We start from the raw sequence: 72,089 nt of genomic DNA, 5'->3' as shown, positions 1-72,089 counted from the left end.
GCTGCATCAATAGTACATAAATTACGCAAAAACATTTTGAGTTTATTGCATTTTGAACTATGTTTAAGGTGAGATGCATTGCTTTCATGTGTTTTTAAAATGTGGGTTAAATGTGCCCAATCATTACATCCATCCTTAATAAGATGTGAATGCTCCTCACTGAATAGTTTACATGGGAAGCAAAACACAGCGTTTCGGGAATTTGAATATATTAAATAATTTCTAAATACTTTTTCTCCATTCGGTAATGTTCTATAATAGAAGGATACTGATAACTTTCTACCAGAATTATCTCTCGGAAAATGTTTGGTTATCAAGCAGAAAGGGCCATTTTCAATTAAATAATTTCTAATTTTTATAGAAATTGTATCAGGCCAGGTAGCTGAATCGCTTAATTCAAAGTCAAAATATTCGTTTTGAGATATTACGTTATTACCAGGCGAATTTTCTACGTCAACATCTAAGTTTTCTATTGGTACAATCGTGGTTTCTTCTTGATCATATTCTGATGAATTTACATTTTGAGATAAATTTTCATCATGAAATTCCAAACGAGATGTTGATGTTGATGTCCTGGTTCAATTTCTTGTCCGTCTAATCCTATTGTGTTTCTGAGATATTTATTTAGAGATCCCGCCAGTTTCTGATTATCTTCCTCTCGTTACAATTTCTTTTTTCTATTTTGTGCTCCAGATTTTTTTTTCTTTTTTAGAGAACATGTTTCTAAAAATATTTATTGCACTAAATAAAAAGATTTAATCTTCATTCCACATACAAAATGCATCAAATGATTTTCTCTCAATATAGTATTTGAAAGTCGAAAGCCCATTTATGTCATTTGCTAATAAATAAAGATTCAGATAAAGAAACTAATTTGACTGAAAATTTAGAAACAATTTTTTCTTTTTGCGGAAAATTTATTTCTCAGAATTTAATGTGAAATTTTTTCTCCTTTCTGCTAATTCAAAATATTTAAGTAAATTAAACCAATATTAATACAAATAGCTAAAAAGCATTTGTTATAAGCAATTGAAATATTGAAAACATCTCAGGTACATAATAATTAAGCTTTTAATGAAAAAAAGCTATAATCATTAGGAATTTTTTAAGATTTTTTTTCGATTATTTGGAAATTGTAATTGTATATCAGAAATAGATAAATCAAATTCTGCCCATTTAAGGGTAAGATTTATCTGGGTTTTGTAGAGATGAATAAAAAGTTGGTTTTTGAATTTTTGTTAAATTGAAAGATAAAAATTTTTTCTTAATGAAATGTTTCTTTTTATGAATCTTCACTGCTATGAAAATAATACTAATAATATATTTAGATTGTTCATTTACCTTTAAATAATAATCCTATTTTTTAGAGCAATTATAAACAAAAAACGATTTGAAAACAATTAATCACAGTACTTTGTTTGCGAAGCAATTCACAGAATGTACGCACTTTATGAGCAGCGACTACGTATATGATTAAAAATAAGGGTATTCCCTGTTAATTCAAGGGCACACACGCACGGTGGCGCCGCCATCATCATCCCCCCCCCCTAAAAAAAGCAAACTAAACAACGACGTTGAGCCGCAACAGCTTCACAGCACATAAATAATAAATATATGCCGATACAAAACATTCCCAATTCCTATTGTTACGAGTCACAAATTCTTAGATTTTTAACACGTTCCGTGTGGTAGCGCGAACTCCACACGGAACGTGTTTTTATTGTTCGTATCGGCAGTCAAATTTTGTTTTACACAAAAGAAAACAACCCGCAGAAAGGAAAACAAAAGTAAAATAAAAATAAAATCTCATTTTATTGCTTAGAAAATATAAAACATACAAAATTTCAAGCGTATAATTAACAACTTTTATTTAAGTAACATTAAATTAAAAAAAACTATAAGTACTATAAATTTTGGCGCCCCCCTGGCCCAGGCGCCCTTGTGCGGTGAACAATTCTCTACCCCCCCCCGCGGCGGCCCTGAACATACACCAATATTCCTGATATTTGTCATCACTTCAAATCTAGTTGTCTAGCCTTAGTATAAACAGGTGGTCCCCATGTTGTAATATAATGCTCGGCATTATGCTTAAATGAAGGTATTGACAAATTTGGTTTATTTCAATCGGAGTACTGTTGTAACAAATGAGCGTATCTGGAATTTTTATTACAGTACCTAATAATATTATCAAAAACACTTTCGTCATATTACTTCGAAGTGAGATATTTCCTAAGTTAATTTTTAATTATGAATGTCAGCTAAAAGTCTAGGAAATCAGTTCCTTATCAACTTTGGCTAATATAAACGAAAGTTGAAATAAATGATCTTCTATGTCTTAGATTTAAGGTTACAATTGCAATTCCATAACAAGAAATTTCTGTTCATTTGCTGCCTATAACTTAAAAATCATCCATTATTGTATTAGAATGGTCGCAGGGATGAGGCTGACATCAGCACCTGAATCTACGAAAAATCGCAGTCCTGTGTTTGTGTCCTTTACAAATAAACGAAACTTGTGGCTTTCATTAATGTCAGCAACAACAGTAGCCTCTAATTCTGTCGTACCATGGAGTTTTTCAATTTATTTTGCCAAGCACATGGTGGATAATATTTCTCAGTTCGACTTTATTCACACTGGGAACATGCTTACTGAAGCCTTCTGGATTCTCCGAAATATCTTGCTAATCTTTCGCTTAGAATAAGGATTAAAGGAGAATTATCTTGTGGATGGTAGTAAACAATGTGAGTGATAGTTCACCGGCACTTTTCCCTTCTTAAAAATGTTACGATTTATTAGGTGGTATGCACTATATACATCAAATTTAAGAAATAGTACCTAAATTTTTTTTTCTTTATTTGTTAAGAGCAGCTGTATATCTACTTTAGTAAATAGTTTCAGATAGTAATGATATCAGTAAAATGAATATACAGGGTGGTTATAATTAAACTTCCCTTATAAACAGCATCCTACAACGCAAATAGGTGAATGGATTGCAACGAAATTTGGTATGTAGACTACACACGAGATGCGCTAACAGAATTTCGAAATTTTTTGAATTCCAAAATGTTCACCAGAGTGCGCTTTTTCCGGAAAAATATTAATTTTAACACACTAAACGACTAAAACGGAATACAGAATATATATTAATTATGAGTAATAAAATATAAAACCGGGAAAAGCTGTCAGTTCTAGGAAAAGATGTCGGGATTTGCATGTTTGTGAAGAAGAGGAAACTTTATGCAATACAGATTAGGGTAAGAAATGTTTGCAGTCGTTGTCATGTTTTATGTCGATGTTTCCAGCTATAATGATGGAGGTATCTTGTTGCGACGTTGAATGACTTAAAGAACTCCATAACGCTTCATGTGCGAAGCATCACAACTGATCAGTTACGATCTGCTGTTGAACACACTGCCCATCGACTTGAAATTTTGCAGGTGAATGAGGGTGGTCACATGGATCATCTTTACTTACATCATCATGGACATGATTAACAACTGCTCCTCTTGTGCAATTTCGTCCTAATCTTGTTTCTGCAAACTGAACTTTTTTTTTTCTCTCAAACAACGTTCTGTTATTTTTTTCTTACCTTTACTTAATGTGTTTCGATGACAAAGTAATCAGAAACTAGTCAATAAATGTTTATATTGTTTCTGTATTCCGTTTTGATCGTTTATTGTGTTAAAATTAATGTTTTTCCGGAAAAAGCGTCCTCTAGTAAACATTTTGGAACTGAAATTTTTTTTCGGAATTGCGTGAGCTCATCTCTTGTATAGTCTACATACCAAATTTCGTTGCAATCCGTCCACCCATTTGTGTTATATGATGCTGTTTAAAGAGGAAGTTTAATTATAACCACCCTGTATATAAATTTGTATAAAACTTTTTTGTATAAAGATAATTATTCTGTATTAACAATATTTTTCATTTGCTGTTTATTTTTCATGAACAGGGGGATTCAAATTAAAGTATTCCTGTTTCGGACGCTCTGGCGAGAGAACCAGTCGACGTAACGCATTCATATTTAGAGGATATACATTTCAAGCCATGGGAGATTGATTGATCTAATAAAATAAATTAGTTAAAAAGGCTGCTAGGTGAAATATGGCAGTGCGATCGCTTTAAGGCATTAAATATGAAACATGTCTCCAACAATAAAGGACAGAATACGAGATATCTGTAATTAACTCCGTTATAGCATTACTATCGCCCAAATTTCGCTAGTTAGATGGAAATTTGAATATTCGACATTGCGAGTTGTTGTGGAGAACAAAATGTGCATAATAGGTGAATAAACGGTTGTTCGTAACAGATAAAAACTGGTGGTACATGTTATGAAGATTCTTAGGCCACGATGATGGTTCTCTCTTTGCCGGAACGTGCATTGCTACTAAAGTTATTTTATCAAAACAGCAATAATGCTTCGCTAATACCAAGGGCAGAAATATTTGTATACGGGTACAAAAACACCAGCTGTTAATGGCCAAATGTTCGAAGAAACAGGCAACTTTGCTGTTAAAGCAGGCCGTGGACATAAAACACGGATACCGCAGTTGATTGAAGATGTAGCAACCTCTGTCGTTGAGCAAGCCTATTCGAACACAGCAGGGACATCTAGTGCTCGCGCCGTATCAAGTCAACTGGAGTAGTTGCCATACACTACAGTTTGGATGTACATGTGGATAGTACTCGAAGCATACCCGAATAAGATTCATCGTTTGCAAGAGTTAAAACCATCTGATAACTATGTACGTGAGACGTTCGTTTTAACTTTCTTGTCACGGATGGAGGCGGAGCAGAATTTGCCGCTGAACATCCTGTGGACCGATGAGATTCACTTTCACATGTGATAAATAGTGAAAACCCAAAACTGCCATATCTGGCCCACTGCGAATCCTCATCAGGCTCAACAAATGCGCTTGCATTCACCGCATGTTGCTGTTTGGGTCGGTTTCACTGCAACCTTTTCGATTGGGCAATTTTTTCTTTGAGGAAATCACTCCGCAGGGACCTACAACCTGTCCCATAACCGCAGCGCATTATTGGGATGTGTTGCAAACTTTTGTCATTCCAGAACACCAACAACGAGGATGCCTCACTACAACAATATTACAACAAGATGATGCTCCTCCTCACGTAACACGAATGCTTCAACAATTGCTGCGATGTCATTTTGCTGACGATCGCATTATTCGCCATGCATTTCCTACAAGATGGCCTCCACATTCTTCTGATCTAGCCAATTATGATTTTTGTCTTTAGGGTAACCTCAAAGATAAATTTTATCGAGGAAACATAGGAGATCTGGCGGATTTGAAGAACCAGATCCTTCTGCAAGTACGTAACATCGAACCCGATCTGTTACATGCTGTTATGAATCATGTTATAACACGGTGTAACATGTAAGCCCTGAAGCAAAGTGAGCACAATGTAAAACCTCTTTGAAACTTTTGTTAGCTGTTTCTGCTGTCTTACATTTATTACTATTATTGAAATTTCTGTAGTATTGAACGTTTGTGTTGTGTAGTAAAGTTTATTAAATTTTTACATCGTATTCTGACCTTTATTGCTGGTGTCATGTTTCATATTCATTACCTTAAACCGATCATAGCACCACATTTTACCTATCGGAATTTTTTGAACTAATTTATTTTATTGTACCAACCAATTTCCCGTTGCTTGAAATGTATATCCTCTAAAAATGAAGGCGTTTCGTCGGCTGGTTCTCTCGCCACAGCGTCCCAAACAGGGATACTTTAATTTGAATCACCCTGTACATCGCAGTTCCAGGCTATAAATAAATTAAATTTTAATGTAATTCAAAAATTAATATTATTCTTATAATGCTAAATTACTTTTATAAATTTAATAATATATATATTTGCTTTTCACAATATTAATATTTTTTTTCGTACTATATATCTTTTTTTAAATCTTTATCCAATTTATTCAATAAAAAAAATAGGAAGGGGAAACTTTTTTTTGCATTACAAGAAATATCGACTACTTTTGTTGTGTACTACTCTTCGAAATTCGCATCTAATAGTTTCTGTTTTTTATTGTTATCAAACTTATTTTTTTATTACGACTAATATTTTTGTCCTTTCTTTCCGTTAACTTCAACTTAGAAAAAAATTTCGTTATATATATATATATACCGGGTGCGGCATAAATTCGTGCAAACTTCAAAAAATCATAATAAAAAAAATGGCTTTTCATAAGTGCTTTTCATAATTAACTTGCTTTTTTTTGCCTAGAAGAGTACAAAAAAATTACTGTGCTCATTTATATATTTCTGTTTAAAAAAAAATGTTTGTAGAGTTCACTTTAAAACATTGAGCACATAAATTATTAAAAAATGTTTGTTTCAGATACGGGGTCACTTTTAAATAAAGGTGTGAGACAGTAAAAATGCTTATTTTAAATAATAAACTTTGCCTACTTAAAAAAAATGTTTTCATCGCATCTAATTTATGAACATGGTCATGTAGTGGTATAAAATATCACCTTCAATTAAATTTATTTTTAATTGGAAAATTTTGACTGAGAAAGCGATGAAAAAATTTTGCAATTAAAAAAAAAAAAAACCTTGAAAAATATTCAGAAAAATTTAAAACGTAAGAATAAAACAAAATTCATGCATGAAAATAGATAAGTCTCCAATAAAGATAAGGTAAAATCTACAATTTATTCATGCATATATTATTTTTATTTGTAACAATATGTCTTATGGAGTCTTCCTTTAAATAAATTTTTATTTTATTGAAGTTTAATAGAAGCCATTTATTTATAATGTTGCGAATGTCGTCTTTCATAAAAAAAATAGCATTAACAATCCAAACTTTCATCATTCATAATCGCTTGATTATAGTTGAAAAATCAACTTCAATGAATATAATAATTCTCACAAGAATGTGATCATAGAATATGGTGTGGAATCACAAGAATATCGAGTGGGTCGGCTTCTCCTCCTACTGATGACGAGACGTATCTTCTACGGGAAGGTTGTACCGTGACTCGTGATGGTCTTTAGGTCTCAAGCTCAGTTCCAGCCACGGGCTCCAGTCATTCAGATTTTTCCATGTGCTTCAAGGCAGTCAACTTGTGATTTAATACAGTATTGTGTACAGTACCATATGGTTAAATAAAACTGGGTACAAACGGTTATGCCAATCAGTCGTGACTCATAATACATAAATAAAATCATAGCATTTTTACGAAGTTACTGAGATAAAATTTAATCCTAAATAAATAATAAGCTTGTTAATTAAGTTAAAAATGTGTAAAACTCTATTAATCAACAAGAGAGGCTTCATAATGCGCATTACTTAGGACCGCGAAATGCTTAGATCCGTCTCTGATCTGTACAAAGATTTTATTTCCATTCAAATCGTTCAATTGATGTGATAGTGCATGTTATTTTATTTCTTCTGTTCATATAATCTTCATTTTTTTCTGTATACAATGAGATTGATGAAACCCATTGAAGTGATAAACTTGCTTATTTTCTTTCAAAATATAATAATCAAAATTTCCTCATGAAAACAGAAACCGAAGCGAAAAACTTTAAAATCTAAAAGTAAAAGATTATCTCAGAATTAATTATTGTGTACTATACTAAACAATAATACTCAAGAAAAATCTCGGTTCTTTGATTTGCACCATTTTGGATTCAACAAGCCTAGAACTTTATATTTCCTTCACAATTGTAAAAGAAAAGGTTAGCCATCCTCGGCGAGATTTATTACAGCCACACCTAAAGGATATTTTCTCAAAATGCATTGTGCATCGGTTTCTTGAAGGTAACGGAAATATACCCTTCCGATACTGATTTATGCATCATTGTTCTCAAGCGCAGTAGAAGCGATGAATGTCACTTGCATTTTAAATTTACTACCTTCCAAATTTATTCAGTTTCGTAAGTTTCTAGCTATAAACGGGTGAACGACCGTAATGTTTTATGTGGAAGTTGAACCTCAGTAAAGATGCAATCACTTGATATGCTTAGCTTTATAACTGGATGGAATTATAAATTAGAATTATTATGGCCTAAAATTTTTTTAAAACATTACAAAATAACTTTAATACAAACAGTTTTTAAGAGACACGGACGTTTTTATTAGTCTAGTAGGAAGTTAATTCTATTCTACTTTTTTAATTTCGAATTCATTAAAAATGAAAGACATTAAAAAAACCACTCAAAAGGGTTTAAATAATATTGAATTAATTTATTGTAACTGTGCAATATTTCCGAATTACCTAGTGAGTAACACAATTCTATCTTCCTAAACATGAAGCAGACAATGATGTACAAAAAGGTTTATTAAACATCATATCTCAGCAGAAAAGACTGTTTTAGGCTTCTGTGTGATCTTAGATTTACTTATAAAATGGCTAGTTTCAGTTCACAATAGTTATTTTGTGGTCATAGCTTTGCTGAGAGTTAAAGGAATATGTTTTTAAAAGTAAAATTACTAATTATTTAATAGAATAAGACCTTCCACAGAAGTCATTTTCTATTTTGATATGCATTGATACAGATAATGAATATGGACTCTTAATTTCACAAATTTAGGTTTCTAAGGCTAAAATGAAAAGCGTGTTAGGTGAAAAATGAATCATTTCACTGAAATGAATGTTTAGTAACTGAGAGTAGTTTAAGACTAATATACACAAAGTTAGTATTTTGGGATTTCGAATTTTACTCCGAATTTCGTATGCCATATCACATTCTTAAGCCGAATTTGTAAAATAGAATTTATTATAGAATTTTCTGAATTGGGAATTTTCTAAATTCTTACGTTTTTTAAAATTATTTCTTGTTCTGTATTAAGAACAAATATTTGAAAACGCTTGTAATAAAAGCAGTTAGAAACATCTTTTTTTTACATGCACTGCAATTTTTTAAAAGTTTATTTCAAGTTTCAGCAAGCATATTTTGTATCATTACAGCATATTCATGCATAGTTTATATCATTACAGAATATTCATGCATAGTTTATATAATTACAGTCCCCTATTACATGTAGATAAAAGAAAATCTTTAAATTTCGGTTTTTGTATGTGTGTTACATGAATCAGAAGCAAAAACTTCTTTAAAAATTTGAATTAGATTCGAAAACATTGATTCGGAGATTTTGGAATGACCTCGCATTCTTCCTCATTTGAGTAAAGTGATATCCTCAATTCTTTGGCCGGCTTCCGCAATTTGATGGCTAGATTTTTTCAAAATTACTTGAAGTGAAACCATACTATTTTAAAAATTCTAGAGGCAGGATGATAATAGTTTTCATTTTCAGTATTTCAGCCAATTATTTTATTTGATAAAAATGAAAAATTGCCTTGTATAATAAACGGTATGAAAGGAGACAACTCCTAGTATTTACTTTTGAGACTTATTTCAGTTCTTTGTCAGGCCTTACTGAAAAAAAATTAGTTATAAATTTCTAGAGGTAAAATTCAATGCTCTTGCGTGACATTTCAATGTGTGATCATAATAACTCTCCATTCGTGATAAAACAAATGGAAACCGAAAGAAGGCGATATAATTAACTTTCCTTTTAGCTGGTTGTTAAGTCTTCATATGCAGAGGGCACATGAATTCATATCGAAATCTCCCCTCGACTTTCCCTTAGCTGTTCGATGCATCAGGGACTGCTCCCTGTCACAAAATAACCATCAGTACATCCGGGTACCGACATTCTCCCGGAACCCCAAAGGAATACACTGAAGCAGGTTACTTCTTATACACATACTACTAGTTCTCGCTCTCAGGGACACAGAGCAGATTAAAACATGGTTGATTTTTGAAAATACCAATCTGGCTTTGTAAGATTTTTGTGTTGTTAAATTAATTTATGTAATTCCGATTTTACGGACTACGCCTCTTATGATCTAAGTACTGTTACTTTAACCGTCTTACTGTTGCTCAAACAGTTTCAGTTTTAGTTTCAAAACAGAGAACCTCCCTTTTGAGCGGATAGAAGTTGTCGGCTTCCTTTTATATTCTCTTTCTGTTATGAAATTTTACGGGTGAAGCCTGCGTAGCGTTTCATTCAATACGTCATGGTTTGAATCCACTAAAAATAATACTTGGAAAGTAAATTCATTTTTAATCCAATAAGAAACTATGCTTCAAGTTAAAAATAAAATATTTATGGCTTTTCATGACGACTGCATTTTTGATGTACAAAATCAGGTGGTTTTTTTTCCCTTTCTTTGTGATCTGTTTATGACAAGGAACTCCAAAAGACTAGGAATGTCATTTTCGGTTCAACCTTCACAATGGAAAATTTTAAAAATATTTCTATGAATTCATGCTGCTCTGATAATTTTACTTCAACCACACCCGACCGCTTTGTTCTGGATTTTCTCAGCATGTTCCAGTTTCCAACTTATACTGAAGTCTTCTCTTGACGAAGTCTTCACCTTTTATATCAAAATTTTGCTGAGTTTATGGAGACGCGTTCAAATTTTATATCACACTCCTCTATTGCATTGATCAACCGCAAATCTACAAGATAAATGCCAGAAAAAAATTAGGTATTCACACAGTATTATATATATATAAAGAAAACATTTTAGTTTTATTGCTGATAAATATTTTTAATCATCCAGCGTTTCAAGTAAAACCCATTTTGTAATTTTTTTCCATTTTATTTTGGCAGTTATTTCATAATGCAGTCCAGAAACTGAATGCGTTTATAAACACATTGCCCCTCTTCCAGTTTAATCTACATGCAAATAGTCAAATGATCTCTCGAATTTTTAAAGGTACAACACGATTTGGCTATTGTATACATAGATATTCGTTTTTCTTCGCTTTTATGATGTTTTTACGGTTATTTGTGCATGATGCTTTTGAGGGATGAATGACTTTATTTTTTATTCTTCTATCTTTAAGCTGTTTTGTGATTTTTTACTGTTATTATTTCCCCTCTTTTACCTTGGTGGGAAATACAAATTATCTAATTTTTCTTATATTTTTAAAAATGTTACGAAGCCAATAAAAAAAGCATAAAATGACATGTAGCATAAAATGCACATGAGATGCAAGAAGAGAAATCACAGGGCAACTTGTTCAGCCTAGCTTTGTAGAAAATCACGCGTCTGTTTATTAGCCCTACACTGGACTGAACTAATTGCTGGACTGAGAAAAGTGGAATATTTCAAATATTTTTCTGTGAATTATTTTTTAAAAATTTCCCTTAGGAAATTCTCTTTAAGAAACAATATTTTCTTAAATAAAACGTTTTTCTCCATTATTATTATTTTTTTCATTTTATGAATTCTGCTACATACTTAGAAGACAGAAATTTTGGGCTGCGATGGGAAAAAATTAATTTGTTCTCATTTGAAATTTTTTATTGGTCATTTTATATTATTTATGGAAGCAATAAAATTTCTGGAACATAAAGTTTTTAGAGAAATGAAAAATGTTTATTTTTAACAGATATTAGAAAAAACACTAAAAAACGCGAATAATACACTGACACCATCTTTAATCAGCCATTTTACATTGAAGCTCAAATGAAAAAATAAACTTTTTAGGATTCGCTGTACTTGCAAATCTGCAATTTTTAAGCTGGTTACGAATTATTGCCATAAATAAAATTCTACATTTACTGTCCTATCAGTGACAAGAGGAGAAAACATTAGTATTTGTAGATCTCCGAAAGACAGTGCTAGGAATTAATTTCCAGACAGTGTATTGGCCAGAGTGTTCCTATCATTTGACTCATTCGCAGAAACTTTCCTACCACAACGAATATCCAAAGCGCGTTCAATTAAGAATTTTTCATTGTTTCTTTCAGTCATTTTTATTTACTAATTCCTTTCTAATTCCTTTAATAATTATATCTTAGACTTTCATTTTTGACTTGGTTGATTTATTCACTGTATAAAATATAGTTAGAGCAAACACATGAATATAACCCTTTATATTTTTTTAACCCTTTGTCGATAATAAAATATAATAATACTTATAACTTTTTAGATATAATGTAATCTTTTGTATATTTTAGTACACACATAATCAAACCAGTTTAGTTCTTTATAATTTCTTCAATTCCCGAAAGAGATGCAGTTTATTCATATAAGGAATAAACAAATTTCAAAGAATAGAAACATTTTATAGAAATGAAAAAGATATTTTTCTTTGACGAATTCAGAAAAAAAAAAGAAAGAAAAAAAAAAGAAAAGAAATGAAATCGATGGTGTTTATCTTAAAACCTTTTTTTTTTTTTTTTTTTTTTGCAACTAGATTTTCTCAATACATTAGCCTTTGATCAGGGTTTTTTCTTTTCAATTTGGCTTATTATGTTTGGTGATAGAGTTGTTTTGGTTAAATTATATCTTTGCTCTAATCTGTGAGAAGCATGAGTTTTTAGAAATCATTCGCCACATACACAAAAATCGCTTAAAATTAACAATATCAAACAAAAGAAAACATATCTGAATAAATGATAGCAATTGTTATCACAATCATTACAACTGTTATCACTTTACAGATAGCCAATTCTTGCATTTTACAAAAAATATCTTTTCTCCAGAAATGTCCTCTACGTAGAACTAAAGTAAAAATGATGAAGATAATAAAATATTAATTTTCAGTTAAGCGTGATGTGTATTTCACGTGAACTTTTTATGGGACCGATTTTTCAAAAACATCACCTACATTTCTGTATATTATTTCGAATGTGATAATTTAAAGTATGAAATTATCGCTTTTCAAACTGAAATAAAAGCATTCAAAAACTCTATAATTGGACACCAAAATTACACATAATATGTCAGTTTTCTATGGATTCTTAATTGAATCCGTAAGCCAGTACATCCTGAAGGAGAAGGTATTATCTAATTAGATAATAAAAAAAGTAAAATAGTTAAGGGTTTTAACACTATAAGTTAGTATTATGAAAAATAACAGTTTCCTAGAAAAACAAAGAAACTATTTGAAATAATTGCGGAAAGGAATAAAAAGTAGAAACAGAAACATTTTATTTTCGATGAAGCTACTGTGCTTTTAAGATAAATTTATAAACATAATTCCTATAATAATAACAAAAAAAAAACCCAATAAGTAATTGTAAATGACGCGATGAATTCTGAAAATAAAAGTGATAAATTTCTCAGATAGATAATTACTAACTTTCTTCCGATCACTTGACGATAAAAGTGTGGTTAAGATTTATGGCTTCCTCGGTGAAAGAAAGTTAGAAAGAGTGTTACATTTTTTATTAACTCATATTCAATAATTAGTGTGATATAAACTATACCTTTAATTGATTAAAGTACTGGTAAGGATAATTTATCTTGTTTCTTGAAAGGTAAATTAGTTATTCATTCTAAATCCTTACCGGTTATTAATCAATAAATAAAAATGTCAAATTTATTATCATTTCAATTCTATTGCCTTTGTTTCAAATTAGGGTTTATACAAAACCCAACTTTTTGAAAAAAAAAAAAAAAAGTGTGCATTAAATTTATTCATTCTTTGACTTGGTCACTGCGATCTGACGGTATCGCAACGAGCTAAATTTCCTTTGATTTGATTAAGAGATGGAAAAAGAAAAATCCTTCATTATTAAGAGCCGCTAAACAATGCTCATCAGATGATTTCGTTTCGATTCGAATTTTCGAACAATTCTATTGAGCTGTATAAATATGCTAAATACCACTGCTTACTAACAAATCATTTTATTTGCAATGAATTTTGCATTATAAATTTTATTACTTTGTTTACATTATTTGCACAAACATTAGAGTTCTAAGAATATATAGATTGATAAATCAGAGCACCCAGAGCCTCTATGTTTGGCTGATTTTGCAGATGCTTTAATAAATAAGAAACGAACCCATCTTTCGCTGCAGTGACAGCTGCTATTCGATGAAACCTGCGATCTACTATTTTTTGGAATGTTTCTGTAAAAATTGTAAATCATTTTTGTAAAGCAAAACTGACTGTGGGGCAATGTGTTACATCTATGTCCCATTTTATCACGCAAGAGTCCTATGGGATTGAGACCTCCTTAATTCCTCAACTTTCATGCCCATTGCGCAGCTCTTGATTTTGGACAGGAACACAATCATGATGAAATAAAGATGGATTCGGGTGCCCGGATGTCACAACTGCAAGATAAGAAAAATATGAAGGTGTCTGCACGGTTTTAATTTTAAAATATATCATTAAATAAATATAATTATACAATAAATATAATTTTATAAAGTATATTAAGTTATGACAATTCTAATGTCTATGCAAATAACGTGAATCCATTTATTAATATACTATAATTTATGATGCCTACAATTTCAATTCTATATGTTTTGGATATTTCTCACCTTTATTCATTTCAATATAACATGATTTTTAAAGAGTAACTCTCTTTAAACCACCAGAATTTGTTGTTTTATATATCTGACCACCAAATTTATGAATTAAAAAATATACTATGCTTTGTATTTAAAAAAAAACATTGACGCGCCCACAAAATATTTACTATAAATACTCATTTTTTTCGAATAATCAAAATATTCACATTGAATTTTAAGATAATTCTTCACTGCTATATTATTAAGTATTTTTTAAGTTTCGTGTCATTTGTTTGAAAAACTTTGCATATTATAAGCAAAAAATGTTTGGAATTAATTTTTTTAAAGCTGTTCATTATATGTTTTGTTTTTACGTAAAGGCGTGTAAATATTGTTCTTGTTAAAGAAAACCTTTGATGACAGATACAAATCATTTTTATTTTTCTGTGAAACAGGGTCATCCCAAACCCTTTTCTTTTTCAGCAGTTTCTCTTAAACGTTTACTCGACAAAATTTTCATTATAACAGTTCGTGTAAGTGAGTTCAAAATATTCTTTATATAGCCTGCTTTCTCCTGCCTTTCTGGAGAAATTCCACTTTTGACTATAGAGTGTATATGCACTTAAGAATTCTTTAATATACTTTACAAGATGCGATAACCAATTCTTTGTGTCTTAAAAATTCCAAAGGTTTTGAACCTTTGAAAATATTATTTTTATGAGATTGATACAACCCTTTTGGATGTTTTTCATTCAGCTGTGAAAATCAAAATAAGTCTGTTTTATAAATGCATTGTTATAAAGTATTTCTATAATAATGCATTGTTATAAAGTATTTCTATAATAATGCATTGTTATTCTATTAAATTATTTTCATTGACATCTGAACAAATTGAAATTGTTGAAAAGCAGTTTTTTATTTATTTATCAAATTGGGCTCGTTGTTACTATTACTATTGTTCGGAATTGCTTAGCTATGCAGATTTTAATTCTTTATATGATATTTCTTATGATTCACTTTGTATTGCTCTTAAAGTTGGAAAAACAACTTCTAAATGCTTACTTAAAATTCTTTAACAAACCATATGGATTAACCCAAATTTTGAGTTTGTTCGTATACTTTTTTTCAGATATCATAAGCAACAGCGCAAAAACAATTGACGCATTTCTAAATGTTCTCCTGAAATTCTTTGATACATCCAATGGAGTTATTTGTGTATTTTTTTTGTAATAACATGAATTCATAATCGATGTGTAGCAGATGTAATTCGTTATCTGTTATTACTTCACTCCATTTATTAGCACCAAGTAGGAATTTCCACTTAGTATCCGAAAATATAACGTTTCTTCTTCTTCTTTCATTTATTTTTGTACTTGATATTCAAAGAATAATCGACCCAACTGACAAAACAATGGGGGAAAAAAAGAAACACAAAGGGAAAGAAATTCATAAAATTTACTATTTATAAATTGAAAAAAAAATTAGAAATACGTCAGAAAAGAAAGCTAGATCTCTTTAATTAATTCGAAATTAAACACTTAAAATAAATATATTTTTGCAGTTATTTTTTTTAGCTTTCTTTTGCTTGTATGGTTTGTTTTCATGATAGTTTTATTAAACAAAAACAGCCCATTTCAGGGCTCAAAACTGTTGTTGTTTTTGTTGTTACTTATGCACTTGTCATAGACAAGCTCGATGACGAAGTCAGCGATTTAAACCGAGTTTTGTTCAATCGCTTCTGAGGGTAAAGCCCCTGAGCACCCCCCCCCTTCAAAACTTTTATTCTGTGTTAATAGAGGTGAATGCATCAAAAGGAAATCAATTAAGAAATTTTATTAATTCACAAAATTGGACTATTTTTTTTTTATAATTGCGCTTAAATGTCCCAGAACAAGTTTTTTATTGTTATATCTAAATAATTTGTTTTCCGAGTTCTCTTTAAATAATATTGAAACCCTTACCTCCTTTATTATGAACATTCATAACTTTCTTTGTAAATTACTTTCGTTTTCTAAATCTTTGTAAAAATCAAGAATTAAGGCTAAAAAGAACTTCTTCTTTCTGATTTGAATGAAGACATTAGAGAGATTTTTGTTTGCTTGTAGCGAGTGAGGCGAATAGCAAACCAGGGAGGATTGCTCCAGGCGGGGGGCGAGTGTAAGCGAAGCCTCTAGTAATTAATATTCGAATTGAATGTATAAATTATAGATGAACTAGAATAGTTATTCATAGATATCAAGAATATTAAAAGATAATTTTCTTCAAAGAATTGTATACATTTGTTTAAAATATGAGTGTTTTGGATGTATGGGTGTGAATATGGGAAGTGGTGTGATAGTTTGCGCAAGACATTGCAGCGGCAATGTGAGCTTGTTCGATTTTCGGGATTTAGGAAACATTGTCCAACTTCTGTTACTAGGTAGCTAAAAAAAAGAAAGTTTAATCACCTTTACTAATTATGATTTAATGAATTTGCAAAGATCTCTTAAACGAGCCATTTCTATGTAGATAACTGCTCAGCACAATAAATAAGTATAAATATGAAATTAAACTAATAAAGAATTATATATATATATATATATATATATATATATATATATATATATATATATATATATATGTGTGTGTGTGTGTGTGTGTGTGTGTGTGTGTGTGTGTGTGTGTGTGTGTGTTAAAAATCAACATATTCCATTTCGAAACCGAATGACGAATTATCCTAGGATAGACCTCAACAGTTGAAACAATAGTCAGAAAATGAGGAAGATACTTAGATTGCAGTTTTCAATACTTATACTAAAATTTAAATATGAATCATCATCATCTTTACAGCATCCATGCATATTAAGTGCAAACTACGCAACTAAAACTTGTGATCCTTAAAACATAAAGCAGAGACTCTACTGTGAAATCTTAATTATTTGCTCAATCATTCGTTGTATTCTGAAATAAACAACCCATAAAAGAAGAGAAATTGTTTGAAATCTAAATTTCCTTTCCATATTGCCTAAACTATTGAATTAAAATCGAGTTTCAATAATTAATCTTTATCTTCTTTTTAAAACCTTCGTTATCTCCTCTACGGCAAAATTTCAGCTTTTACCTAGAAACTAATTAAAATGAAAAAAAAAAGCAATATTATGCAAAATACGGATTGAAATTGAAGATAAATTCATTAGTTTTACTTTTAATCCACGAAGAAAAAATAAAAAATTCCACAACAATCGAATTTTAAGCAATATTCCAACTTTTTCAGAAAATGATTGTCTTGTTCTACGATTCCTTTCACATATCTAAGAACCCCGAAAAATCATACATCAGCATTTTCTCAAAACGCAAATAAACACAGTTCCGGTCGAATCAAACGGAAATCAACCTCTTAGTACCGAGAAGCGCAAAGAAAGGTCCGAATCACGACACACCGAATTGATTCTGTTGAACTCTGAATCAGTTCATTTAAAATGCTAAACGAGACATTTTTCTGTGAAAATGGCTCGAAGGCGTGTTTCACATTCACGCATGCTTTGTCGAGCAAGCATGATTTTGAACAATTGGCTCTACAGACAAAGGCACACTGTAGCTACTCCGAAAATATTTCTCTTATGCACCTGCATCACAAAACAAACTGCGATCAAAACAAGAAAAAAGTAGAAAGTTGAGGCTTGCGGAATTTAATGAAAGAAGAGCATGACTCTTTCTTGTGCAGCTGCACTCAGTCTAATTTCTGTGGCCTAACATCTGGCTTCATCATACTTTTCATTTAATATTTGCACAGATTTCGCAATATAATTTTCCTAATTTTTACACTTATTATATTAAGAAATGGATCTACGACTCTTAATAACGGGATAATGGTTGTCAGATCAAATGCAGTTTTGTTAAAATGTTTTTGTTAGTATCTCGACAATTATCATTTGAATGAATTAGATTTTAATCTGTAAAAGATTATTCGATTAGTAAAAAAGGAACAAATAAGAGTTAAAAAAATCTTCCGAAGAATGAGAATTGAACTATTTAAGTATGCATACAATTTAGAAAATTAAAAGATAAGGAAAGATACTTAATCGTGTGTTTGCAGAAATACCTTATACTTACACAGTGTTTTGATTTATTTTTATTTCTATATTGCAATAAAATGAAAACTACTAAATCAAATTTTATCAAATTTGAAAATATTTTCAAAAGGTCATGTGATTTTGCATTTCGTTGAATAATAATCACAAGAAAAAGTTTATTGGCATCAAAGCAGATTTTACATTAAAAAAAATTTATGACAGTGCATGTCACCCATCATTTTTTGTAACAAGGTGAAAGTGCAATATCTTCAAAACTTATTAGCGGGAATGTTATGAATATGGCATTTTTCAACTCATATAAATTTCCAATGCTATCACCAAACTTGCTGACATAGAAGGCCCTGAGACGAAATTAATAATTCTGTCGTCTGTAAAATATTGATCCAGTTATCACTTTGCATACGTAGCAACCAATATGGAAAGGAACCCTGTTAAGCATAAAAACCGAGTTGCTTGAGATCCTTCTGTAAAACTAATAGTCCCAAAGAAAAAAAAATCATAATTTTTTTTTGTTAATTGATTTTTAAACGACATCTCATTTTTTCTAAAAAAGATTTCTTTTGGTGTCTACTCCTGAGTTATGTTCTGCTTTTTAACTGTCTTATTTCAAATTCAAACTTCCTAATATTATTAATTGTTTGGCAACGGATTACTATAGCGAGAATATTTTAAATAAAAAAGAAAAATTTGGACGGGATTTTAAATTTTATATATCAAACATATTAATAATCTTGTCTCCTATTTTGTTTGAGAGGATTTGTTCAGCACTATCCTAATGAAGCTAGCAGGTTGATTACCAGTAATAATCGCTCTCAGGTTGATTACACACGCAGCGGATTTTTCCGACGCGGTAAATTTACCGTCGCCACCATAACAACACTAGTGCATTGAAGTAAATTAGAGCTTATACATTAGGCAGAAAAATAAAGGCGCAGTCAATTTGCTGTTGGCGGAAGCTGTTCAGACATCGGTTGCCACCGGCGCCAACGGTATCTTTACCTTCGCCGTCCAAGCACTGGCGCACATAATTAAATGCAAGCTTACACACACGGAGTTTTTTAACGTCTAGAGTTGCTTTTTCACATTGAGTTTTATTTTCCTATGCATCTTTTCTTTTAGCATCATCTGTTATGAACATGAGTGAGTTAAAAATCGATAATGACATTTCAATAGCTTTAATCCAAGAAAGGTCTGTTTTATGGGTTTTTAAAGACAGAAACGCAGCGGTTGACATGAAATTTGTAAAGACTTTGATTTATTGGAAGAAAAAGAGAGAAACGATTTATGGGAAATCCATACTTTCTTATTATGTACTTAGTAGTAAAAAGATGGAGTGGTAAAAAAAATTACATTGTTATTTACATCGCACTATTGTTTCTGGATTTCATTATCAATTCTTTTTTATTTCTGAGCAGGCTATTATTAACAAACTGTTTTTTTTTGTAGAAATATAAACATTATTGGAAAATTAGTAACAATATTACATTTTTCAAAAAAGTTTTATTATGCTTTTCATTTATTTTTAATAGATCAAAAATATCTTACAAGCAAATAAACATAATACGAGAAAAACGTTTTCTCTTGCAATACTTGTTTCAATCTTGCAAACGTTTTCTCTTCAATACTTGTTTTCAAGAAAGCGGTATATTTTAATAACAGATGTCGCTAATATCATGTCGATCAGAATATTTTTATATAGTGGATGTATGCCAGGAAACAATGCCAACATTTGAAACAAAATATTTACATAGAATGTTTCTCATATTGTTTGTTTTGAAGCCTCCTCTTGTAATATTCTCTCCCTGAATATTTTTCAATCCTATAGTTGGCATTGTATCCTCAATCATGTATGCATCTCTTTTCCTTACATAATTAAGATGAATAATACGACTTTAATAATACCATGCGCAAATTGTGGTAGAACATTAAAAGTACGATGGAATATTCTCCATTTATTGTTTAGAATATCACGTGTGCATTCTATGTAGCTTCTTGCTTGACAAATCAATAGTTGAAGATTTTCTTTTCGACAGTCAAATATGTTTCAACAATAGCCTCAGCAAATTTTTATGCAGTCCAAATGCTGCTTCACCAACAAAAAAGCTTGGAACTTGACTTTCTGTACCTGACAAGTACAAAATACTCATGTCGATAAATTAAGGATAATACAAGTTCAGGAAAAGAAGGGTCAGAAGCAAAACAAATGCGACTTATTTGTAAAACAAGAGGTAAAACGCAAAAAGATGCTATACGTTTGATATCATTAATAAAAATTGCGAATGTTTGCTCCCTAGAGCAAATTACAAAAAAAAAACAAAAAAAAAAAACCTATTTACAAAAACCAATATAACATGGTTGGTATGATGGTAAATACATAGTATGTCTCCCAGACGATGCAATACAGTCCGTAAAACGCCTAGGCATGCTGAGTGTCAAATTATCTATCTGATCTAGGGGAATATTACACCATTCATCAAGCAATGCTCTCCGAAATTCCGGTAGACATGTAGGAGGTGATTGACGGGCTGCAACTCGTCGGCCAAGCAGCTCCCACACATTCTCTACTGGATTCAAGTCCGGTGAGAATGCTGGCCAGTCCCTAAGGATGTTATTCTCCGATAGAAGGCATTCGATTACGATGTTTGCACGGTGAGGACGGGCGTTGTTATCCATTAACACGAATTCTGCGCCCATGGCTCCCCAAAACAAACAATGTTGTTCCAGAAAGACGTCCAGACAGATTTGGCCTGTCATGGTTCCAATTTGAACATGCAGGTCAGTTCTGAAGCCCAGAATAATTCTTCCCCAAACAAGCAATCCTGCACCACCGTAACGGTGTCGTTCAAGGATGTTCTCTTGGTGGTAACGGGTACTTGGTGCTCTCCATATGAAAGTCTGGCGAGAATCAGCCTGCAAGCTAAACCTGGACTCGTCGGAAAACATCACACAAGCCCACTGTTGCAGTGTCTACAATGTATGCTCTCTACTCCAGGCTAACCGCAGGCAACAGTGAGTTGCAATAAGTGGAACACATCTGACAGATCTACGAGCATATAGACCAATCTGCCCTAAGCGTCTGTATACGGTCTGCCTTGAAACTGTTGTGGCTGAAGAGAGCTGACGAGACATGTCTGATGCTATGCTCTGTCTGTTTCTTTAGGCAGTAACTGTTAAATACCGGTCCTCATTCGGCGTTGTAACTCGGGGGCGACCTGTGCTGTAACGTCTACTCCCACTACTATCATCTTGAAATCGTTCCAAAACCTGGGGATGACACTCTGGGCGATTCCAAGTTCCTCGGATACTTCCAGCTGGGTCCGCCCACATTCAAGAAGGCCGATAATTCTACCACGTAAAAAATCGTCCAAATGCGTCCTTTGTGTCATAACTATGCGGTTGTTGCACTGAAAGGCTTATAAAGTGCTTGCGAATAATTTTACTTCTTTGCCTGTATTCCTTATACATCACTCTCTTACACTCTCGTCATTGTGACGTACTATCGGTATCATCTGGTGGCTTCCTGCAATTTGAATATGATTTTTGAAGATATGCGTAGTCATTTTAATGGTGATATATGTATTTTAGAGTTCGATTTCCGCTTGACTCTGAATTACCCTTAATTTATGGACATGAGTGTAGAACGGTATTTACTGTAGGCAATGCTCATTAGCCCAACTGAATGGTAATATTAATTAGATAATTAATATATTAATTGCATATTAATTTCTAATTGTATATTTATGTGTCTAAAACGTATCTAAGGTTCTATTCTTATTTGTATGTTTTTATGGAATTGTATTAATAAACAAAGTAGCCTTCAAAACTTTCAAACAACACTGTATGTAAATAATGGTAAGTGAAACATTTATTTTACTCAGTGCAATTGAATACTCCAACTTATAGATTTCAAAAGTTATTGACAGCATTTCTACTGGCTGAATGGAATTCCTCAGTTTGGAATTTTTGTGCTGATGTCTTTTAGCTACCCATGTAATTTTTCAAAGGAAGTCTTCGCATTCTGAAGTAATTGAAGAATTTCAGTGCAATTTCTTTCGCCGCAAACCTTCAGATAACGTGTAAAAAGATCCAAATTCCTCTCTTTTTTCATTAATTAAATAAATCCAAATAATTCGATTTTTTCCTTTTCATTCAACGACAAAACAACAATAAAGATAGAATCTGCCCTCTGATTATTTCAAATGACACCTACGCAGAAAGTAATTTAAATAAAACGGTTAAAATAAATTTGTTTGTTGATGAAATTACGCCGACTCTTACGACGAGGACAGAAATTTTACCGTATGGTATGTAAGCCTTCGTTTTCTGTCAGCGCTAATGGTAAAATATCCGCAGCGGAAAAAAACGCTGTGTGTGTAACAGCATCAAATTCTCGTATTATTTTTGAGAAAAGCCATAAAGCTTAGACAGCTGGGGAAAATAAATAATGCTTTTGAAGCTTCTTCCTTTCACGTTTAAAGAAATTCATCTTTTATTCATTTTCTCTCCTAAATGTTATTAGCATAAAATTATTCTTATATGGCCTAAGAAATGGTAAATTCAAAGTTTTGTGTAATATCCTATTCTCTGTCATTAAATTAATCACAATTAAGCAGTCACCATTTTAATTATTCTTCATCTATTCATAGTTGCCCTGATAATGCCGCTCATTTCCAATAGCAAATCACCTTAATGCGAATCGATTTCATTAAATTTAGATGATTTAAGAAATGAATGAATTCATTTCCTTTTTCTAATATAAAAATGTAATATTAGTAAATGCCGAAACAGCATTTCTATAAGATAGGTGAATAAAATGACATTTTTTTTTATGATTGCGCATAAACGACGAGACAATATTGAAATTTTTTAAGCATTGCTCGTTGTTCATTTATGCAGAAATTATTCAAGATATTGCCTCCTTTACTTCTATAAAGGAATACGATTCTTTGAAAATGATCGCTCAAAGCATAGAATTCAACGTTGCTATAGTATACAGTTGAAATTTACGATTTTCTTAGAATGTTCAATAGTTAATTTGCAATGATTGTCTAAGTCTCAAAAAAACCTTCAAAATGAAGTAAATATTTTTAAAAATCCTGAAAATTCAACTATTTGTTAATTGATGTGCAGTTTCTATGAAACTCCACATCAAATGATCGAATTCCTGATTGCTGGTGAAATATATACAAATAGGATATTTTATCTATAGTTTGATATGATAAAATTATAATGAAAGATAATTTTGTTTATTCATCAAGGAAATAAATATACCTATAAATTCTAGTGCTAGTTACTCAAAATCAAAGCATCTTTAGAAACGAAAAAAACCTTACATTTACTTATAAACACAATTATGAAATACGGCGTCCCTATGTTTATGTCCCACAGTGGGGGATGTCTCTATTTACAGGCTGCGAAGCTCAATGTCTACTGCATGCAACGTCCCCCCCCCCCATTTTTAAGAAGGAAGGATTCTTTTTAATATCTATTTAATTTACATGATGGATAAACAAGTGAAATTAAAATACTTCGAAAGTTAAAAAACATATAAACTGGAAAATTATATTTTTAATAGCGCTATGATGTCATGAAACTGGACTCCATTCGAAAGATTCATATGCACAATGAATAGAACGAGTGGAGCACGGCTTTAATGTCTATGTCTACTGGAGGCTTCATGTCCCTGTTGACGGAATCATGGACACGAAGTTGAAGAGATTGAATACAATCAATGTCCCCATCGAATCAGCTGATTGCCAAAGGCGGAGAGTCATTAATAAATAAAACGGTTTGAATTTAAATGCGATGTGAGGATTTGATGAAATATAATTAATATAAAATTGTTCTTAAAAATTTTTCTAGAATTTTTAAAGGATGCAAACATAAATTATTTTCTTTATAAAAGTTAATAATGACTTTGAGTGTTAAATAATGATTTTTTTCCCCTTCGGGTCTATATTTAAAAACAAAGTAAGCAAAAGTTTCACAACAAAATAATCAAAAGAAAATTTTCTGGATCTTCAGAAGTAAAACATTTCAAACATTCTCAAAGATTCTGACATTAAAAAAAAGAAGAAAAGAAACTTTAATTCTAAATAATAAGTATAAATTTAAAAGAAAAACAAAATCAAATAAATTTTAAGAAATACATTTGTTGAAAATTGTAGCAATAAAGCAATTCGTAAGCGATTTTTTTCTTTTATAATTTTGTAAAAATAATTTTGATTTTAATCGTTTATGCTTCTTTGATTATTGATAGTATTTTTCCATACAAGTCTGAAGTTTGTCATGCCTTTAACAAAAATTAAAATTTCGTTTTCGAAAAGGACTTTCAAAGAATTTGCTTCAATGAAAAAATATCATAAAATCATCCATTAACTTTTATGTCACCTATTAAACTTTCTTGTCAGATTTAAATGAAATAGGTTTTAGTATTTTTAAGCCCTTTTGTTTAGTTTCATATATTTTTTAAAAAAAATTGTAAGGCTTGTAAACGAGAAAAAAAAATCTTATTTGGAAAAATAAATTGATAATAATTTGGATTTTACACAAGCATATATCTAATTAATTCCAGATAATTCCACTTTCTCCCTCTTATGAAGCAATGTAATGTAAAGTATTAGAGACACTTTTTTTATTTCATGAATATGTTGATCTGATTGATTTCTTCGTGATAATTTATATATTTACTTCTCAAGTATAGTAATATTTCCCTGATAACATGTCGTTTGTTATTAAAAAGTTTGCTACAGTTGCGACAAATATTATAAAGTTAGAACAAAATTATCCATATATGATTACAAATTGAGTGAGTAACAGGCATCGTCTTTGATTACTCTCTGACATTACCTTTGATTAGGTCATCCGACTAGGTTCGGATATTGAATTAAAAAAATAATAAATAATAAATTATTTTAATCCAAATGACTGAAATAATCTTAAATGGTCACAATTAGAAGTAAAATATGTAAATTGCCATTAGTTTTTTTTTCTAGTTAAAAATTACTTATTTGAAGAAATTTTAGCAAAACTTTCAATTCCAAGAGAAACAGCACCAATTTAAAAAAATAGTGAACATGCTTAATTTTCATTTCATATATATATATATATATATATATATATATATATATATATATATATATATATATATATATATATATATATATATATATATATATATATATATATATATATATATATATATATATATATATTATATATATATATATATATATATATATATATATATATATATATATATATATATATATATATATATATATATATATACTTATAATAAAGCTCAATGTGTGTGTGTGTGTGTGTTGGCGCTCTACAGGCTAGACCATTTGACCTACAGCTATCATATTTGGTACATGTATACCTTAGAGATCGGGAATGTGCACCTGGGGTCCCTTTTTTGAAAATTTAATTAGAATTTTAATTATTAATTAAAAACTAACTTTCCCGCCAAAAAAATCTTCCATTTTCCCCACCGCCAACTTTTTCGCCAAAAAAATCTTCCATTTTCCCCACCGCCAAATGAGTAAGGATTCAGATTTTTTTTCTCCCAACAGTAATGAGGCCAGGGTTAATATTTTCCGCCGGATTATTTCAAACGATTCTGTTTATTTTCTTAATGTTTTATGCATTTAAAATGAAACATTGTTAATTAATCCATGTTTCAGATTCATTCTGAAGTACTTTTGAATTAAAATAACACAGAATAAAGGAAATTAAAAATGTATAATCTGCATAGCGTTACCCCAACTGGCGTAGAAAAATTCACTCATTTGCGTTACCGTAAAAGGCGAAGAAAATTCACGCATGCGCCCTGTGTTCTGATTGTTGGCATGGCAACCATTATCAACGGACGATTTAAATTACTTTTAGGTTAGTTGTATGCTTTTGTAAGTAAATTGTATTTATGTTAGTTATATATTTTTTGTATATGCTTATAGTTTTAAGTACATCGTTTTTTAAGTAGTTTTTTTTTAACCTGTTTTCAATGATTTAAATTATTTTTAGGTTAGTTGCATGCTTTTGTAATTAAATTGTATTTATGTTAGTTATATATATTTTTGTATATGCTTATAGTTTTAAGTACATCGTTTTTTAAGTAGTTTTTTTAAACCTGTTTTAGACCGATTATTTTAAAGGATTCATTTTATTTTCTTAGTGTTTGATGCATTTAAAATGAAACATTGTTAATGAATCGATCTGTTCATGATGAATCTGAGAAAATTTTGTTGACAAATTCTTCAGATATTACATAAATTAAGAAAGATATTCTTTAGTGCCCATAAAGTTTAAACGCTCAGTGACTCTATTATCAGTATTATATTATTAAAAAAATGCTTTGTTTCAGTAAAAAATATTATGATATTAATTGCAGATTAATCATTTACACTTTAATTTAAAGCATAAATTCTACGAGGGGTAACAGAAAATTAGAGAGATACATATTACGTAATGACTGAAGGCCTTTATAATATTATGAGTGAATTATATGACTATCAAAATTTGAAGTTTTAAAATATTTTGCTGAAGAATCTATTAAAGTTGGAATTGCATAAAATATTTAATTATTAAAATTTTAACGAACATTAAGATTGGCGAACCGGCTGGTCGCCAAAGGCGGCTAGTATATATATATTTCTCATACTATCTAGAATGCAAAAGACCACAAAATAAAAATTAATTTAGTAAATAAATTCTTTATGAACATTCAATGATTCATGAATGATTTTTGTCAAAATTTTTCTATGTTTTGAACTTAAATTCACTGTAAAACATGACTAAATGAAGCTATTTTAAATGTGCTGTGTTATACTCTCACAGGCTTTTATGCTTGAATATCAAATATTATTGCAATTAAAATAATTGTTTTTGAGATATCACGTTTTCCATGAAGCGATCAAAGTGAAATAACCCTTCTTCAGATAATGCATTTAAAAAATGTGAAATGTTGCACATTTGTTCAAATAAATACACAAGAAACAAATACTGTCTCCAAGCTTTTTTAAAAGAATTTCCTTAAATAAGCAAAATAATTTTTATGGTTAAAATAAAATAAGTAATTCACTTCCGGTTTATCACAAGGCCACAGTGGCGGGGTGGTAAGGTTTTGATTTCAAGACCGGAGGGTTCCAGTTTCTGAAGAACCGCAGTAAATAGGTCTGGTGCACATTAAATGCGTCGAGGCCAAACATCTACTGGTAGTGCGGTGCAGAAATTTGGAGAGGGGGACTCAAACTCCGGCGCCGTCTTCGTTATCTGATTGCGTGGCTCACAACTACGAGGTCAGTCCCAAAAATAAGTCTAGCGTTGCTGTTAAACGAGACATTTATATATTTAAACCAAATATTCGGCTTTCCACTATTTCTGATTACGTTTTTTAATCCGTTGTATATCATTGAAGCTTCTGTATCTAGAGTTTTATTATCCATAGATTAAAAAGAAAGATTGTTTTGCAAAGTTGGGAGTTTGATTTTTAGGTAAAAAAAATTCCGATTTCTCATTGAAATCGGAGACAACCGTCCCTTCAGGATTGATGTGTCTAATGTCGTTTCATTCCTACCACAGCAATGCATGCTATCGAGTTGCTATCAGCTATACGGATGGATGGATTGAAATATTTCATCTACCAATAATGAAAGCGAATGTGTATTATCTGTATGTTTGCCTGTTCAAACTATCCATTAGACCTATACTTATCAAATTTGCTAAATATACTCTTGGAGAGTGAAAATACCTAGGAGTAATTTTTTTTGAAATTTTAATTAAATATTAAGTAAATTGTTGGCTTCTTTCAGCAATAACTCCGAAAAATATTATAACAATGAATATTTTTAATAAATAAATTTTAACTACGCATGCACGAAATGTAGCCTATTTTTATTTTTCATAATTTCAAACCTAGATATGTGGGACAGTTATGTAGAAATTTCACTTGAATACCATAAATATTCAGAAAGATTTTCATCCATCAATTGATACTGATTCCGAATTTTTCATCGATATTCTCCCCATTTAAACTTCGAATAGTTCTAGTGAACTCTATAAAAGGTTAGAAATATAGTAAATAATCTAGAAAAATACTAAATATTCTTTCATGGTTATAAATTTCTATATAAATTGCAGTTAATTAATCGTTATAAAACAAAACAAAAAATATTATTATATTCATTATTTACAGAAACATTATGCAATTCGATATGCAATATAATTAAAATACTATGCCTCCTTTAATGCTTTGTTTCTCCTGCAGATATGTTAATTACTCATATGAGCTGAGGCCACCTTTTGCTGCCAAGATAGTTTTAGGTGTTAAAGAGCTTAATTGCAAGGTTTGGATATTTCTGCAAGAACTGTAAAAGAAGGCTGGTAAGCTGATGCGAGTTCTCGTGGTCTAAGCAGATCACTCTATTTTCTCAACATTCATATCCGCATCTATTCACCAATTACGTGCTGAGCTGGTTTGCTGTTATAGAATTAGATTGGCCTGCTCAGAGTCCAGATCTCTATCCCATAGAATGAATAGGTTCGAGCTAGGCCACAACAATCCATATCATTGACAGAGCTTGCCAGATTTCTTTCACAAAACTGGCCTGCAATTCCTGCACAAATATTTCCAAAAAATTGATTAACATACTTCAATGAGTAGCACCCGTTTTTACAAAATCGGTACCTCTACCTCATATTTGTGGTTAACAGATCTGGAGATAAGCAAAGTATAAATGCGTCAGGAGGCTTTTAAATTTTGTATAACTTAATTAAAAACTCTGCATTTTATAAGCAAAAGATTTGCGGAATTTTAAAGAAACATTTCTATTTTCCTGAATATTTGTAGAATAATACATGCAAATGTTGCCCACAGCAAATTAAGACATTTTTGAAAATTTCAAATGATTATCTACTTTTCGTGAAACCAAATCTTTTTCTTAATAACCAATTTATATTCGGTCTGAATCTTCACTGTACCTCGTGACTTTACATAGTCAAATACAGCCTTTCTGGAGAAATTTGAAAAAATACTGACTGGATAGTTTTGATCATATAATATAATACTTTACAAGCAACTAAATGATACAATATTATTATAATTTAAATACTTCAAAAAATTCAACAAAACTATATCAGAATCACTCCAGCATCAAGTACAAATAAAAAAAAAATATCTATTTAATTTCGTGCCTTTACAGAATCATTTTGCTTAATACTTTTTTCATGAAATGAATGTTAAGTTGCAAATCATCCATTTCATTCGATCACATGATCACTGTTCAATTTTTTTTCTGTTATGCAAAATAAAAAAAATTGAAAAATTTAATTCAAATATTATTACATTTCCTTTGCATTCTTTTTTTGTGTATTTTCTAATTTTGTTTGTCTTTTGTGACACTGAATGCTGCCAGGGTATCAAAGATTATAAATAGGTTGATTTTAAAGTTAGTTCACATTCATTCAATACTGTTAAGTCATTGGGTGGATCAGCTGTTCGCCAAAGAGATTTAGAGCATAGTGCAAATAAATTACTGCTTAAGACATGAAATTTAAAATTACTAACAAATTTATTACTTTTGGTTCACTTCCAGACAAATAAAATCTTTTCTATTATCCAGATGTTTTTTATACTTGAAATAATTTCAAATTTGCTAACACTCAAATTTTCAATTTTTTTTTTCTACAAAATATTAAATAAGACTCTGCAGAAACAGCATATCACCATCATGTTTTATCTCTTTTAATCTCTTTCTGTTCTGCGCTTTCGCAATTTTTCATGTTGATCCAAATGAATTACAAGATCATTCCAATTGTTATATTATCTGATAGCATTCTCTGCAAACATTCCTCGTGATTTCTACTTCAATCCTTTTGTGTTTTAATACCAGCCACAGATCAAGTGATAAAAATGTTCATTGTTCTGGGCGTTTATTTGTTTCCACAAACACCCATTGTCATCTGGAGCAAACTATGCCATGCTCGACATATGTATCAATCTTGAAGGTGTACTGAATGAATCACAGAACAATAGAAAACACTGCAAACAATTAAACTTTATTATCACCATGAAGGAGTAGCTAGGACTTTCCTAAAATGGCTCTCATTTCATTTTTTTCCCTCGGATTATTGAATGACGCATATTCTAGTGAGAAATAAATTTAAAACAATGTTTATTCGTTAAAAATCCATTTTAATAAAAAAAAAACTTAATAATTTCTTTAAAAAATTCTATTAGGCACAAGTGTACGTGATCACGACAGTTTAAAAATGGCATTAAGTCAGACGGATGAAATTTGCTAAATCCCTTCATATTTTAGAATTGAAATGAATTTGTCAAAAGAAAGATATATAAAGCTGTTTTATTCAAGAAAGAAATTCATTTGTGCGCAAGCAGTGGTTTAAAATAAATATTTTTAAAAATGGAATAATCAGGGGAAAAACACACGGTGATCGTATCATTGATATCTTTGAATTTATCATTTTCTTTTAATATAATTTAAGAAGTGATTGCTAAAAATGTCCGAATTAAAATCATTAGTATAAAACAAATTTCGTTCAGTTTTTGGATTTAAATGGAGATCAACTGAAAGTATTTCATTGCATAAACCATGGGACGCAAGTGAAAATTTGTAAGAATGCCTCCTCCTCTCCCCTCACTGACAACTTTTTCACAATTTTTTGGGTGGAAACACATGCAATGAAAGAATCTTCTATTAACGAATTATTTTGCTTTTCTCTTTGATGTCTCGGTTATCTATAATTGAAGGTAAACCATTAGAACAATTCTATAGCATTAACTAAATTCCATTTTATCAGGGTTCCATGAACTATTTGGTATACTTAATTTCTTTTTCTGTCAAGAAAAAATTGCAGGACTGTTTTACAATATTGTATTATTAGAGACTTTTTATTACCAGAAACCTTAAATACATAATCCAAGAAAGGTTAGTATTAAATATAGGGTTAGTAAGAAATCCACTTCAGAGGGTTCTAAATGGCGTTCTATTGGTCCAAATAAGATAAAATTTGAACTGAAAGGATTATTCAGATGATACGCTTTGCATTTATTAATTAAAATAATTTAGTACAAAAATTCACCAATATATGGCGCTGTAACACAAATGGCATTTATTTGCATATATTGAAAATGTGAAACATAATAATAACATAATACAGCGCATGTTTATTACCATTTTTCTTTGGATAAAAAGAAGGCGGATTCTGCACGAACATTCGTTTCTTCTCTGTTCGTCAAGCCAACGTTGCAAGAAAAAGCGCGTCTGGTGAAATTGTTCTACCAGAACCAACAAAATTTCGTTGCAGCTCTAAAGGAATTTGCCGCATGAAGCAGATATGAAGAGGTCCAAATTCTCCAGGTGCCCTAAGCAAGATGATGCCGAAATTTGAGAAAACTGGGCAACTTGGCCTTCTTCCAGGTAGAGGGGGGGGGGAAATCCCGTCATCCAGCGTCGAAAATGCGACCGCGCTCGCTGAAGCCAGCAATCAGTCGCCGCATAATAGTGTGAGTTTGCCAATTGTTTCCCGTGTTCTGGATATGCCGTATTCAACTGTATGAAAAATCGTACAGCAAATCTTGCATTTTTATCCATACAAAATCAAGTATGTGCACCTGTTGCAGAACGGGGACTTAGAGGTTCGTAAAACTTTTGCACTAAAGTTCCTTGCTCGAATTGTGGTTGACACAACTTGGCCATGGAACATTCTGTTGAGTGATGAGGCCCATTTTTGCCTCTATGGGCAAGTTAACACCCACAACTGTCGAATTTAGGCAGAGGAAAACTCTCACGTTATCCAGGAATAACCCATGCATCATGAAAAAGTGACAGTATGGTGTGGTTTTACAGCTACCTTTATCATGGACCGTATTTCTTTGAAGAGATAACTTCAAATGGAATCCAAACCTGTTCCATCACAGGACAACAGTACCATGATATGCTGAGGGATTTTGTAATCCCAACTCTTCTACCGCGTGGATGTCTTCAAGATATCATTTTCATGCAAGATGGTGTACCACCTCATATTGATCGTCGTGTAAAGCGATTGTTAAACCAGCATTTCATAGAAGCACGAGTTATCAGCCATCATTTCCCAATAGCATGGCCTCCTCGCTCACCTGATATCATCCCTTGCAACTTTTGGTTATGGGGTTATTTGAAGGACAACATTCGGCACCATATTCTTAATATTCCAGCAGAGTCACTCCGATCATCTATAGAAAATATGGTTCTCCGATTAGAGCATATTGTTGAAAATGAAGCATTTTAATTTTACATTTTAACAATTATAAACCATATTAAAGGGTTTCATGTGTACTATAATGCCACCTAATGGTGAATTTTTGTATTAATTTTTTTATTTAATAAATGTAAAGCGCATCATCTTAATAATCTGTAGTTCAAATTTTATCTCATTTGGATCAATAGAAAGCATTTTAGAGTCCTCTGAAGGGGGTAACTTATTTCTTGCTAACCCTGTATTACTAAATGGTTCCAGCGGTCTTAATATATAATAATAACAGCATGAAATAGAAAATGAGAGAAATAACCATAGAAGTTTTATAGTTACCATAGACAAAAATTTTATATCATTTTTCGAAGCCAAATATGATCGGAGGGCGAAATCATTTCCCAGCCCAGCTGAGCGATTGAGCAGCTGATTTATTTGTGGATGTTTTGTAATTGTTACATTTTTACCATCGCTTGTATTCTTTCAATCATATCTGAATGTGCCAGTAAAATATATAACATTCTTTGATTTACAGTTATTCATTAATGATTATTTTAAAATGGACTGTCAATATGAGGAACTTTTATTACTTTGGTGAAAACTTGTCGCTGAATAACATGTAATTTCTGTACTTTTTGAAACATTATTATTTTATTTTGAAAATCAAGTAAGTAACATTTGTTGAATAAAAATGCTGCTCCTGTTTATTCAGTAAATTTGCATTATTATCTTTCCTTTACTAACGAACATGGAAAATTAAAGAGGGCTTCTGTGTCATTATTTTGGTCGCAGCATTTGGAGAAAATTAATCGGAACTTGTTTATTACTTAAATATCTAAAAATTATTCTTTAAATCTAGTTGAGATCCGCTCTGGCTTGTCTTTATTTAACAATCATAAGTGCTGAAGAAAAAGTAAGAATAAGATACTCTTATTTTGATTATATTCTTGAATTTTTTCACAATAACCTTTCAAATATTGAAACATTTCTTTTAAGAATATACTTTTACTGGTGTATTAAAAAGTAGATTTTTTTTTACTTTTATTTCTTTTCTGTTTCTTAATCTTTTATTTAATAATCTTCATAATAAATATTACGAAATCTTGAAATCAGTTGTGTATTAAATTATATATCAGATTGACTCTTACGTATGGAATCAAAATTTAATTAAATGAGTCGATAATTAAGTTATAAAAATATTCAAATAATGTATTGCCATCAAGAAAATCATCATCATCATTGATACTCTGACACATAAGGAAGTGAATGAAAAATTAATTACAAAATTTCATGCTTACAAATAAGAAGCAAATCAAATTAAAGAAAACTATATTATAACAACCAATTCTAAAACTTAATTTCGAACTTCACAATCACAGTTTTTCGCTTTCTCTTAGTTAATTTAATGGATTCTTTTATTGGATTCTCTATGAAAATATAACTGTGTTCTACGTAAAAGTCGACAAAATATCCCTGCACTGAACACATAATGCATTATGATTCTTTTTTTTTCATTTCACACATGACACATTTCATTTATGATTCTTCTTTTCTCTTTTTTTCCGGAACAAACAGACCATATTAACTTATTTTCATACCAAAATATTCAAAATAACAACATAAAGCATACAAAAATATTTTCAAAGAAATGGTACAGAAATTAGCAATTATACTCCATATAACTTTGAATCTTGAGGAATGATATTGGGTTATTTGGAAAGCAATTCCCTTTTTTCCTGATTGTTATGAGTAAAATTTTTAGCTAGCAAATTTCCTTCAAATCCATATTATAAATATATATTTTGAGATCTGACATTTCATGATTTATTCATAAACCAAATTATTTTGATTTTATACATTTGTTTTTGTATGTACCGTATCACAATGCAAAAAGAAAAGGAGCATTCTCGGTATATTCTCCTTTTTTTACTATCGAAAAGCTACAACTGTCGGTAAAATTCGAAAAGTATTTAGAACATGTATTGGCTGATCGGTTATTCCGAAACTGTTTTGAAAAATTTTATTCTGACAGTCCAATATCAAAATGCATTATCTTCCGAAAGCTCAGTTGAAACGAATGAGGACAAAATAAAGGCACTGATTGAAGCAAATTCCTCGAAATACTACGATATTGAATTCGACCATTCTTAACATGTGAAACGACTTGGTTTCGTTTGAAAGCTTCATATTTGGTATCCGTAAGTTCTCATCTATGAATTACGTGAAAACTCCAGTTCACTTCTGAAGGGAGGTGACAAAATGGATTTTTTTAGCACAAAATTGAATGGAAGCAGTTCAAAAAGCAATATTTTCTGCTTGGAGAAATTTCGAGGCAATTTTTTTTTATTTTTAGCTTTTACCAGGCAATTAATTGAGAAGCAAGCATCGATGAGCAGAAAAAGTACAGTGATTCAAAAAACGCCAAGCCACTTATAAGTTTGAGGAATCGTTAGCAACTAATGCAGTTTTAACGGGATGTGCTACCATATCCACCAAATTCACCAAATATGGATCTCGGATTATTACTTATCCAAATCCAAATCTCAGATTATTACTTATCTCAGCCTTTTAAGAATGTTTTAGATGGCAAAACATTTGCTCACATGAAATTATAAAAAATCTCTTGATCCAATTTCTCGCGAGCGAAGATCAGCAGTTCTACGAGAGTGGAATCATACAACTATCATAAAGGGGGAAAACTATATTGGATACAAACGGCCTCTATATAATTAACAAAATATAGTTAGTTAATATGTTATAGTATTGATTCATTTTTTCTGGCGCAAGGGCCAATACTGGCCAAGCTGTGCCAAACTCGTGTTAAATTAAAATACAAAAAAAAAAAAAAATATTCATTAAAAACAGCAAGGAGATGCAAAATGAAATGAAATTGCACCTTATCTAACTAAATATGCAAATGATTTAACGAAATTTGCTGATAATAATGTTTATATCCAACGGATTAATCTCAAATAATTGTCTAATGTTTGTTAATGGATTCTAAAACCCTCCGCGCTTTTGCGTTTGCGTTAGGATGGGCTTAATTCGGCAAAATGGGGGTAAGAGAAAAGGAGGAGATATTTACATTTAACAATAAAGTGAATTCCAGAAAAGCGCACATCCTTTCACGTGCCACCCCTTAATGAGAATTAACAGTCGAAAAGTGGTCGTCTCAGAATACTGAAATGAACATTACGTCATTTTCTTTGTTTCTCTTCTAGAAGTATGCCAAACATTGCTATCTTCAAAGAATGGAGCATCAAGATTTCGAAAGCGTTTCATTCCTTCCCTAGACCATTTTTAGAGTTTGAATATCTGTAAGTGAAATAACGCAACGAATGTCTTCACACCAAGACTGTAGATTTCTATCGAATTTCTGGAAGAAATTCATTGATGAAAAGTATATATTTTGACTGTCCTCTATCGTACTGCGATTATTAACAAAAATCCATATAAATAAAATTCACTATATAGTTTTATAATTAGAATTGTAGATTTCAGAATGAAATCCACCTGTCACTTTATCTGTTTCTGGGTATATGAGCACGATAACTCAAAAAGCTATATAAATGAAATTTGATATGCTATTTTATCTCTCGAATTGGTTATCTGGTCAAAATTCGGACCCAATCGGTCAAATAGAAGAGGTACAAAATAGATACAAAGTGCAAAATACATCATACCGCGTAAGTGCATGAAAAAATAGTTAGATACTCTAAACTTTTTTGCAATCATTTCTTTGTATTTGCAAGAATCCAACACTTCAAAAACTAAAAAACTGAGATAAATTCTACTTTCAGAAGCCATTTTCACAAAAGAGAACAATAAAATTCCGAAACAAGAGGAAACAATATTTGCACTCTTCTTCCCTTCATCTTGTCCAAGTAATTTGTACTCGTCTTCCCTTGATCTCATTCCATCTCATAAGCCAATCCCACAACTTGTCCAAGTAATTTGAAGCAGTTGGGAAAGAGAAGGATGATTGCATCCTCTCATTCAATCAACCTAAAAACGATATGATAAATCATTTCTCTTTGTCTCACTTGCGAAACAATGCTGAGCAATTAAATCCCTTTTTAAAATATGTACAGTGCACTTCTTTTAGCATTGATTTCATTCTTCCAACCGACATCCACATCCGTTTCACTATTCTTTCATGTGCAAAAATTTAAAGAAACAAAGGGAGAGTAAAAATTCAGATTGACGACGCAGTAACATGGAAGCTAATAAAAATCATTTGGAAAAAAAAATAAGAACATTTCACTAAATGTTTTTAAAATCAAAATTTCATTTGAAGTTCCACTTACTCCTCCCCTTCACCCAGGAGCAAGCAGACAGTTTCATATGTGATATATTTTAGTTCTCAATTCTAGTATCCAAAATGCTATTTATTAAATGTTCATCTTAATTTTTATTTCACATCATTTGTCTTATTTTGAGGGTTTTTTTTTTTTTTTGAAAGAGGATCGTTTAATCATGACCTTCACTGACAGATGGATGCGGAGCAAGTATTCAGCCTATTGTATACATGCACTGCTAAACAGCGGTGTACAATTCGCAACAAAAAAAATTGGACACCTCTATCCAGGAATTATTATCACATTTTCAAAAAAAAAAAAAAAAAAAAAACTGATATCTACAGAAATAATACAAGGAAATAGATTTATTTAAATAAAAAATACTTATTAATTAACATAGTTAATTTATTAATATATTGAAATTTTTCCACGACAGAAACCGAGATTTTAAATAATTCGAACCAGTATGCTTTCTTCTATTTATGCATTAAATTTTACTACAAAATTCGCCGTAGTTCTTGAAGTATAATTAATTTTTTTTGCTTAAAACTCTGCCTGAAAAGAGTCTGCTCCCTAAAGACTGTATATTAAGTAAGCCTCAATTATTAAAAGTAAAACAAAGCAAAAAAAAAAGTATTTATTCCTTTCGATGATATTTCAAAAAATCCACCAAAAATAATTCAGATTGAACACACATTTTCAAATCCCAATAATTATATGGATTTTTCATTAGAAATTACTTTTAAAAATATTTCAGAATCCATATCTGCTGTTAATCCCACCTAAACACATACAGATATCTTTATTGTGATGGAAACACATAGGTTCCAATGTTTTTAAGTGAAATATTTGATAATGCTAAATTAATTCACGTTTCAAGAGAAAAAATTTATAAGACGTTATTTAAAGAAGGAAATTTTGTTTTCAGATGGAGGCTATTATAAGTCAGATAGGAAATTCATTATGCTGAAAAGTGCTTTTTGTTAATATTAAAGATATTAAACATTTAGTTATAAGTAGAACAATATTTCAATTAGATGTATAGAACAAACACGTTTAGGATTTAAAATTTCAGAAATAAAGATTAATTCCCTGAAGAAAATCAATTAACATCATTGAAAGAACTGCACACAGTAATATTTACGATGATGAAACAATTCATTATTGGAATTATTTTTTTTATTTCATTTGCTTTTTTTAAATATTTTTATATACGAGGTATATTCGATAAATCATTGCAATCTTTGAATAATCAAACCCCATGAACTTATTGGAAACTTCATGGGCTTAGATCTCCCTGAGTTCAAAAATGGTTTTTGGAATTATGTCCGCCTATTTGTGAAAATGTGGTTTCTTCAGTAAAAATTCAGTATTAGGCCAAGTTTTGGACAAATTCTGAATAAGGAAAGTCATTATGTCTGCTTATTTTGTCACTTGAATGTGAACACGATAGCTCAAGAAATGTTAGATGGGTAAAATTTGGAATAAGCTGTTATCATAAGACTAACGTTCTGTATCAAATTTCTGACCAGTTCTGTCAATTAATTAAGAGCTTATTAATCTCCCGATTCCTGAATATTCAAACGCAATAGTTCAGAAGTGCAGCACGCTAGATATAAGAAATTTAGTATATAGTTTTTAGACTTAAGTCCTATGTCGAATTTTCGATTCAATCAGTCATTGCTGAAATGAAGTGTTTTTATTGCTAAAAGGTAACTAAAACATCATTTGTTTTTTAAATATTTTAATTAACTGTAATCATATGCAATCCAGACACAATATGTATACAGTATGAGGATCATCACAGTCAAAAGAAAATTCATTTGCATACAAACTTGGCGATATTCCCATTCGCACCCGATTACAGACACCAAAAACCAGAGAAACAAAAGCGTGAGAAAAGCATTATCAAATAAAAATTACGAATATATTATCCGGGTTTTTTTAATATACATTTGTAGCGGTTACATAACTTCACTATCTTCTCTTTTGATACAACAGTTGGCGTTACCTCATTAACATCAAGGTATATTTCCCATGATCCTTCTCAGGGGGCCTTATCAGATTGCATTCTAAGTGAGAGTCGTGTTTGTTTTGTCTTGTGAAATGTGGAACGTAGAATATAATTAAATAACTGTTTCTGAAACTCGTTTATTATTTTCATCTATCTCATAATGAAGTTTTAGAGTCTCGTCCCTCTATAATGGCGACCAACGTAATTTATGAAACGTCCTCTATATATAGAGAGAGAGTCTCGTCCCTCTCTCTCTCTCTCTCTCTCTCTCTCTCTCTATATATATATATATATATATATATATATATATATCTGAAAAAAATATATTATAGTTTCCGAGATATCAACAAGCGTTTTTATGATTCCTTGAATATTAGATGCGTCATTTTTCGAAGCCTTGTAATTCTCGAAATTTTTATCAGAAGTTTACCATATTGTTTTTGGAAATTTATTTTATTATGAGCAATCGATTAAGCTTTAAAAATAATATATGTTGCGAGAAAATTTCGAGATACTAATGAATTAAGTATGTTAATTAACTCGGTTAATTATTTTGTCTATCTAAACAAACCTGTCCCTTTAAACAATTTCCATCAACACCAACTTTGTGAAAATGCGATTATAAATGCTCAAGTTAAAGAGATGTTGTTTTATGCTATTGCTGTTAGGAGGACTGTACATAGAGCTCCCGATCAATAATTTTAATAAAAAAAGCTATCGATACTGTTTTTCGATTCCTTTTATTATATGCCTGTGATGTTGAGAGTTTGTGCGATTCTATTGCATCGCTTTGAATTTCGACAGCCAATAATACAGTAAAACGATTCAAAAGTGATTGTATGAACGTAACTTAAAACATGGCAAATAATTACTAAGAAACTATGATCTCCAAAAAAAGTTATAATCTTCCAAGTATCAAAAATGCATATTTTGATTGTTTCAAAATATAAGGATCTAAATTATAATAGACTTCTTATTTGCTAATAAGAAACATTAATGAAAATCATTGCAGAGAAATAATTATAGTTGAGATTTCAATGTTTTCGTAGAATGTGTCTGAAAAATTCTACATCTGATCAAATAACGCATTTTGAAATGCACATTTTGTTACAATGGTCATTTCAAACTGTAAATTGAATAACTCCTAAAAAATTGACTTTTCAGTTAACAAGAATCAGTTTTTCATTTCTTAAGCAATCGATTTTTGAAAAAAGAAGAATGAAAGAGAGAAACGTGGGAAAATCTATTTAACTGGCAAATTTAAGTCCTCTTCGAATAAGCAATTTATAAATTGACCATTTATGAAAGCTTAACTAGCGACAAATGAAAAGTACATTTCTAAAATGCATTTTTTTTTCTTCTCTTTGCCCGAGTTTCTTCTGAGAAACAAATCAGTATCAGGCATTTCCGCTTTCATTCCGGAACTCTTCAATTAAGTAGTCAAGTTCGATGAGATAGAAAAGAAGAGATCAAGCCTGTATATTTATTCCACTAACAATTTTTAATAAAAGGGTCAGTTTTTCTTACTAGATTGAGAAGATGAATTGGGACAAGCCAGTTTCTTTCTCGGAATTGCCAGTTGATACCAGAAATCTTCTTAAAAAGATTTGATCTATCTTGAGGTGATCTGATTGTTACAATAATAATAATATGATTTGACGTTTAAACTTAGTCGGTTCAACTTTAGTTGTGAAATTTTGTGCGTGAAAAGTGGATGCTAGCTTTTGCTCTCTGTGAGATACGTATTATTTTCGTGAATTTTAAAATCAAAATTTCTTTAAGGAAGTATGCAAAAATAAATTTTCTTAAAGATCACAATTCTATAAAAGTGAGAGATATATCGTTTCTACAGTTAGTGTTGACAGAATTCTTACAATAAACAAAGCATGTAGATCCTCATCTCCAAAGAGAAGAGGTAAATGTGGATGAAAACGAAATACCATTCTAATCAAAAATACTAATTCAAATTACAGGCCTTCAAAGAGATTTTGAAGCTAGTGATTCAACTACACGTCTTTGGTTTCTGGAAGCTGGCCAAAGTGCAAGATGACCAAATTTGTCTGTTTTAACAAAAACTGAAAAAAAAGTTATTCTAATTTTCAGCGAAGAAACTCATTTATTTGCGCAGGGTTACAAAACAAATGCTGTTAGACGATTATGAACGAAGCACGTTCAACAAACTGTAAAACAGCTTTCGAAACAGATATTTTGGATTTTTTCACAGCAACAGGAAGTTTAGCTCCAATTCAAGGTTTTATGAATATATCCAAATACACAAAAATATTACTATGATAGATTGTTCCATTTTTGTAAACTTTTGGCGAGTCATCTCAACATTATTTGGCATCATACCACAAATGAAAATGGGTCAAAATTTTTATGCAAGAAAATAAAATTTGCTTGATTGGCCTGGAAATTCACCAGACTAAAATCTAAAAGTGGTATGCTTTGAAGAAAATGTAAAACCAAAGAGTACATGATAACGAATGCAATAAAAGTTTTGTTTGAAATTCAAAGCTGTATGCACTAAATTAATAGTAAATACCGAAACAAATTTACGATGTAATTTCGGCTAAAGGAGAACTTACTTAATACTAATACAGGGGTATTCATTATTGCATATAAAAGCACATTTTTTGAAAAAAAAAAAAGGATGTATTTTAAAAATCTTTGTACCAATTAATTTGTCCGGTATAATACTATTAGAGAACGCCCGTATACAATTATAAGTAGTAAATCTCTATTCTTTTTTTTCCCTTGACAGCCATATTTTCGGCATTTGGAATGTCCATTTACTGTGTTATTGTCTCATAATGAATGATCTGCAATAAGTAACACAAAACATTAGTGTGTAAGTTAAATAAAAATTTTTAAAAGTCACTACCGGAATGACAAGTAAAAATAAAGTGAAAAGACAGTATTGAAATTTATCCCCTAAATTTATGTATTAAATAAATGTGTACTTAATATAGAGAGAGATGACTAAGTATTATATAGCCTAAAGTCACACACCGTGTGCTGCAGACGCTTGGCAACAATTTTATAGCAAACAAAATACCAATGGTTCTTGCAACTTTTGACGACAATATAAAACATGCGTAGGAACTTGTGCTTGCAAATATCAGCTAGTATATTCTGTCGAAATAACAGGCACATCGGAAGTTCGCTGAAAGCGAGAACTCGATAGTATGGAATTGCGCTGTTGAAATATTTAAACAAAGATGAATTTGACCCTTTATCGGGTGAAATAATACAGGCTGGAAATTTTAAGAATTGTTTGAGAACGGCTAGTTACGATTTCAAATATTTGATTGTTGATCAAATAAAAAACTTTTTTTTTCTTTTTTTGTAATCTTCAAAATAACATTAGAAGTTTGAAAAATGAATAACTTTTGAAATTGGTTGAGCTTTCACAGAATATAATCTTGATTCCTTTATCCTTTTCCATAATCTTAATCCTTTTGATTCAGAAACCTGAAACTCTAACATTTTCCATATGAAACACAATGACAAATTACCATAAAAATTTTGATCGAAATAATCTGACATATACATATATATAATTTTTTTTCCAGCTCTTGTAAATCCTTCTTTCTTTTCAACGAAATTTTTAAAAAAAGTTTAAAAGTTTTTTTGTTAATAAAAAAATCACAAATTATTTTATAAGGAAAATTGACACAATTCAAAAATAGTTCTGTCCAAAATTAGATCACAAAAAAAGTAATTGAGAAATATTTATTCCATGAAATCTCATAACTCATTAAAAGTCTGAATTAAAGAAATTAAAATTTTTAGTACAAATATTTTAGAACGAAAAATATATTTTGTTACTTTTCTGTTGTTATGGACGATAAGCCAAAAGTTTCAGATTCAAATGCAGGGCTTTCCCTTTTATAACCACACATATCTCAATATCGAAATAACTCTGAATTTTAAATAAGTGAGCATTTATAATTGCTTAAGAAATGAAATCAAATTACTGGCATCGTCTGTATTAAGTAGTTTATCATCATAAAGGAAATTTTCTTAGCTCACAAAATCAGATAAACTATTTTTGCAATAGGAAGAAAAGGGAGTATGAGAGGAAATTCACTACTCGTCCTAGATGAGTGGGGTTCGTAAAAAGGAAGGGAAAGAAAGGAAATGAAAGAAAATAATGGGGAAGGAAGGGATTCTATGGAGAGGCTTATATTACAGTGTGAAGGAGAAGCGAGGAAATGTCAACGAAAAAGCACTGCAGTTTTTATTGACAACAAATATCACAGTCCATTGATCTTTACCGACTATGGGTGGAAAGCAAAATTCACCAAATTTAAATTTGCAGAAACAAACAGCTTTATAAACATACAAATCTGTTGATGATATGAGATTATAAAAAATAAAATTAGTGCTGTTTTACAATATGTCGCCAGCACATGTATGCAAAACGTAGCTTAAGTACGGGTCTTATTAAATTTTTGTTAAAAAAAATTTATTGGTATATGCAGTTTCTCAGGAACTATAAATAATAGCTCGATGGAAAATATTTTTCTGAATTAATTCTTTATATATATTTATTATTATTATTTAATATCTTTGTGCAAGGCAATTCAATGAAGGCTTCATCTGAATTATTTCATTGGCGGTTAACAGGGTATCCGAAATGGAACGCCAATAATGATTACTATAGCTTGAACGTTTTAAGATAAAAGACGCGAAATTATTAACTTTAAATACATTTTTTTTTCTTTGCAAAATTTTCACAATAACTACCACACACAAAATATTTTTATTTTTATTTTAGATAAGTCGCTTTATAGGAGCAGCTTGTTCGCCTACATTGTTATCTATAACGATTCAGTTATATAGACGAAAATTGTTTGAAATAGTTGTTACTTTTGTATTTTTTTATTAATAATATGGAATTCAAGTTGTACGAAGAAGTTATTCCTGAACAAAAATTTAAAATAATAATAAATTTTACAAAGTATAATAAATAAAACTGAAGAATCAAACAAACGTTTATCATGATCCAAGGAAAATATTTTGAAAAGGAAGAAGAAAAAAAAAAAAAAAAAAAAGGAATTTTTAGGTGAAATAACTAGTTTCAAAATCAGTAATGAAATGCAGATAGATCCAAAATGAAACAAATTACCATCATTTAATGTTTTTCAGATGGTAAAACGAACTCAAACTTTACAGATTTATAATTATTCATTTACAGAGCTAGAGTTCAGTTATTAGCTGCTGCCTATATTGATTTACATTTCGTGCTACTTCATTGAAACAATTTAAAATGCCTTTTTAATATTATGCAAAAATTTTATAGCAAAATAAAGTTTTTTTTGCAATAAAAAATGCTGTAATTTATAATTAGGAGTCAATATTAAAACAATGTTTAAAAGATAATCGCAATCGATTAGAAAACATTAATAAATTTATACATTTACATTACATTTTGCAAAAAGAAAAAAAAAAAAAATACACAGGCGAAAAACTATTTAAATACTTCTTTAATATTTCGTTATCTGTTCGTTTCAGTTTTGATATTCTAACTGCGTTAGTTGTAAGATTATTTTGGCATATATATATAATTTGATACAAGACAAAATAGATCCCCTCCCCTCTAAAAAAAGCCGCATAGTTTAAGTGTATTATCAATGGAGTGGATATTTCTGTTAAAATATGTTTTAAAATGCTTGAAAATTGTAAAAATAAATATTATCCCCAATATTTTTAATATTCAGAAAAATAATATACAAAAGTTAAATTAATACTGAAAGACAAAATTTTGTACTTCAAAAGAATTTTTATGCGATAAATCTTTCAGAAACTACTGCCGAAAAAGTGGCAAAAAGACACCATCGCTTACCTTATTTTTTACATAATTAAAACTTTGGCGGAAAAAAATGGCTCCTTCAGAATCCAAAACATACTTGGCAAATTTGATAATTCAAGGTTCAACATTCTATTCTATAGATACTTAATATACAGACTCTCATCGTTCTTAACATTAGAAAAAGACCATAAGAAATTAAACTATTCGGGACTGAATCGGTAAAGACTTAATTTTCTTGATAAAAAAAAGATTTCAGTTATATCCTAGAAGTGCATAAAAAATATTAACCAAATTTTATTCTCCTAACTAGCTGAATATTGTGTAGCTAAATTTTTATAAATATTTTTATTGAGTTAGCCGATCGTTTCATTTGTGTTGTGAAATGATAGGCCAAGTCCTAAACTTTAACTGGAAAGCTGTTTAAAAATAGCGATTTTCTTCATTATATTAGTGACGACTTAAATTTCTGCCTGCAAACAGACATGGTGTAAATCTTATATTACTTTCCTTTTTGTAATTTTAAATATCGGTTTAATTCCAAAATCCATCTTTAGCTATTGAATGAGAAGATACAGAACCTCGCATCTGTGGATGAGCTCGGAAGTGACTACTTTTAGCTGAAGAAATTTGCGAAAAGATTTCATAGTGCAATGTTTTCTTAGTACCTATTTACAAAAAAATATTTTTGAATCGCGATACAACAATAAAATGTGTGTTGTCACTTAAAATCATCTTTATTAATATGAATGGTTTCAATAGTTGCATTCTTTCTGAGGTAAGTTCGCGATTTCATGGCACAAAATTTAATAGAAAACAAGCTGCATCAAATCTAAAAAATATCATTTTTTTTTTAGCCCATTCCTTCTCAAAAGCACTAATCTATATCGCAACTTTAAAGATGCTTAGACTTTACATACAAGGGGCAGCAGGTGAATTTAGCTCTGTATGCCCTCGTTACAATTGATATAAATACTACACTTCACAAAGTTCCATTTATGTTTTTGTACGTACACATTTTACTTGGTCTTTCCTTGTGCAATATCTTCATTCCAGCTGAGCTATACTTTCCAGTACGTATCTGCTTATTTTTATGTGTATTTGGTATCAAATTGAGTTTTGTATAGCTTATATGACAAAGTAGAATTTCTATTACATCCTAAAATTCTGCAATGAAGTCGTACTGATGTCATTACTTTACAAATCTGTGTAAATAAAAAAATAAAAAAGAATACGGTGGACAAGAAAATAACTTTTATTTTTTAAAAAAAGCGATAACAATTATATAATTCCATAACTATGCAATAAAATATATATTGAATTTGTAATTTGCATTAAATTAAGTATTTAAAAATTTTCAATATAAACGAAATAGTAGACCAATGTTATAATTGAATTAATGAGTATTAGAACCAATATTCATTTTTAAACCAAAATTAATGTTATGCTCATTAATGGGGGGAAAAAAGGCAAATTTATAAGAATAGAAGAGAATGCAAACATTTTTTTAAAATATATCTATTGCAGTAAGCTCACTTTGATTCCATAAGCAAACATTTAGAAAATTTGATAAACCTCAAAACAAAATATTTCTGAAGAACATTTCAGAAATAAAGTATTAAGTAAGATACAATACAAAAATATTTTTGGTAAGAACACAGTTCAACATTCCAAACAAAAACAAAACTGAGATCCCAATGTTTACCGAAGACAAAATTACTTTCAAAATATGTGCATACTGTTGAAACTGTATACGTTTTAGAATGTGGATCTACATTAAATCGTTCTCTCACAGCACCAAGTTTTGGTCCCAGAATAGTATAAATGCAAAAGGTACAAAACAGATAAAAAAATATATATACTTAAGCTATAGAAGGCACATGTTTATTAAAGTAATTTGTTTTCTGACTAGAAATTTAGAAGGTTACAATAAGCAAAATTTAATTTGCAATACATTTTTCAGACAACACATGGCAAAATACTTCTTGAATTATTTCTATTTTCTTTCCAGCAATATGACTAGCCACCTACAGTGTAGTAACATGACAAATTAAAAAAAAAAAAAATCTATTTTTATGAACTTAAGATAGTTCAAATGCATATTTCATTTTACTATTCTTATCAGCGAGATTCTAAACTCTTAAGTTAAGGCACAAATACAATTATTTCAACTTTAACCTGTCTAAAATCATTAATTGCAGAAATATTGATAAAATGGAAAGAAGAATGCTTGTATCTAGTTCTCATGTAGAATAATTTTAAATAAAGGAAAATTGTAATGAGTTTTTAAATGTGCAGGTGCAAACAAATTTTACTTTTTATTATACTATTTTATCAAATAATTTATAATTAAAATATAACCCAAAATCAAATTTATTATAAATTTTCAGCTATACATGCATATTCAGTCTACAGCTTTCCTTAGTTATTTATCCTGATTATCCTTTTAAACACATTAAAAAAAATACTTTATAAAATTAAAGAAGCATTCGCTATCCTCCTCTCCACATACAGAAGATACTAAATTCTTCTCTCTGGTGGATTACAATAATTACAAGTCAGATAAAATTTAACATTTTTTTTCATTCATTTAACATTTTTCATATAAAATTTAACATTTTTAATATGAAAGTTTCAATATGAAAAGCAGCATGAAATTAAAGAAACCAATTTACAAGTAAAGAGAAACTTTCTAAAACGGCACATCTTAATCTCAATGAGAATATTGCGCTTAAAGTGAATAAACATAAGTATAAAAATGAACTATAGTAACTTTCATTTTTTTCTATTATTGACATCTTTCAATTAAGTGTATTTTAATAAAAATTGAAAAAGAAATATCATTTAAGCATATTTAAACATGATCAATACTTATTAGAAATTTGAGTCATAAGAAATGCATTACATTATTGTATTTCATTTGAAGTCAAATATCACAAGATATAGAAATATATATTGGATTTGAAAGATTTATGTCGCAGACAGGGTCCTACAGTCCGATTATAAAAGGAACTGACACCTGTCAATAATTAATTTCTTTCTTTCAGAGGTCTAAAAACATGTCACAGTTAATCATTATATTAATTTTTTTTAAAAAAAAATGCAGAATTCAGTAAAAATTATCAATATTAAAAAGTATAAATATCTGAAAAATTAATAATTTCATTATCACAATATTTACCTACTTAAACTCAAAATATGGTATTACACAGTTACTTAGAAGCCAAACAGTGCAGCATTTTAAGGATACAATCATTTAACTTTAAACCAGTATATATTAAATAATTTCAAAAAGAAAGAAAATGTTACAACAGACCAAAAATTAACTTGATGGATTGTGTAGAAAATCTAATTAGTATATGGAAAAAAAATTGGGAATACTAAACAAAAAACGGGAACATGAATTACACAAATAATAAATAGTAAACACTCATAAGACAAAATAGCAAAAAGATTGAGAATACAAGTTAATACTGAAATATCATTGAAAAAAAAAGGTCTTAATAATCAAAATACCAAAATTACATTAAAAATACTTCATCATACTTAATTATTTCCTGTGATGATTTTCTTTAAAACAATGGTGTACAGAAAAAAAATTTTAATGAAAATCTAGGACATAAATACTTTATTCAATTTACAAACATACTGTTTACAGAATATAAAAAATTTACCGATGTAATAATTTTATCAATATAGTACCCAAGTTTCAACTTTTAATAAAATAGTAGAAAATAAAAAGGAATTTTTTTAAAAAAAATTAACAAATGTCATGCATTTAATACAAATGAAAATGTATAATAGAAATTCATACAAAATATTTAATACTTTCAATTAAGGTATGTAAATATTTCGTAACAATTTCTCAAAAAAAAAAAAAGAATATACATAAATACATGCATGCGAAGAACAAGTTACTACATTAAATACTATCACAAAAGTAGCATTTTATGTGTTTATATTATATATATATATATATATAAATTAAAAAAAAAAACATTTGGCCACTTAACGCTTTGCTTCATTTTTCCCCAACTGAAATAATATGAAGAGTGAAATATTTTAAAAATCTATAAGACAAAGTGTTCTTTATTATAATTCATATATAACATATTGCAAATGAATTCTTTGATTTGAAAAAGATGTAATTTTAAATAATTTTATGAACAAAGAATTTTTATAAGTATAAAAATCCATTACTATTTTAATTCATACAAAAAGCACCAACAAACATGTGCATTTTACAAAAATTATTTTTTTGAAGGAGGAATTAAATGTTCTGGCAGTTCTTGTGGTAAATCATGACCCTCTAGTTTCACGTTTATGAGGTGCATGGCTAGTGCAAACTCATCAGCATCCAATTGCCCATCTTTGTCAATGTCGGACAGCTTCCAAATTTTACCCAAGACAGTATTTGGAAGTTTGGATTTGACCATCTCTGACTTCGCTGCTGCACCAGTGATCTTTCCATCTACAGGATTCAAGCGATTAAAGATCGCATCAAATTTGAAACGATCTTTCTCTACTACCCAGTCGACCTGAAGAGAACCAGCATCTGCTCCTTCTCCACGGCCATGGCCAAATGGATTATCATTTAAAGCATTCAAGGCACCTCCCTGTACAGGAGCATTTTCAATCTGCTCTTCTTGTTCACGTGGAATCATCTGCATTATTTTGGAAATATCATCCCGAAGCATTATGTCAACATTTTCCAAAAGTTTGGGTCGCAAAGTATTGAATTTGTCAAAATCTTGTTGCAGCAATTTCTCTTGCATTAATTTCATATCTGGAAAATCCCCCAGTGGTATCTGGTGCTCTTTCTGTAATTCTGCATAGATATTGCCTAACTTCTTGACAAGTTCCTTCTTTTTCGCTTCTTTTCCAAAGACTGATGGCATTTGATTTTTTAAAGAGCTTATGATGTATGCATGCACCTAAAATATAAAGGTTTCTTGATTAAGAAAATGAAGTATTTAATAAAGCATAGAAATTATATTTAGAATATGGAACAATATATTTATAAATCAATGCATTATATAAAGAACAGCAAAAATTCTAAGCAAAATTCTTTAAAAAAAAGAATATGAATAAAATTACTTAAAGGGATTTATCAGGTCTTTTTATACTTTATTTTTTCCTTTGGTACATTGAACTCTGTTTTAATAATTTTAATGCAATAATTTTTTTTAATGGATTTTGTTTCACAAACAAGATTTTTCACACTAGCAACAAAGAAATTTTCCCATAACTACAATAGTGGCCAAAACAGTAGATACAGTTAGGAAAAGTGTATGAGTTTTGATGGTTCATAACAGCAATTTTATTAAGACAAATGCCATGAAATTCTATCATTTTAAATGTAATTTATCTAAAAATTTAATAAAATTTTTATAGGAATATTAGTTTTGAAACAGCAGTTATAAGGAAGAAACAGGAAACAAATGATATGTACATAAATTCTCACTAATGGCAGTTAATGCTTAGTAAGATAACCTTTAACATCAATTAGTCAAGCAACACTGTTATATGAAGTTAACCTATGCTTTTAGTTTTGTCTTGTCATATCCTGTTGGATTATTGTTTTAATTAATTGGATTTCGTTGCTGCATTACTTCAATGTAATAAGTTCCTTTAGCCTGCTCCACAGATTTTAGAGTGGTTTATGGTCCGAGGTATTCCCAACCCTTCCAACAGCGAAATACGTTTTCAAACCAATTTTTACATACAATGGCAATGTGTCTTTGAGTTGAATCCAGTGGGAAAATAAAATAATTATCTGGGAAACGATCACATGCGAAAGGTAACAATTATGGAAAGAGGGTTTCATTTTATGTAATTTGGGCATTTATAACCCCACAAATTGCATAAATTCTGTACACATCTATTGCTGTCGTACATCCCAGATTGTAACAATAACTGGATATTTAACAGTAGATGTAATGCAATCATGGAAATCTTTGTTTCCTCCTGATGTATTTTATATCATTGCTAGTGAGGTTTTGATCTCATCACTCCAAATCGCAGTCTCTTTGCTTTGCTGTTTAACATTGGTGGTGGGTTTTTTTTCTTTTTTTCTCTCCCATCGGTTTAATCTTTTCAACTGTTTCAGACTCAAATATGACTTTTTTTTCTTCCAATTCTTGCATTTAGATCAGGATCCTACAATCTGCGTCGAGTGATCCTGACACTCAACTGTACATTGTATTGTACTATACAATTTCACTTTGTATACATCTGGATGATTTTCTTCTATCACGGAGACAAAGCCTTTTAATTACTCTACTGTCACTTGGTGTTGTGACCCTTTCTATGCCTTTACCAATTTGGTTTTGTACCGAGTTTAGTTGGATTTCCACCAATTTTCTATTTTCGTTATAATTAACGCTTTGTTCATGCAATGGTAAAACTTTACATCATGCCAATGCTTAGTGCCATTTCTTTCTTTTTTTTTTTATGTTTTGACAAATCACAAAACGAAAGAATATATTAAGTGACCAACTTAATAACAATCACAAAAAATTACCACCCTTCAACTACAAAACATGGTATCAACTGCTTAATTCTACTAGTTACATCATCTTACTATGTAAACAATCATTCGTTGGTTATATTCAAATAGGAGGGGGGGAAAAAAAGGCTATCTTTTATTAACTGGAGCAAAGTACGTTTCTTTTGGTTATTTCGCTATAATGTTAAAAATAATGATAAGTAACCATAAAGAATTATTATTCTTTGTTAAATTATTTTTAAATTCAAGGTATTACTGAGGTAATTGAAAGTTTAAGGTATTACTGCAAATACTATCGCTGCTGTGAGCCATCAAATCTTTAAAATGGGTTTTAAATGGCCACTATTGTAAAGTGATTCAACACTGTCTGAAAAATATTTAATAGCCAATGTAAAATATTTGTTGCGATGTGATACACTGGCATTCCGAGAGTTTAGTTATATTAACGTCCCTTTTTAAAGCAATACTAGGGCTATTTTGGGATGGACCTCGTGACTTAGCACCGTGGTCAGATGACGAGGAGACACCTAAGCTGGCACCTTTCTCCAAATTGCCACACCACATTAGGGGGAGGATGTTTGACCCTGGTGTATTTAATGTGCACTAGGCCCGCTTACACAACGGTTCTTCGGCGGAATCGGGTCTCAAACCTGAAACCCTCTGGTTCCAAAGCCGTGACCTTACCACCAGACCATCACGGCCCTCAGGCATTTCAATTAAAGAAATAATGAAGAAACTGCCCGAGTTGCTTCAAGTCTAAAATTTTTATTCATAAAGTATTTTATAAGTATTCCTCAGGGCATTTTAAATTATGGTTCAATAGATATATGTATAGGAATCTCGCCAAAAATATCAAATACATTTCTCATTCTTTTCAGTCGTTTTTTAATTTAAATTCATTAATTACTAATTTAATCAATGACAGTTAAACAAATGGTGCAGCCCTTTTAAATAAAGAATCTCCAATAGATTTTCTGAGTTTAGAGCCGATGCAATTTATGCCAAAATAATTATGTATCATTTGATTCAAGCCTACTTTCTACAGTTTGAATTTAAGAAAGGACGAAGAGCTAAGATTTTTTTGGAATTTGAAAAATTATTCTTGCGATTACTTCTGAACGATAAAAACGAAGAATGATCTTAAGATTGGAAACAAACACAAATGATTTCCACTGATAAGAAACAAAGGAAGTTTTGATACATATGATAAATGAAGGTTTAAATAAGTATAGGAAAAGTATTATCCAACCATTAACCAGTGTGCAGACGACAAAACCCTTATAAAAAAACTGATTATATTTGGGTATGTTGATTTCATAACAGATTTTCTCTGTCATCTCTATTTTGAATATTTAGAGTAGCAAAATTATGAAATATTTTATTATAATCTTATTGAGCAATGGTTAAGTAACATTTCTTGTATCGTCTGTTGACTGCTTTATTCTTCTATCTATTGACTGGAGCCATATTACTTGTCATTTTTTAGTGTTTCCATCTAGTGTAACCAATAAAGTTGATGGACAATCTATGAATTTAAATAAAATTAGCTTCATCCTTGGTCAGAAAGGGTAGGTGTGTAAAAGAACTATTATTATTTCATACGCCTATGGAATAGCAGAACCGAACAACATCATTGGATAAGAAAGACTATAAGAGAACAAGAATAATGGGGGGAAGGAGGGGGCTGTTATTATTGAACATTCAATCAGACGAGAAAAAATTATCTTGATTCCGCAGATAATGTTTAACCGCCTTAACCCAGTATAAAGACAGGGTTAATGAAATAGTTGAAACATTGATTGCAATATAGTCCTTGCTTTCCACAGATGGGATAAAAAGGGCTATGAATAAGTACAGAAAATTCTAAGAATCTACATTTTTTTTATGGTCCTTTAATCAGGCAACTCATAAATGATCCTAATTTCGCGAATCAGAACGAAAACCGTGGAACTCATTTTCCCTACATGTCAATTTTCTTCAAACAAAAGATAGAATATTATGTTAACAGCGAAATTAACTTCAGAGACATTGGCTGTAATTTGAACATAAATAGTTCATTACTTGACAACCTCACAGACCGTCTCCCTGAACAAAAAGAACAAGATGAATGTTTTCACCAGAGCATGAAGACAAAAAAAGATTAACAACAGGACAAATAATATATTCAAATGGTGGCAATTGCTGCTGGAATCTGCAAAGAGACTGCATAAAGAAAGTTCACTCAAGAATCTTATAACTTTAAACGAGTAATTCTTGCATATGTATAAATTTCATGTGCCTCGGAAACAGCTCTAACGATTTGGATCAAATTTTAAATTTAAATAAGTTTTTGCTTTTAAAGTTAATTGGTTAAGTACCTATATACACTATCTACCAATAAGTATTTGGACACCCATGCAAATGAGGATATCTGCGGTTCTGATCTACGTTACACAATCTGTACTTAAATACCATGTAGGAAACAGCATTTGTATTAGTCGCATGCAAGATGTCACGAAATTCAGAACCATCCGACTTCAAGAAAGGCGTAATTGTCGGATATTATAGAAATGGCCGACTCTTAAGGGACATATATAGTGAGTTAAACATACCAAAATCGACAGTGGCTTTTGTGATTAAGAAGTGGAAGGTGGTAAGCGGGGATTGTTGGAATGTGCTTCGACTCAGCAGACTCTCGAAACTATGAGATAGAGACCGCCGAGTGCTGTCCAGAGAAATTTGGGGAAACTGCACCAATCGATGACCTACATACCCCAAGAGTTCCAACAAGCATTCGGGAATGTTGCTTCCATAAATACCATCCGCAAGGAAGCACAGTGGCTTGATTTCCCATGGTCTTGCTGCTGCTCATAAGCCTTTGATTACAAAATCCAACCGCGTTGCTCGATTCCGTGGTGCAAGGCACATCGAAATTGGATCGTAGATGAGTGGAAACAGGTTCTCTGAAGCGATGAATCAAGATTCAATTTCTACCAGACGGATGGCACAGTCTGGATTAGGCGTATGTATAGAGAAAGTCTTGCCAGAATGCATTGTGCCTACAGTAAAGTTTGGCGGAGGTGGAATAATGGTCTGGGGATGTTTCTCATGGTATGGACTGGGACTCTTCATCCCAATTCATGGTAAGCTCAACGACAACTCCTACTACACTATTTTAGACAATGCAAGCTTCCTATGTGGTGGCAATTTTACGGGTTGGATCATTGTTATGTTCAGAATTACAACGCCACTTGTCATGCTGCGAGGTCCAACATGGATTGGTGTGATTAAAATGGGGTGAACCAATATGACAGGCTAGCCCAGAGTCCGGACTTAAATCCTACAAAAAAAAAAAAAAAACCCTGGTGCGAGTTGGATCACCGAATTAAGAAGTGCAGCAACCGTCCAATATCAGTGAAAGAATTTACATGTCTTCTCCAAGCCGAGTGGAAGAAAATACCACTGTGCATCATCCAAGCACTTGCGGAAAGCATGCCCCGGAGGGTTAAGACTGTAGTTTGCCTCAGGTGGAGGCTCTACCAGATATTGAATCTGAATAAATTGTGTTTATCTCTTTTATTGCAGGTGTCCAATTATTCATTGGTAGATAGTGTAGATGTCTTTCCTAAAAAGCGATTTTACACGCGCACGCAAAAAAAACTTTTTCATAACTATTAGAGTCTTTTTGCATCTGATCTCATGATGACAATGTCATACAGAACCATTTCAAATATTTTTGTGGTATTTGCAAATTTACCATAGGATGATAACCAAATGGCACCTCAACATTTTGTGAGATGGCACTAAATGACATTATCCGAATACAAATACGTTCGGCTTACATGCAATAGCTGCAAAGCAACTATAGCCATACCCGCAATATAGTATAAAAGGAAGTATTAGGTTAAGACCCGATTTTATCATGATAAAACTGAGTAATTTAAAAAATATAAGTAATGACAGATAAACTGTAAAATAAATATTGTAATATAGCAGTTTGTTTCGAATAACATTTTAAACTAAGTGCATTCATATTTTAATACACACTGCCGAGCGAAGCTTGGTCTTCTACGTACTGTTAAATAATAGAAGTTTTTGGAATGGAACAAAATTTTTCCCTTCAGGTTTTTTTTGTTATTTCTCATTTTTTAATTAAACTAGTGTAAATTTACAGGAATATTACTCAGTTAATTTTTTTATTGTTTTCAGTTAAATATTTTACAAAACTTGTTAAAAATTTTTTTTACTAATTTAACGACAATACTTTAAAGTGCTAATGGAAATAATGATACTGTCATATCTCACAAATAATAAGTGATGGTTAAAACTCTGCATTGGTTTTCCTTGAAATAAGTGTTAAAAAAAGTTAAAAAACGAGGCACCGAATTACGCGCTTGGATGTATAACTGATGTCAAAAAATTCCGTGGATGATTTAATTTCTATGCGATTTCTGATCGGGCTTTTAGCTCAGTGAACGTTTCTAATTCTTGAATTCAGCTTATTTAGAGAATGAGAATGTCAGCCCTTACTGTCAAAAATTTTCTCAATAAATACCAGTCAAAATTTTTCATAAGGTTCGGAAGATTCAAATATAATAAAACATAATATATTAATACTTAGTTCAAGCATAACTTATTTCTGTATTGAAATAAATTATTATGAGTGATACTATTAGCAAAAATAGTAATCAAAAAATTAAGAATAATTATGGCTTCAAAGTTTCTCTTGTAAGTTGACACGATTTCAGTATATACTTGTGGGAAAAATGCTTTCGGTATATATGCAACTTCATGCATTACAATGTTCCTATATACAAATCAAGGAATGATTCGCTTAATTGTTGAACACGTAACTACAATGTATCTATAGCATTCATTTCGGGAATTAAAATTTACATTTACAGGCTAAAATTTAGCTAGACAAAAAAATTCAACAATAGCGACACTTCAAAATGAATAATAATTGCTCCTTAACGAAGGGCAAGCGAACTAAGTACATATGAAAATAGACATTAAGCTAATATTATTTGCTTTAAATCCAAACAATTTTTTTTTCAATTTTAATCTAATTGAAAAAAGAAATATATTAACAGTGTCAGGAAAGGTAATTGGGAACAGTAATCACAGAAAGAACCAATGAAACCTTGGGGAAATAGGAAGCATGTGCTTTCTTTACTGAATTATAGATGAATACGAATGACACCTTCCCGCATTTTACGGTATTTTTTTTAATGTTTACTTTAATAGCCCTCATGCTAAAAAAAAGTGAAACCGAAACTTTTCTAAATGTTATTATTCATTCCCTACATCGGTTATTTGTAAGAGAAATTGCAAAGATACAAGTTCCTTGCATTTGCAGGGTATAACAGTTATAAAATTCAATTTTCATTTCTAAACTTTATACTGAGAAACAGAGAAATATTATCAGTTAAGCTTGATAATTTTCATCGTAAGTCAATAGGAACAAGCATTTATAGTAATGAAAACAAGTATGTTTCATGCATTTTGAATCATTATATAACAGGAAGTGAAAAAATCTAGAAACAATAGTATGACGTCCAGTCACACATGCTCATTATTGTATGTTAAATTCACAATTGACATTTCTAAAGAATATACCATATTACATTTCACGATGAAAACTTGTTATAAACGACTATAGGATGGTATAGAAGAAAACTGATGTCGAAGGAAAAAAAAAAGTAATGTTTAGGAATAAATCATCTAAAGACTCTTTTTAGTACGAAATGAAGACTCTAGAGATGGAGGTAACTTGTCCCTAGTCGATTATTCAACAATTGTGTATATTTTGATCGATTATGCTGCAGATATCAGAACTGTTAATTTGTAAATCTGAGAGATCGACTGAATTGTTGGTGGTCAGCGGAATACGTCAGATTTCAATTGGACTAAATCAAAATTTGTCTTAATAATTAATGATAGTTTGCCCTTTCCAAAAGCCAGATAAGAGCTATCCTACGATATCCAATCGCTCAAGAATAGTTTTTCAGGTAGCGTATATGTCAAAAATAAGTAGAATGGGAAATTGAGAACATGTTACCTGAAGTGAGCGAGTTTTCTTTATGCTTCCAAACTGAGCTATTATACTCATCTTAATGTACATTTCTTAGTCTTAGATATTTTCTTTTCGTGTCTCATTTTTCATTGGAACAGTTAAAGACGGATGGTAAAAGTTTCGTTAAAAAAGTAAAAGTCGTAATTTCTTACGATTTCAAATATATTCTCTTCAAATCAGTTCATCGCTGTAATCAAAGCCAAGACAAGAGTTCCGAATTGCCACATAATTCCTGGCGTAATTGGGAACACCGAAATAATTACGAAACGCACCTGCAATTGGAAACTACTTAATTTGGAAAGGTATGAACAAGGGAAAGGGTTTAATGAACCTCCCTGAACATAATTATAAACTCACATAAATCCCATCTCATATGCTCAATTTAAATCAAAGAAAATGACCAAATCTGCAATATTTGCTCCCGATTCCATAGCTGATTCTACTTAATTTTATAACCGAGTTATATTAAATCTGATGTTTTCATAAGAGGGAATTTGGAATTTCTGTATATTTAATTTTTTTTTTTTACATTCAAAATTTCTCAGCAAAAGTTAGAAATATTAAACTACTTTATTTGTAACAATTTTAACGTTCTATCTACTATTATTAAGAAAATGGAAGAATATAGGGTTCAAATATTTACCTGCGAAAATTTGTGAAAAGGATTTTAATTTCCAAAACGAATGTGAAATCATGACAAACAATCATGCTAAGAGGAACTTCTAACCCAATTTATTCAATATTTAAAAAAGGAGAGGGGAGGGGAGGATTTTTCAGCGTGTAAGACAAAGCACAGATAAAAACGGCTGTTAGTATAAGGGCAGTCTCTATTATCAGTCATTAAAAATGAAAATGCGAACGCAAGGACTACTATTGAAGTAGGGTCAGTAAGGGTAATTGGATACAAATTTTGTCGAGATTGTCATTTTCTGCGATTTAAAATGTTCTTATGAGGAAGAAAAGGTTATAATTTATGTGAATGGTTTTATTAAACAATGTCTTTTCCCAATCAATTAATCATTCTTAATTATAGCAAAGTTCATAATTACCCCGGAATATTCACAATCATCCCAGGAAAATAGAGTAATTGAAAACAAGCATTTTAGCTGCTGATCGCAACAATAAACATTTTTCAAGACAATATATTTGTAATAAAAAATTACTGCTTATTGATTCAGAATTTATTTTACAGCCATTTCCCAAGTTCATTAAAGAATTGTTTTTCCCTATTCCATAAAAATATATTCTTTTTCAAAGAAACACCACATCAGAACTGTCTAACCCCCTCAATCTGGTGTAATTTATAATCATTCTATCTGCAATCTTCCTGGGAGAAGTCGGTAAATTAAACTTTACAAAAGCAGAAATCACTGAACATTGAGGCACGAAAAAGAACTATTTAAGAATTAGAAATTTACTTTAAATTGAATAAGTATTAGAAGTTCAATTTATATATCAACTGAAATCGAAGGCCATTTAATTGGAAGATAATTTTAAAAAACTTCGAATTATCAAAAAAACACGAGACCAAAAGATGGATTTTTTTTTTTTTTTAATCCATGGCGCAAACATTGAACAAAATTCCATGTTGACTTAATTGTTTAATCCAAAACAAAATGCATAAGATTGGAATGAGATGTATTGAATGGAAAAATACTGAGCTACAGACAAGGAGGGTTGGATGCAAATTACTTTGTTTGGCATACAATAATTATCATGACTGATAAAGAAAATCTTGAAAGCACTGTCTTCACACATGCGCTTCAAATTAAAATTTAGTCTATTTTCAGTTAATCCATTTGCAACATTCATAATGGCGGATTAGAAAATAACCATAATGATTAAGAACAAATGCATTTTTTCGTGTTTAAATTAATAACAGACGAATATGACACCAAAACATTTTTCCGTGAACACCAGCATTCGACATTCAAATCCAAGTGCAGAGGATAGTAAAAAACAGCATTATCAAAAGCTAAAAATGGAGAAAAATAATCTATAGTTACTGGTTAAAGATTAATGCATGGAGTTAAACAACTTTCAGAGCATTTTATTATTTCTGTGGACGGAATGTCAGCCATTATGAGCTTAAAGCACTTGCTTGTTAAGCAAACAGGTATACCAAAAGATGTTCCGATTAGAAGGTAAATGTCGAAAATAAAGTCCAGATCAAACAGTAATGGTTTGTACACAAGCACTTTCAAAATGCATTTTTCTCTCTTTTGCCGAATAATCGAGGGTTTGCAGAGAGCAAATTGGGTAAGGGAGAGATCTAAAAACAAAATCTTGCAAGGGTTGGAAAATTAATTTCGGGATAAGATTTCATATGATGGTAGTATACATTTAGAATATTCATTCATTCATTAAAATTTAAAAGCACAATGGCCAGCCAATTCCGAGAAAATGATCCTCAAACTTTGAGCATAGGTTATCTATTAGTAATTTTCAACCGTAGCTGACCGCCATGTAGCCGACAATTCAGTTTTAGCTTTTCATCCGTGAGACCAGGGTTTGACACTGGGTTTCCCCCCCCCCCTTACTTTTAATTAATATACTTTTCATTTTTTATACATATATAGATATTCATTCTCCTAATTTTTGAATTATAATTTAATTTTTTAAAGAAAACATAGTAAATTAATGTAAATTTAAAGTATTTGTAAAATGTTAATTTGAAAGAAAATGAAAACACAAGCTTAAGATCGAATCCCGTTCTGGCGGATGAAAAGCTAAAGTTCTACTGACTGTGCTGTCAGGACGGTCAGCTACGGTTGCAAATCACTAGCATATAAACTATACTCAAAGTATGAGTATGGCTGGTTATAACGCTTTAAAATTTTAATGAACAAATATCCTAAATACACACAAATATATAAATACAAATATCCTAAATACAACATACACAATTCCAATCCGTGTCCTTTCCTCGTTAAATTTTCCTTCAATTTAACACTACAATGTATGTCGAATTGATTTTGCATTGCAGGGTCTCAAAACATGAGACGAAAGCCTGTAGTGACATATTTGGAGAGAAAAACCAACAATGTAGTCGAAATTTATTGGCTTTGATTTGATAGGTTAAAAAAGAATTGGGCATTGCCCGAAATAACCATTCTGCAGGGAGAGACATTTGGTTTGTTTGGCACTTAAGTGAATGTTTATTTTTCTACAGTGAGGCATGGACTGTTATGTCACAATCTATTTATTACATCAGTATAAGCAGATGTTGTCTCACTGCGGCCTTCGATTTTGACCAAACTGTGTTATGCATCGACCGAACGAATTTTGCAGTTTTTGTAAATATTTCAGAAACTAAGCAATGCATAATTTTTATTTATCCCATGTCAAAAAAATTGTTAAGCTACATTCCATTTTTTTTACAATCATGTTTAAAAATTAATAAAAAAATATTACATTTGTAATTTATGAATTTATCTCATTTTATGAAATAATTTGCTTTTAATCAATGAAAATTTCTTGAGTGCAATATGCCATAATTTCCGGGATATTACCAAAAGTTCATTTAGCACCGAAAGCGTAACTTTCCAAAACTTTAATTTTCATCCAACTCTAAAATTTTATTGGGAGACTAATATCATAACAGTGAAACGATTCAGCTAAAGATAAATATGGCGGAGGGGATAATCCGGATAGTAGTTAATACATTTGTCGATTGAAATAAATATATCCCCTCGAGTCATTTTCAAAAACATCTTTTTTATAAAGATGCGACAATAAATATGAAACTTTACAGGTTTCCCATTTTTAAAGTAAGGGACAGAACTTTTACCTGGTGCATTTCAGATAAACTTCAAAAACAGGATACGCTCACTGCTAATTGAAAGATTTCCAAATTTTATTCATCTTCACAATGTTTTTAATCATTTGCGCTCCAAGTATTCTGGACATAATGGAGCAAAATAGTAGCAGTTGTTAAAAATATAATAAGAGAAAAAATAAAATAAAGAGTTAAGCAACAACAAATAATAAAAAGGTTAAGGATTAATTCAATGAGAAATGAAAATATTTTAAAAGAGGGTATAACATACGACGCAGAGTACAAAAAAGTGAATTCAAAGCAAGTATACTATTCAATTTTATCAAGCTTTGACATAGTTCTTTAAAAGTTGAGAAATTTCTTAAGCACCTTCGGAAGAAATAATCAATGATCAAGCACCATATCTTGAATCGTAGTGGAATGCATTCTACCAGCCTGAAAATAAGTCATTTCTCAATCAATTTCTTAAAATATTACAAAGGATATATATTATCTAAAACTCGGCTCTTTTTTATTATTATTATAATCAGAATGCCCTGGTCAGTTTCTTTTTCCGAGAAAGAAAATTTGAAAGACAATAAATATTTCGTTTTGTTATAAATGAATTAAAAAAATCAATCAATTTGCACTGACTGGAGGAAATATATGCCTAATTTTTTTTTAAAGAAGTTTTGAATACAAAAAAGTTTATTTTTTATTGACAGCAGTGAAAACAATTCAGTCAATCGTATTAAATTGCGGCACACAGTAATGTTATGCCGCTTCTGCAGAAATATCTGAACTTCTCAGAGTTGCAAGTATATGAAACATTTCACATCTCTAAAATTCCGTGTGCCTTGCTTAGGGAAAATTAAGAATATGCTATAATGCGAATTCTACTTTTCTCATAAAAAGTCAGAAAATACTATAAACCATGAATACAGCCATCAATACTCTATCAGACTCTCTGCATCATTCAAAAATCAAGCCATAAAATTAGAACCAATTAAAAGACTCCCCAAGATTAACCGTCGATTAAATACTTAAAAATTACAGGACAAGTGAAAGATACGATTCTATTCCAAAATTCTTCGAAAGGATAAAAGTGAACGATTCCTTCATTTTTGGTGCAAAATAACAATTTAGCAGTCATTAAATAATTTAGACAAAGGGGAGGATAAATTTAACAGCTCATATTGACACTAATTGGAGCCACTTTAATATTCACGTAAAGAAAGCTTTCCCGAATTAACACCATGCTGTTAACATGTCTAATCTTTTATTTGTTGCCAGTAGGACTGACTAAAAATTTTAGTTATCATTAGGGGAGAAAGTGTTCGTGGGACACCAACGCGACATCGCCAGACGGCAGAATTAATTCACTTTTTTTATTTTTTTTGTGAATAAATTGCGCAAGCTATTTTTCGTTGAGGAAAAATGAACATTTTTTTAAATCTGCATTTCACATTTGTTTGAGAATATATATATATTATATATATATATATTGTATTTTCTGTTCAAATCAAATAGAACAAATATCAATTGCTTTCATTAAACCTATGCTAAAATGCAAAATTTTAGCGTGAGACGAATGAAAATCAAAAGGGGCTTTATTTCCATTTCAATCTTTCGAAAATATCCTTTACAATATTATCATTTTAGAGATGACAAAATATTACAAAAGAAGAAAGAAAAAGCAAATTTTATTTTGTAATTTCTATTTAAAATATAAATTATTATTAAAATCAGTACAAAAAAGTTAAATAACCGGACATAGGTCTTTACCTTAAATATAAATGAAATTGATTCTTTAAAGCTTTTTTTTTCCCCCCTTTCTCGAGAACTATCGGAATTTTAGTTTAACAATTGAATATTAATTGGCGAGCATAAATTCCTATTATCCTGATTCCATTAATATTGGTTGAGTAGCTCTAAGTCTGAACATTGTCCGGCAAAAGAGTATCTATAAATTTCTTTTTTTCTCACTCTCCTTTTCAAAATTATTCACGTAAAACTTTTTAAAGAATTAATAGCAATTGAAGGAAAAATCTAACAGAATTGAAATTGATATCGTTGGAAAGGCAAAATGTTTAATTTTAAGAAGATGTAATATATTTTTTCAGAATAATTTACTCCGAAGTTTCTGTGGGAATAGTTATTATTATTAGTTAAATTATTATTATTATATTAGTTAAATTTTAGGAGCCTGAAACGACTATTGCCATCAAACATCTGTTTCATTAACTAGCAGCAGCTTTACGTTTCTTGCCCTTACTTGAACGATTGACTGACACTTTTATCCTTTGTTCAAATCTCTAAAAACTGTTATAAATATAGGTATTAAAATAAAATTAAAAAAAACTAATCGACCACTATTCCGCAATGTTAATTTTAGCGCGTTACATTATTTTAAAATTAATAACTGAAAGAAACATAGTGCAGAAATGAAATTGAAATCATTGATAGGGTAAAATTTTGGATTTTAAAAGGGTGTAAAAATATTTCTTCTTTAAAAAAAAAAAAAAAAAGGTTTGAGTTAATTTCCACTTAATTGAATATTTAAATTTTGAAACGCTAACAATAATTTTTTTTTCTCGTCTTAACCAATTAAGCACGTCCATCCAAATCTGCAGTTAATGTGTAATTTTTTTTATCTAATAAAGATGAAATTCTATTAGCTTTGTGATTTTTCTTTTCAAAATTTGCTAATCACCATTTATATTGCGTTTAACGTGTAACTGCATTATCGCTTGATTTTAAAAAGGAGGACTTGAGGTATTTTTTAAATCAAATTCCACAGTTAATCGATAAAATAGGCGTGAAAAAATGTGGCCTAGTCATTTAAGAATAGACGCGGAACGTTATTTTAAACTACGCCTTAAAGCTACAGCAATATTGCCAGCAGTATTCGTATATTTGAGAATCAGTACTAAATCAGAGGTCGAATTGTTCAAAGCTAGTTCAAACGCTTGATGGAAGAAGACCTAATACATGAAATAAAATCCAAAAATGCCAAATCAGCGGCAGTGAATCTTGTAATCAAAAGAACCAATTAATAACATTCGAAAATCTGCAATAAGACTTCTAGGATGTTGAGCATTATCAGGAAGAGATTTATATGCATTCCAAAGAAGTTCTTCATGAACGACCACACAAACAAATCGCTGAGCGAAAGAGTGCAAACCCTTTTGGAAACCTCATAAAATCTTCTCTTGTTTTGATGAATACTATGATGATATGAGAGTACTTTTATGAAACCCAAATAATCGGAAAAGCTGAGTCTCGGTGAAATCGGAAAAACTTCAAAATAACGACATATCAAAAATTATAATCAGTGTCTGTAGAAATTTTACATAGATCCATTCACTAACAGAATTGTACAACCACGCCATATGCATGCTGCGGAATGATTATAAATAACCGGTTTCATTATTTCGCGCATAAAAAAAATCGTTTCAAAGAATGGTAAAACCTTTTTTACACATTCTAAATAATCAAATACAAAATTTGATTGTGAATCAGGCAACTGCAAAGATTTAGACCACTCATTTATAACCAAATTTGAAAACCGTGTAAAAGTACTTAAATATAATATTATGAGATTTAAACGACATTCAGTTTTAATCTGAATAGTTCCGAGTACATAGCTTTTGCAAATCAAATGAAAGCACAAAACTCGATTACCTTAAAAATACTGCAAAATTAGTACGAGCCTTCGGGCACTATAAGGAGTTTTCTAGTTACCTATTTGTTAATCCGATCCAATGCTTTTGGTAAGTCATATCACTGACTCTCCGACCTACCCGAAGGCATACGGATAAAAATACTGAATGACCGCCGCAACAGCAACACTGGCGGGAACTGTGGTTGAGTCCTAAGGACCATCACCGACCACGGTACAACCCTTCCCGATGGAAGTACCTCCCGTCATCGATGGGAGGAGCCAAATCTCCCACCTTTTTGTGTACTCTCCAGGGTGGCGAGATCCAACTACCATATCGGAAGCATCTCAGGCTCATTTCGAGGTGCCCCCGGCGGGTTCCAATGTATTTGGTAAAATGAATATGGAATTTCAAGTTATTAATATCTAATGTTTAATATTTCCTTTAATTATATTAACGTCCAATTTTGAAGCAACACAAAGGCTATTTTGAGATGAGCCTTGCAATTTTGAAAGCGGCTGGATGTAAAGGACAGCGTCCCTTCTCCAAACTTGTGCACATAGCTAGCAGGTGGGCATTTGGCCGGAGCTGCCGTGCAGAAAATAATCCTATGGGCGTGGAACAGACGATAAGGGAGAAAGACTAAGCGATGGTTGCTTTTCGCTTACCAAGTTGTTTACATTCCTTCTCATGCCATAATTTTAAAACTATGTAGTATAAATTTCAATTAATGACTAATAATATTGACTCCTTACTTTATAATTTTAAAAGTACGATCATTTTACGTAGATTTCAACATAATAAAAACATAAAATGATACGTAAACTTATTTTTTTCCAAAATTAATTTGAAGCATTTGCATTTAGAGAAAAAGTTGATTCTACAAAATAATTTAAAACTATTTGCAGAGTAAGAATTCTCTAGGCAAATACAAAGGCAGCATTTGAAAACTTGTTACAAAAGTTAAATATTTTAAAATTTGTTAAAAATGTTTAACAATACCTTCATTTCAATGCAACAGCTTTTGCTTTTAAATACCAAGTAAAGATTTCTTGGCCGTTAAACTTATTATGTCTAATATTAATTTATTACACCACTTCGCAAATGAAACTTCAGGTTATGAAGGGTATGTTCAGAAAGGCAAAGTTACATGGCTATCAAATCTCTCACAAAGCTTATTATTTTAAATGCAACTTCAATTTGTTCAATTCTATTCAATAGAATTGCAATAAGTGCTACCACAAAATTATCATTACCTTCCAAATCTGCCTCTTATCAGATCATATTATTTTCCTTTGAAAATTTAACTATCCTATTAAGATTTTTTAATGAATAATAATTTTTTTAATTAAAAAAATCAGTTAAAAAAATCTAATTTTTAAAATCTATAACACATTTAAATTAACAAAACATTTCTGAAGAGCATTTTCCCATGCTATTTATTTTGACCAGGAATTGCATGCCTGTTTTTCTATTTATATATCCATTGAATAAACTCCCCCCCCAAAAAAGAAACCTGCAATAAGAAAAGTAATATTGTAATTGTAATAAATAATTGTTTTAAATTGTAATTTTAACAATTAAACATTAATAGATATAATATTTAAGAAGTTGCTCTATTAAATACAATCGAGTTTCCTCTATTAAATGTAACAGAATTTTGAAGACATATATTAATTAAAAATAATTGTGTTAAAAATTAAGCAATTATATTTATAAAAAATAATAAAATTGTTTATACAATTATTTTTAAAATTGATTTAAAAAGATAGTACAGTACTATCATTAAAATTCATGCGAGTATTTAAGACAATTTTTTTTTATAAATAATATTTTCAGAAATAATACTTGGAATTTTACGCATTTTTTTATAAAAATTGATAACTTTTGAAATATCACTGGATGAAAATTTTAACAAAAACTACATAAAAGAAAGACGTTTTTCATAAAAAGCAAAAGAAAATTACGACAAACAACTTATTTTTAAAAAGATAATATAAAATAGAAATTTATATCATCAAAATGTTCCTCATTACAAAGAATAATCTAAAACTTTAAAGAGTAGTCAATCTTAAGCTTAATGTGTAGCTGCAATCAAAAAGTTGGAAAATATTGCTAATAAAGAGAAATAATATGTATTAAATATTTGCATGAGTTTCAGATATTGATATATATTCTGTTCCAACGTAATCCATTGGTAAACTAGAAATATTTGCATGAATTTTAAATGCAAAAAGAGTAAGAATCTAAAACATGCTAGAGGTCATGCTGGTCTGCTATAAGAAACTAACTGAACACAGTAAAAAGAAGCCCATAACATAATATTCGTGAAACATAATGGAAGAAAGAGTCAGTCAGTCAAAAGCCAGGCACTTAAAATAATTATATTGCTTTCTTGAAGGCCCTGAAAAATTTGATACACATTAGGCTTGCTCATGTGGTTCTTAAGATATAATTGGATTTTGAACTAGAAAACCATTCAACCCCAAATCCGAAACTAAACTACGCTACAATGGCCCATAAAAATAATGTATGCATTTTTTTTTAAATTATTATTTCTGGCTTTTTTAAAGCAATTAAATTATTTGTCTACATTTTGAGGAGTTTTGTTTTTAAGTTCATGATAAATGAAATTCATATTTATGATATTTTTCTAACCTACTGAAATTTCCACTGAAACAATTGCTTGAATTTTTTTTTTTCAATAGTTAAAGCTTTAAGTTTTCGTAGGAGATTCAGCAAAATTTCATCACACATTTAAACAATATTATAAAATTAGTATTTTAAAGCTTTTTCATTGAAAAAGCTGTGTGCATTTAATGCTCATTGTGTAATTATCTACTAAAACTAAAGATGTGTACCTATTGTCTACTGGTACATTACAGGGCAGACTATTTGATTTAATCAAATTTGGCATAAATATACCTATGAAAGTGAAAATATAAACTTTGAATAAATCAATTTTTCAGATACATTTATTTTAATGTATCTGAAAGCAAAATTAAATACAACTTCTGAAAATATCCCACAAAAGTGTTTTTTGCAGAATCTAAGAATCTCAAAAGTTATCTTTTCATTAATACAAACTTACCAGTGCAATTTTTCCTTGATTTTAAGACTTATAAAAATATTTCTAGATAGATCTTAAGTAGTAATTTTTATTGATAAAAAAAATCAGTCGAAATCTTTCAAGTTTAAATCAAATGTTTTAGTCATTTCGTTTTCATCTATACAAAAATAACTTATCTTAGAAAATTTTTATTTATAAGTTTCAGTTAGGCTATGAAAATTAAGTGATTTTATAACTTATAAATATTAAAACTGGTACTCAAAATCATATATAGTGGGAAAAATAAGATTTGTCTTATTCCAGAATTTAATTAGTTACATTATGTTTAATTAATGCACATAAATTTAGAAAATGTTCATAACTTCTATAGATATGCTTTATTGTGCATTTCAAAAACAAAAACAAAAGTAACTTCTTTGATAACAAAAGGTGAAAAAACATATTCCAGATACAAGAAAAAAACATCTACACAATAGCAGTAAAGCAGCTACAGAAAAGTGCCTTCAACGCAATAAAAAATAAGTATAAAAAGTACGTTGTTTAATATCATATTAAAAAATCACAGCTATCAAATATATCATTTTACCCCATTTGTTGCATTAATCTAAAAAAAAATTTAAAAAGAAATTAAAAATTTTTAAAAAAAGAAATAAAAACAATTGCAGTTTAAAAAATTATACGCATAGTATAAAATTAAAATCAATTAAATCTGTTGAATCTTTTCAATCATTATGCAGCATAAAATCTATTTCTAAACCTTTGTGGTCCACTGAATTTATTAGTGCTAAGGTCCAAATTAATTTATAGAATGAAATAAGTCACTTTGAATAAATGGGAAAAAATATAATGCAGCATCAGTTTTAGGGAAACTAAAATAGGAATTTTATGCTTAGTGGCACTGGATAGTGGACTTATTCAATCAAAATGTGGTGTTCCGTGATAATGGGCAGTAAAACACAAAGAGGAGAAAAGACCGAAAGCAAATTCTAAAGAACTCTTTAGTAAACTAAATGAATAAAGTAGATATTGATCAAAGATCTTTAATAAGACAAAAAAAAGTTTCGAAATAAGAACAAGCTTATCTAAGTTACACATTCAGTGCGAGTAGAAAGTAATAGAAAAAGAATGTCCCTTCGAAAAATAAGAGAATGATTTCAGCAAACTTCTCTCAGTTTAAAGAAGCAAGCAACAATGACTACTTTTTTTATGACCAATCACAACTCAAATAAATTTAAACAAAACTGTATAGTACAATGATGAAAAATTAATGGTACAAAATGTTTAAAATTTAGATTTCTAATTTCACATTCCAGTTTGAAAATAGCAGGTTGAAGATCTAACACATTTACATGATGAGCAAATTAAATCAAAGGTTGCTAATGAGTTCATGGAAACTCTACACTATTAAATTTTGATACTTTTTAAGCACAATTTAAATACTAAGCATTGAAAAGTCTTCGCAACACAATTTAAAAACAAAAACTGTTAATAAGAATGGTTATCTAATGTGCCTTTGTCAATCAATTAGTACGGTTTTTAATAATCTTGTTTTTTTAACAAATTTTTATAATTTAGAAAAATAAATGCTTATAAGAAACTGCTCCTTTCGGGATAAGAGCCTAAAAAATTAAATATGTAATTTTTTAAAGTATTGGAATGAGAATATCTTTAACAATGTTCAATATTAGTGCTACAAAGAGAATATTTACTTCAAAAGGTACTTACTTTAGCTAATCGTGCACGCTTGATTAGATCATTCAATTTCCTCAAGGCTGCATTTTTTGGTAGGCTTTGTATATCTTTAAACATATCTTGTTCTTCAGCTTCAAACAATTTTCTATTAGCATCATAATTAAGGGGTTGATCCCAGAATGAGCCAATATAAACACGAGCCACTTCAGGGGTATTGAGAACTTTACCTAAAGACCACATAAGTGCACCATACACACGCATCAGTTGTTGGCTGTCCACCATGTCAGCTTTATTAAGAACAATGCGAATTTTATCATCATGTCCACGCAAAGCTTCAATACTGCGCCTGAATTCATCCGAAATATCTAATTTATGTGCATCGAACAGAAGAATTATACGATCGACTCTTTCGGCAAACCATTCTAAGACTCCAGTAAATTCATAGCCTCTATCAACTCGCTGTTTCTCACCAGATAAAATACCAGGAGTATCAATGATAGTAATGCTTTTCAAAACTTCCGAGTTAACAACAGAAGACTGAAACCTATTTAAAAATGCATTACCAAATTTACTAAGTGGGCGAAACTGTCTCTTGGGATCAACAACAAGAGCATTTCCAGGAATGATACTTTCTTGTTCCCCGTACATCACAGCGATAAAACGATCTGTAGTAGGTTCTGGACCAATACGTATTCCAGGAAAATCTTTCTCAAGCAAATATTTAATGAACGTAGTTTTTCCCGTAGAATACTGACCTACCAACAAAATCATGGGTTTTGCTTCGAAATCGGCGTCATTTAAAGGTGGAGAATGAAATTCATGAAACAAATAATGTTCCTCTAAAGGTAATATTTTTAACTTGTAGATCTTCTTCAAACCTTCCACAACATTGTTGTAGAGATCTGGTGGATGACGTCTAGAATCTTTCGTAAGGTAGCTAAACATTTTGGAAATTCTGGAAGACCTTGTGCCTTGTCAAGAATCAACTTTGTAGACAGCAATCAAACTCAACGCCCCACGAAATCGAGACTAGACTGGAAAAGGAAGGGGGAAAAATGAACAGATGAACAAAATACACTGGTTGCCACCGCGCAAATTTAAATCAAAGCTTTTGATAGGTCGTGTGTCTTCGAGAGCGGCCAGTTAGAGTAGGGATGAAGAATACTTTACTAATTGTTATTATGTAACCAATATCAAAAAGTCACAAATACCAGTGATCAATACTTTTCAAAGAGATGTGTGATTCAAATTCTTAATATGATCTTACTGGGGATGTTTTGATTATAGGTCTTGAACCACAATAGAAAATAATAATCGATACGATCTATCCAATGAGGTCAATTCCCTCTCACGTGATAGGTGCCAAACAAACCGCATCTGTTCAATTTTCAACCGTTCTACGCATGTAGGGAAGTCTCCCGATAACGTTGATGAAAGCAAGAGAGTGGAAGTTGAACGTTACACTAGCCAAATAATTTAAAAACTTTTGGTTTTTTAAAAAAGAAATTAATATTTTGAGTTATTTTCTCCAAATTTCCGTAATAATGTGATTTTATTTCTTATATTAAAATTTTAATTAGTATTTTTAATATAATTGTTTTTGCATAATTAATTATCATCGATTTCTAATTAATTTGCTGCCGTTTTAACCTTTCATTTCCCTCATACTTTTTTTTTGTCCTAATCACAAATTGCCATGACAAAGTTTTTTGAAAAATTACATATATTCTTTTTTACATATTATTTAAATGTTATAGAATGCTGAATTTTATAAATATATATTTTTTAAAAGAATTATTACTCTTGGATAAGTTAAGATTTTGAAACGTACTAATAAAATAATTAAATTTTTTTTCTTATTTAATGATTTTTATTAATATTGAGACTTTTTATGTTTGCAGTATGCATACATAAAACTCAAATTTGAATACATGAAACTCAAATTTTGTATATATTGAATAAATTATGTTTATAATTTCAAATTATGAAATATAAAAGGTATAGATACGATATTTTTTATTATCTATGCAACTTATGAATCAGTTCTCATTTTAATTCGTAGAAATCATTAAAGAACAAACAAGCAAGATTTACCCTTCATAATTTTTATTTACACATTATAAAAAATATAGATAACAAATATATGATAATTATTTGAAAAAGCATGAGCAAAGGGATGTTTAAATGCATTCACCTATTGAAAAAAACTTAAACTATTTATCAACATTTAGTTTTCAAGACACTTAGAAAGAAATAAACACAGCGACAGCATGACAAGAATTTCAAAGTAAATGATGAAATCAATTTTATTCAACAGAAACATCTTGAAAACTAAATAACAGTTTTTTTTTTATCTCCAATAAAAACATATTATAATGTTGAGCAATATACTTTAAAAGCAGAACATTTCTGAAATAAATTTTAAAATACTGAACAAAAATTACATTGAATGAATGTCATAAAATAAAACAAAAACATGCAATACTCTAAATTTAATAAACAAGAATAAGGTAATGATAAATATATAGAGAAGTTAAATAGGATATAAAGAGGATTTGGAAGAAACACTTTTAAGCCC

The 72,089-nt window shown here is 30.3% G+C and overlaps 2 protein-coding genes across 2 annotated transcripts in view; both read right to left on the bottom strand.

The window, feature by feature from the left end:
* LOC129958482 (zinc finger MYM-type protein 5-like) overlaps positions 1-3,489 on the bottom strand; it is a 4,221-nt gene extending 732 nt beyond the window's left edge. The window contains exons 1-2 of the mRNA XM_056070979.1: positions 3,476-3,489; positions 128-252 (exon numbers count right to left, since the gene is read on the bottom strand). Of these exons, the coding sequence (XP_055926954.1) occupies positions 128-252; positions 3,476-3,489 (139 nt within the window). The remainder of the gene's footprint in view (positions 1-127; positions 253-3,475) is intronic.
* A 42,523-nt stretch (positions 3,490-46,012) lies between these two features.
* LOC129958546 (EH domain-containing protein 1-like) lies at positions 46,013-70,569 on the bottom strand. Its single transcript, XM_056071087.1, has 2 exons — positions 69,545-70,569; positions 46,013-49,701 (listed from the first exon to the last, which is right to left on the bottom strand). The coding sequence occupies exons 1-2, from the start codon at positions 70,454-70,456 to the stop codon at positions 49,018-49,020; spliced, it is 1,596 nt and encodes a 531-aa protein (XP_055927062.1). The 5' UTR covers positions 70,457-70,569; the 3' UTR covers positions 46,013-49,017.
* Between the last annotated feature and the right edge of the window lie 1,520 nt (positions 70,570-72,089).

Source organism: Argiope bruennichi, chromosome X1, assembly GCF_947563725.1.
Source record: "Argiope bruennichi chromosome X1, qqArgBrue1.1, whole genome shotgun sequence".
NCBI lineage: Eukaryota > Metazoa > Arthropoda > Arachnida > Araneae > Araneidae > Argiope > Argiope bruennichi.
The sequence above is the reverse complement of the archived record's forward strand: the minus strand, read 5'-3'. Positions and strand labels throughout refer to the sequence as shown.

Excerpts from the sequence above, each read along its gene's own strand:
- LOC129958546 (XM_056071087.1), bottom strand. The coding sequence starts at position 70,456 with ATGTTTAGCTACCTTACGAAAGATTCTAGACGTCATCCACCAGATCTC. Across the intron at positions 49,702-69,544 it reads AGCGTGCACGATTAGCTAAA|GTGCATGCATACATCATAAG; the intron begins GTAAGTACCTTT and ends TTTATATTTTAG.